The sequence below is a fragment of the Chenopodium album genome, chromosome 13 (assembly GCF_948465745.1).
Source record: "Chenopodium album chromosome 13, dcCheAlbu1.1, whole genome shotgun sequence".
NCBI lineage: Eukaryota > Viridiplantae > Streptophyta > Magnoliopsida > Caryophyllales > Amaranthaceae > Chenopodium > Chenopodium album.
The window spans coordinates 55,099,300-55,157,255 of record NC_137846.1 but is presented as its reverse complement, the minus strand read 5'-3'; the positions used below and the strand labels follow the sequence as shown (position 1 = coordinate 55,157,255).

Sequence of the window (57,956 nt, the reverse complement as noted above, 5' to 3'; positions counted from 1 at the left end):
TTGGGTGGAGGGGGCTGCGTTGGAAATTGCCACAACCACAAAGATCCCATTAATCCTTAACCTTAAGTTCTTATCAACAACAAAGTAGCTCAAAGTAGCTGTACTGTACTTTAATTTTGTATAACAATTTAGTGATTTACAATACACAATAATTCTAATGAAAAAGCTGTTAATTAAGTTGGGTGACACTTTCACAATAAGGTTTTTTTTTTCTTTGTTTGGGACCACTCTTTTTAATACACAAACTAATTCATTAAGGGTAAGCCCTCTTTATTAATTAGGGTTTAGGCAAGACATTTTCTCATTATAGGAAAACACATAGGTTACATAGCCTTTACAACTATAATCCCAATATGTTTATCATCACATGGCCAACTAGCAATAACAATCAATAATTCCCTCTTCGTTAGCTAGGATGTATTCTATTCACTTGATTTTCATCTATCTAATTTATGAACTTATCTGAATTTATTAGACCTTATTAAATTTATTTTAGTTATAATTTGTACTTGGATAACCCAAGAACTTATTTTTCCTAAACTGAACTTATTACACCTGAAATAAGTGAAAATAATATGAACAGAACAGACCCTAGTCAAGAACAGCTTGCCTATTATGGCTCCGTTGAAGAGATGCAGAGATATCGATTAGGGCACAACACCTTCCTAAAACATTCGAGTACGTGTGTTAATGTGTTATAGATAGATATTGAAATGTCAAAGTCAAAAACCATTCTGATTATGGCTCCGTTGAAGAGATGTGGGGATGAGAAGGGGAGGGGGGGGGGGGGAGCGGAGACATTGGTCCCAAGTTAGGTTATAAGTGCAAGAGCATATGGCATTTCAAATATATGTACGAAATAATTTTTTGTAGGATGGGCTGTAATTTTCTTACAAAATTAGATCTGAATCTCTCCAAATGAAAGGCTAAAAGTATGCATTATTGAGGTTTAGCCAATCAAGTGGACAAGAATCTAGCCCCCAATTGTCATGTATAACTGAGATCTCATGTGACAAACTCAGAACCCTAACAACCTACTACAAGTCTACAATATACTCTTTTTTTTTTGGTACACACAAACTACTACAATATGACATTAGTACATAACAGAATACTTCTAATATAATGTGCTAAAATAACAATAAACGTGTAAAATTTACATGTGCAGTAGCCAGGCAGCCAGCGCTCAGCAAGACATACAAGTATTTCAATAACTATATAAACAAAATCATTCAATATAAATGGTCTTGGCAGCAAAGCACCTAGCCAAAAATAAAATGGCTCTATATGAAAAGGAACAGGCGAGGATGAACCAATCTTTCACAAGTAGTTTAGAAAACAGCGTACCTCAAAATAAGGTAACGTCTCGAGTTTTGTCACATCTTAGCTGAGATATGCAGGTGAAATAACAATGGCTAAGTAAAGCAAGCATTATCCATAACAGGTTTAACATCAATAATCTTGCCATTTTACATGTAAGGTACAGGTTCTTGTTTGGACCAGAACATAGCCACACAAAATTCGATCCAAAACATTGGCTATTAAAATTCCTAATTGTCTTGCTGATTAATGATTGAAACGAATTTGGCAGAGATATCTATACAACCACCAAAACCCCATTTTACACAGCTAATTTCCAGTTTTCTGAAGTGCTCCGGAGAGGTTATAGGATTGGAATTGTCCTCCAAGACTCCTAATGATTTGGCTTGATAAGCATATGTTTTGCAACCAATATTCTGATTCACAGATACAAGTGAAATTATGACAGTTCGGTTATGATACGTTCACACTTGTCTTCCAAGATCTTCACAGCTTCGGTAAATAGCACCTCAGGAGACAACGCTCCAGTTGATTCAACAGTGACTGGGAGCAAAACAAATATAGTTAACTCCAAACCATAATTCTAATATACAAATTTCAAAAAAATTCTTACTATAATGCAGGACTGGAAGAAAGATTAATATATCAATGCCACACCTAATACTAGACTGCAATTGCCTGGACACCAAGAGTTTATCACTCAATAGACCAAAATTCAAATCGCGAACTATTTAAGAATGTCATTAAGGATAAACAACTTATCCTGCACGCCTAGAGGCGAGTGATGGTTCAAAAGTAAGAGGGTTTGGTTCCTCTGCACAAGAGATATGACAACATAAAATGTAAAAAGCCTACCATAGTCCACAGTGACTCGTTAACAGAAAACATAGTTGCCCCAGGAATGTGAACTCTCAGCTCATAATGCACCTTCTCAAACTTGAAACTATAACAGAACCCAAATGGATAAAAAGTAATTCTCAATGAAAAACTTCCCTGAAAATTTAAACACACAAAGATGAAACCTTAGGCTCCAGTTCTCCATCTATACATGGAGTACAAAATTTCTTGCTGCTGAATGAAGTAGTATTCCACAAGAAATCTATAGCTTATACAATAATCTTCCTAGTAAGTGTAATTCCAGCTAGAAAATAACAGGAGGCAACATTTTTTAAGCATAAAATAGTTTATTATTGGATAAGCATAACTTACATATAAAATGATCTTTCTTACGCCGCAAAGCGACATATTTGTCCCATCCTTCCCCTCTAATGCATTCTCTGCAAAGGGTACAGGATCTTGGTCGTGGGGCTGTTGCTTTCCTACCTGTTAAGGCGCAAGTTTTGATAAGGAAGCAAAAAGCAGGAAGGAGGGGGGGGGGGGGGGGGGGAAGGGGCATATATATCCGAGAAAAAGCACAAAATCATTTGTGCAGTGGTAATATGAAGAGCACAATACCAGTAGGAGTGTCTTCAATGTCAAAAACATTAGCTGGACATTTTTGTACCAACTTTTCTGCCTCTTCATCAATAATATCTTGCAAGAGAACAACCTATGCCATAAAAGTTGATGATATCAGTATAGCCACACAAAAAAAGAAGGGGGGGGGGGGGGGGGGGAGGGCTGATCAGATAGCATTGTAGGCATTTTACCTCAGGAAGCATCCGGTACCAAGCAGTCGCAACTGGGGACCACTTTGCATGTTCTTTACCAACACCTTTAACAGCATGTGCTTCAAGTTCAATTTCCTGGACATATGACAAAGTTGACATTTGATAAAATTAAACATCAAGACTTCACAAAGGAGTTTGTGAACAAGCATCCCACAAGGGGACAAGCATCACTCAATCGACAAACTGCCATCTTTAATTTAACTACCTAAGTAAGTTTAGTAACAAGCTGCTAAACTCAATGGATTAAGTTACCAGCAGATACAGAAAGCAAGAGATATGAAAGCTACCTGTCCTGGCCCAATCCTAGCTAAAGTGATATCAGGATACTTAGGAAGAATTGGATTTTCTGATAATTCAGGTAGCCCATCCTGGCTCGACTTAAAATTAGTATAAGTTTTGGGTGCCGTGGTTGAACTTGATGCTTTATTTTCTATCTCCAATAAGAACATACTCCCTTTTGGCAACCAATTCAGTTCTTCTGACTTGACTACAGCAAAATGATAGCAATCATTATTCAAACGCATCACAAGCAAATGAATCAATGAAGGTGAACAGGTAGTACAAATTACAAACTAATTTGCACACCCCTAATATGCCCTAAGGATAGTAGCAAAGTTATACCTGACCGCCGTGGTTCTTTTTGTTCACAACGGGCATGAAGTCCAAAAACAATGGTGTTTTTCTCATTCGGTTCATCCTTTTCTAAAAAAAATATATAATTATATCGTTAAAGGCAAACAAATTTGGTAAGTTCATAAACTTATTGTTATCAGCATCAAACACATAGAGCTTATACCTGACTTATAAGAAAATAACCTCGGGTCAACTTTTAAGGGAACGAGCCCCAATCTGTGCGCAAGAACCTCATCCTGAACCACTGACGTGTTTTTTGCTATAAAAACCTTCTCAATGGCCATTGTGGGAACCTAAAATAACACTTCAAAGTTCAATTTAATTTTCACACAGAAATCACCAAGTCATTAAGTTTCCAACTTCGACCATGCATAATAATACATAAGCCACATTCAAAGACATGAAACAATCTAGCTTTACATAAAATATAATACATTCAATCATTCATCATCCATCCTCAACTCTGAAATAAATAACAGAAGAAATCCTGAAACTCATACAATGCTGTTAGTATAGCTACCATGTACCATGATAGTCTGTATAATTCATTGGGTATACAGAAGGGGGTAATATTATGGTATTGCATGATAAGTTGGTTAGGATTAGCTTGGAGAGGAGAGCCAATAAGAGAAATTGGGGGAACTGCCGTACATAGAGGAGATTAGAGGAGAAGGAAATCAAATAGTATTGAGTGAATTTTACGTTGCTTTAGCTTGTATCCGACCACTAAAAGGTATGGAGTGTATGCTCAGTTTGATAATTTAATCCAAATCACAATCAACTATCATTTCCCCTAAATTCTCTTCTTCTACCTCGTTTCTACACCATGATTCAAGTCAATTTCATCTGCTAGTGTAAATGTGAGAGTAATCAACTAATCATAGAAAGGGTATATTCAAATTTTCATCTATATAATGTTTTCTGGTGTAATTAACAACTAGTACACACAATTCCAACCTTTTCAGTTCATTCCTTGAGAGGACAAGTCATATAATAACTTCTTGGCTACCCAGCACTAGAACTTATAAAACCTTCTTGTCCGGTTTAATTTGCGGTCTTTTCATTGCCTAAAATTTTTTACAGAGAGGGCACGAGGATTTATTTTTTCCTCAAAGATTTGGAAAATCTCTTCAAATTCTCAAGACAGAGAACTTATTCTCTGGTATAGCAACCTTTCACTTACTACATCTTCTAGGAAATCAAATTTGTATTTTATGCTAGGGGTATCAGGAAAGCCTATAAACTTGTATTGTGGACCTCAAACAAGGAGACAAAGTTTCGGTATTTTTCTTATATCCTCACTTTGTCATCTACACTCTCATCAAAACTCGTTCCTCTGATGTTAATACCCCTGCTAAGCAACCTCTTTATTTGTTTGCAAAACCACTGTAACTTCAGTCTTCAACTAATTTTGAGTTAGTCAATCATGGGAAACTCTTCCCAATTTCTAAAGATTATGCACTATAATGTTTAGTATCTGACTGAATTGTGCCACACTCTTACTCCCACAATTGGTGTAAACTTGATACATCACAACACAAATCTTACTAGAAAGAAAAATGGTCATAATAATCAGCTCATTCCTAACCTATTCCCCATTTATCGGTATCTCCGAATCCAAACATAAGTTACTACTCTACTACGGATATTATATTTTATCAAAGATGAAAACTTTTTTCCAACGTCTTGTGGTAGTACATGTGACTATTATTTCCGAACATACAAAGTACATTTTTCTATATCCAAAGACTCAATCCTCATAAGTAACAATAGAATTATAATCCACACATAAAAATTCAAAAAGGATCAAACAAAAATAGAATCAAAACCCCAAAAATTCACAAAATAGATGACATACATAATAACCATCAAATTAAACAAAAATAAAGTTATAATTTAACCCAAAAATGAATAATTTACCTCGGAAATGAGAATTCGTCGAAAAGCATTAGCCAAAGCAGCATCAATACCAATCATATCAAACTCAATTTCATCCTCAGTAAGACGATTGACAACGACTTTGAAGTCCTTAAAGAAACTCTCTAAGCTCGAATTATCAACGTCCATTGAAGCATATGCTCCAGAATATAAAATTGATTCAGTCTGTTGACAAAAAACGCCATTAATAATGGAGAAAATAGAATCAAAGATAAAAATTACAAGAAATTGAAGAAAGGAAGAGAGAGAACGTCATTAGGAGCATCGAGTTTGCAGGAGACGCGAGTGCGCTTGAGCTCGAGGTGGTCAGGGAGTTTTGGCATCGTCGCTGATTCTGTGTGTTTTGAGAATTTTAGGGTTTAGGGTTTTAGGAACCCTAAATCGTTTGTCTATTTAAACTTAGGGGAGGAAAAGGAAATGATGAGCTTGTGCCTCTAAAATCTAAATTGGAACTTCTATAGCGTCAGGCTACTTAGGTATTACATAGTGTCGTAGAGGTGTTGATTGGGGTTCTAGGTGGGTTCAAGTCGTATCCAATTGAGTTGGGTTTAATTGGTGCTTGAATCATGTTGTTCGTAAGTCATTGAGTCCATATACATGAGTTTCTGGATCAAGTCTAGCCAAATCTGATCAACTTTTGATGCCAATATTAATAAATATATATGGTTTTGATCAACATTAAAATTATTAAGATTTTCATTTTAACACTAGTAGTAAAATTTGGTCAATAAAACACAATCTTATTAGTAAAAACCAATCTTCATTAGACACAATTTGAAGGTGAGAATTCGCTTACTCTCCCTCAACTTCCAAAGGGTCTTACCTACTAACCCATGCTAGATTACCAGTGCAAGGTTCCAGTTTGATAGGGTACCTTATATTCACATACCAAAACAAAAATTAAATGTGACACTGCCAACCTTAATGGCCTAGTATCTTCTTTTAGAATTATGCTAAGTTTTGAGAATCGCCCTTAGAGAATAACCATGTCAATAAACATGCTCACTCTTGTCGACTTAATTTTTGAACCCCACGGTGCTTGGAAGGCCGGAAAGGATTTAGTGACAACAAAATCTCAGGATTACTTTGCGCCAAGTTAGTAGATTTGTATCAAAACATTCAAGGAGGCTTCTCCAACTTCTCAAATAAAGACAAGTTCATTGTGACGCTACACTCAAACAACAAGTACTCCGTACAATAAACGTTACTCACTTGTCTCATAGACAGGCAACAATGTCATTTATAAAATGAAGTTTTTGTATCGAAGATTTTTCCAATTGATATACATTGCTTGTTGCGAAAAATGCTGGGTGTTTTAATTAGAAATTGTGGCTTTTCTCATCTGTTTGATTTTCATTAGAAAAGCCTACTGCCTTTTGTTATTCTCTGTAACAATACCTATAGTCTTTAGACCTCATTCACTTGTTATATTTAGATTTGCTCAATCAGTTCAACATAATCTGGTCTCTCCATGTACTTTCGTATTCATGCAGGATTCTACAATCATAGGATTACTTTTCCTCTTGATCTTTACAAACGGTATAAACTGAACGGGTTCATGTTTGCCAAAAAATAAATATATTTTGAAATTTTAGAGTGATAGTATTAAATAAAACAAGTCACTTGTAGAAAACTTGAGAGTAATACAATGTAGGATTATAGGTAATCTAAGCGAAATTTCATGAATCATATTCATATGCACCTAAAACAAGATCACATGCATAATACACAAGAATCACATAATTATACCTTTGAAGTGTGACCTCCACGTAGCAAGTTTATTGACAAATCAGGGAGAGAATAGAGCCCCAAGCATTGCTCCTTTACTTAGTCCACGGGATTCGAATGAGCCGTCCACCTGAGTGAAGGGGAAAACCACGATCACCATCTTTATGGACAACCGACTACCACCACAAACACCACCACCACCGTGCACACACACAGGTGCCGAGGAGGGAGAAAGCCATGAGAGAGAGGGAGTTTGTAAGGGTTAGGTCTCGTGTTTGCTAGCTCGGGTTTGATTAACAGTAAAATTGTTCTACCAAAAACCTAGGCACCTAATTTATTTATAATCCTATTATAATTAGACTAGGTTAGGAATCCCAAAACCCTTCAAACCTTACCTCTTGGACGGCCACCTACAGTGATGAGACCCATCATGGGCCTATTCCTCTTATGTTCGATCTAGGCCCTCTGTGTGGCCTTATAGGATTCGTTCAATTGGGCTTTGGCCTATTTTACTAGCCCAAATATCGTTAGTACCTCTAGTTATGATATAACGACAAAACAAAAGAAGAAACTTAATTATCTCCATAATTGATCCATTATATTTCTACTAATTGCACTTGACGAAGATATAAATCCTTTAATCTCCCACTTGTCTGAGACAAGTATGCAATATTCAAGTTCCTTAAGTCAATATGTGTCGATTTGATGATATGATTGCATCTGATGTCGAGATCATATTAATCTAAAAACCTTTTCTTGAAATCTGAGTTAGAATTACAAAAACAAATGATTATCAAGTAATACATTTGAGTGCGGTCACAAATTTTCTGAATTCTTCCTCTTCAAGAGGCCATGACACATTTTCTAATTAAATAGGTAGACTCAATCTAATCTTGTGGCAACCAAAACTCCCAATCAACTTTTAAAGCAACCACCTTTTACGAGATGACGTTTGGATGTACCACAGTTAAATCAATCATTGAATGAAATCAATGCTCCACTCATGTCAAAGGAATCCACTAATATATCCGGAAGCTCTATACTTGAACTTCAAAGTAGGTCCATAGTTTGATCATGCATCATTCATGCATATCCATGTGATTAACCGAGCATCTCTATGCCTCTATAGCCCATGAAACTGCACTATTCAATAAATCTTATATGCCAGTCCATTTATTGAAATAATTTATGTCCAATTAAATGATTTCGAACTAGGAACTTAAATAATTTATGAATTTAGTTCACCTGTGGGGTTTCATTCATCAAATCACGTATTTGATGATCCCATTAATTCATAATTATTTGGACATTTTATTTAACATCAAAACCATAATTAAATAAGAGAAATAATAAATTTATGATGAAACATACATAATTCTGCAAGTTGATGTATTACTTATGTGATAAGTTTTCTCAAAACATATACAACTTAAATTACATAACTTGTTTCAATCCAAGAACCTTATTATGACTCTCATACTTTGCCCATGTAATGGGTTTAGTAAGTAGATAAGTGATATTCTCACTCACATGAAACTTTGCAGATCTTGACATCCCGCCAGCCAATGGTCTCTTGAATGAGGTGATACTTCATCTCAACATGCTTAGATTTGTAATGTGACCTCGACTCCTTTGATTGGGCAAAGGCACCATTTTTGTCACAAAATAACTTGATCCAAACTTCCTCCTTAGCCACTTCTACTGCAGCCAAATACTCATATTCTATCATGAAGTCTGCGATAGTGCTCTGCTTTGAACTCTTCAAGCCCATTTTCCTCTATTCAGACAGAAATTGTACCTAGATCGAAATCTAAAGTCATCTTGGTCTTTTTGGATCGGAAATTCGCATCTGTATATCTCTTGATAACCAATTCTTTTTGCCACCATGAACTAGAAACATTCCATTAGTTCTTCTCAAGTACTTAAGGATTTGTTCTTAGCATCTTTCTAGTGCACTTCTTCTGAATTTGCTTGAAAATTGCTACACATGCTCAAGGCATATGTAACACCCGACTTTGTACATAACATGCACATAAGGTACATTATCCATACGCTTCAACTCTTCTGGATTTTGAGGCCATTGAGTTTTACTGAGCGTAATATCATGAGACATGGGAAGAAATCCTCTCTTAGAGTCTTGTATCTCGAACTTGTTAAGAATATTATCAACATAAATCTCTTGACTTAGTCCAATCATCCTTTGAGACCTTTCTTGATGGATCTTAATTATCAATATGTACTAGGCATCTCCCAAGTCTTTCATATAGAAACAACTCTTAAACCATTACTTTGACTAACTCAAGCATTGGTGTGTCGTTTCCTATGAGTAATATGTCATCTACATGCAAGACTAAGAAAACTCTTGTATACACAAGATTCTTTTCGCTCTTAAGGAACTAAACTGTTTGATTACCTTGTCGAAATGTATATTCCAACTTCATGATGCTTGCTTCAATCCATAAATGGATTTCTGAAGTTTGTAAGCACTTCTAGGATTTTTTTTATTTGGATCTTCAAAACTCTCAGGTTATGTAATATACACATCCTCCATCAAGAACTCATTCAAGAAGGCGGTTTTGATATCCAACTGCCAAATTTCATAATCGAAAAATTTTAGCAATCGCTAGAAGAATCCGAATAGATTTAAGCAACCAATGGGTTTGACCCCATTTGCAAATCTACCAAGGACTAACACATCATTTTTCTGACATGGAGTCCATTCTAGATGTTATATGGCCTCAAGCCATTTATCTGAGTTGGAGCTCTCCAAAGCTTGCTTGTAGGTTGTGGGTTCCACACATTCCAATAGGAAAACTTTGGAATCCTCAGTTTATCAGAATTTCAACAAACTGTTTGTTTTTTATTCTAAGTAACCTACGACGAGTAGGAGCAACAATAGAATTATTCTCTTCAACTCTTTGAATTTTTTCATTCAAGTGGGACGATAAGAGTCTCGCTAGTCGAATTAGCTTGCTCCGACACATGATTTGTCAAATTAGCTGACTCATGCGCCCTCGCCTATGATGTGGTGTTATCCACATCCATTTGTTCGTCTCGAATTTCTTCGAGAACCACTTTACACCCACTAGGCTTATTTGTATCAATCAAGCCGTTGGTTTGATTTTCCTTTCCTCTTGTCTTGATACCTAGGTCTTCTTGGTGACAGGTGGCAGTCCTTTATTTTGCAGGCTTGTTAGAAATATGTTCCTAACAAATATGTTCTTGATGGTAGGATCATTAAGATATGACTTTAATGATCCGGTTAGAATGTTAGATCAATATATATGTAATAATATTCATTGGGTGAATATTATTAACTCTCATTCTCTAAGTTACATATATAGATGATGCATATGGAGATAAGTTCATTGAACGGACCAAACCGAGAATTCCCAATGGTTAATATTACCTATGAACTGTCAAGTGGGATATTCTCATAAGGATTTAAATGAATATATTTCCTTTGACATGAGATCATCATACTAATCCATAGGTCACTTATTATGTTTTGATGTCAGACAGCTAGTGTATAAAAATTCTAGTTGAATGGTCATTGGATGTAACTAAGTGTCTATGTGATTAGTGATGAGTTTACATTAAGGATGAATCCATTGACTCTAGGTAATGAGTTTGAGCTCTATGTTGTCATAAATCTTAATGGTTGTATCAAGACCTTAATTGGCCATATCAGATGAATGAATGAAGAAAGGAATTTCTTAAGGGTGTGTTCTATTCACCCGATTTTTACTTATCTGAACTTATCTGATCTTATCTGAAATTATCTTAACTTATCTGAATTTATCTGATCTTATTTGAACTTATCTGAACTTATTAGCCCTTATTAGAACTTATTTTAGTTATAAATTAAACTTAGGTAGCACTGATTTAACTCTTATCACAACTTATCTACTAAACTTATCTGAACTTATTTTTTCTAAACTTATCTTATCTAAACTTATTAATCCTTATCTAAGCTTATTATCCCTGAAATAAGTGGAAATAAAGTGAACAGAACAGGGCCTCTGTCATTTATACTAGTCATTAATGATCTACATGTAACATAGTTGGTTATCTAGTAGGGTTTGGCAGTCATACCATACCCTAGGATAATCTGGAGCTGTAATGATGGAAGGAAATATTGCATTGTCCTTAACTAGGTTCTGTATGTGTAAGGTAATTAATTCATGCTATCCTGTCGTTAAGGAGTGTTGTTAAACGCCAACCTTGATTAGTAATTAATTTGATTAATTACTCCCGACTTAATAATTAAGCTATGTGATCACACACTTACGAGTGTAATATTTCCTATTTACTCCGTAGGTTTATTTAATTTATTACTCCCTCCGTTTTTAAATACTTGCTCCATTTTTCCGTGCGCGGAGTTTTAGGAGAAAGTGGAGAAAGTAATAAAATATGGAGGTGATGGGGTAGGTGGAAGAATAAAAAATTGTAAAAAGCAAAAGTAGTGGAAAGAATTAAAGGAAAGAGAATATGAAATTAATAAAATATGATTCATGGTGGGTCCACTAGGTGAGAGCAATTCATTAAATATTGTAAAAGCTTTTCAAATAAGGAAATAGAGCAAGTATAAAAAGGAAAGTGGAGCAAGTATTTAAAAACGGAGGGAGTATATGATAATATATTTAATAATCTAGATGGCGTATTATTATATTTTTCGCTAACACGAAAAATATAAATAATATTGGATATTCTCTTTTGCGAAATAATTTTAATAAATAAAAGAAAATAGTTTTATTTTATTTACTTATAATCTTATATATAAATAGAGAGGGAAAGAAAATAGTTTTTTTTTTAATAATAATAATAATAATAATAATAATCATCGTTATCCTTCACGCCTAAACCAGTGACAACTCGTAGCAGGGAGGAGAGTATGTTCTATTGTGATTCAAGAAAGACCGAAACTCCAAACCTCACTGGCAGGGGGGTCTGGTGACTTGATTGTCACGCGGATTTCATTTGATGCGGTGGAAGTGCTGATAGGCGGTCGCACACCTAACAAAATTAATACCTAACTAAACCTCCTAGTTACGTAGTAAGGTAAGTCAGGGTCGATCCCACAGAGAAGGTAGTATCAATAATGGATTACTATGAATCAAAACTAGTCGAGTCAATCAAAATAAGGTTGAAAATATTATACTTCTAAAGCAAGAAAATCAAATAATAAAAACATCTAGAATTAAGTATCACCACTAGCATAATCAATGCAAGACAAATTCTTACCCCAACCAATTAATTACATGTTCACAAGGAAAAGTAATCCCTAGATAATACCAAAAGGTCTCTTTCGAGTTATCAATGGCTTCTCCAATCACAATCAAGCCTATTTTCATGGAATCATGCAAATTAGAGACATTAAGCACATTACTCTTAACTTCCTAATCATTCATTCAACTATTTTCATGATGAACTTCAAACCCTTAATTAATCTATTCGATTCCGTTAAAACCCAACTTTCGTTGCGATTAAAACAAAGGAATAATCACAATACCAATTATCTCTAATCTAGTATTGGCATAAGCACAATTAATTAAGCATGAACAATATAACAATAAATATAACAATTAATTGAGAATTTAAAAGAACAAATCAATTATTAATCATCGCTAGGGTTCAACCTAACCCTAGATTAATAATCTACACTAACATAATAAAAGAAATAAACATAAAGGGAAGAAAATATAATACTTGAGTTAATAAAAATAAAACTAGAGAGAAAACTAGGGTTCTAAACTAATGGGGGTTATGGGATAATAAAGCCAAGGATTATTTATAATAAAGCTAGGAATAAGGATAGAATTAGGAAACTAATTCGGGCTAAATCGTCCAAGAATTGTCCACACACGGGCGTGTAAGCATAGGGCACGGCCGTGTATCTCGCTGCTGCACGCGTAGCTCTTCTTAAAACGGTCATAACTTGAGCTCCAGATCTTTGTTTGAGGCATGTAATATATCGTTGGAAATCTCTTGAAGTCTACTTTCCAATGCAAGTTGAATCACTCCAATATCATTTGTAGATCAAAAGTTATGATCAAAATAGTGGACGGGACTCATATTTGCCAAGTCTTTCATCAACGCCCTTGCTTCTTTCTATCCTTATTTCATCTCGAAGACATGATATGAGATCCTAGAGCAACGTAGCTTCATACTTCATTATTATTATACTCAAGATTAGCTAACCATAATCCATTTGCATCTAAATCACCTGAAATTCATCAAAACACACAAACGGAGAGTAGTAGAGCATAACCTAAGCAAATAATGTAAAAATACAACTTAGACTTCTAAATCCATAAACAATTGAGTGTAGATAAGCACCTAAAATATGTACAAATTAGGACCTATCAAGTGCCGGGGGAAGTGGTTGGGGGAGAGGTGTATGAGGAAGAAAAGACTGGGGAAATGGGGGAAGTAGATAGTGGTAAGAGGGAGGGAGTCAAAAAGGAAATAAAAAATGCAGGGGAATTGGGATGGAAGGATACTAGGGGCAAGGAGGCAGTGAGTGTGAGTGCAGCAGGGGATTTTGTTTTTTCTGCGAATAGGGGTAATAAAAAAGGGGGTCCAGAGGTGTTAGAGGTAGAATAAAGCGAAGAGATAATTTTGATATTATTATGGGGGGTGTTGATACAGGGGTGTTAGGGAAGAGGGAGAGGTTTGTTAATCAAGAGGTGGAGGGGGAGGTGAGTAAGAAAGTGGCGTTGACCGATGACTTAACTAGATTGCGGTTGGCGGAGGCTGTCGTGGAGCAGCCCCGCCAAACTCAATGAGTATTTTGAGTATTAACTGTGGAGGGCTGGGCAATACCTCTGTAGTTAATAAGCTCCGTAACTTGGTTAGGAGGGAGGCCCCGTCTCTTGTGTTCATTATGGAGAAGAAACTAAGTAGTGGGGAAATGATGAAGATTATATCGAAATTGGTGGGTTATGAAGGGTTGGCGGTGGATAGCTGTGGTAGATCAGGTGGGGTGGCGTTGTTTTGGCTTAGAGACTTGAAGGTGCAGGTGAAATCGATGTCAGTTCATCATATCAATGTGATTACTGAGTTAGGTGATAATGGGATGTGGTGGAGTGTGACCGGATTCTATGGTTGGCCGGAGGTTCATAACAGATATCTCTCATGGTCGCTTCTTTCTGAGCTTGCTAACGAAGGGGATGAGCCTTGGGTTTGCATTGGGGATTCCAATGAGATCCTTTCCGATTCGGAGAAAAAAGGGGGGAGGGATTGTGCATTGTGGCAAATGGATAATTTTAGGGAAGCTGTGGATTTGTGTGGCCTCATTGATGTGCCGTTTACAGGGTATGAGTTCACTTACGACAATGGTCAGAGTGATGAAAATAATGTGCAATGTAGGCTTGACCGAGCCCTTATGTCTCGAAGTTGGTGCAATTTGTTCCTGAGTGCTAAGTTAAAGAATTTGGATCGGGACTGATCTGATCATGCTCCGATTAAACTCTTATTGAATGTTAATGATGACTCTAAGGTGAAGCAGGAGCGTATTTTTCAGTTTGAACAGTTGTGGACTGAACATGAAGGGTGTGAGAAGGTAATTGAGCAGGCATGGCTGCTTGGTGATAATTCGGTGGAAGGTTAAATTGAGAGGTGTGCTGAGGAGTTGTGCATATGGAGTGACAAAGAGTTTGGGAAAATATTTCGAGAGATTCGAAAAAAAGGAAGAAACTTGGTGAGCTAAATAGGGGGGTGCGTTTAGCAGCTAAGGTGAAAGAACAAAGAAGAGTGGTGAGGGATATTGCTGACCTCCTTCACCATGAAGAGGTTTATTGGAGACAGCGGTCTCGGGCTTTGTGGCTTCAAGCTGGAGATCGAAACTCGAGCTTCTTCCACCGTAAGGCCTCTCAGCGGCGCACGAAGAACACTATTCGGTCCCTGGTAACGGAAGATGGGGAGAGGCACGAGGATCTTGAGAGTATTAATGGTGTTGCGGTCAATTATTTTCGGACTCTCTTCACTTCTTCTTCCCCGGCTTTTTTTTATGATGCGCTTGTTGGTATCGATCACAGGGTGACTGATAGCATGAATGAGAGCTTGTGTGCTAAGTTTACCTCGGAGGAGGTCTTTGTGGCTCTTAAGCAGATGCATCCTTTGAAAGCTTCGGGCCTTGATGATATGTGTCCTCTACTTTTTTCAAACCTATTGGCACATTGTTTGTCATTCTGTTACTTCATTGGTGCTTAATGTACTCTATGGTGCTGTGATTCCGACGAATATAAATAAAACTTTTATTGTGTTGATTCCAAAAAAGAAGGATGCTGATAAAATGAAAGATTTTAGGCCGATTAGTTTGTGCAATGTGGTGTATAAGCTAGTTACGAAGGTCTTGGCTAATCGGTTGAAATCTTTTTTGGGTGATATTACCTCCATTAATCAGAGTGCCTTTACCCCTGGAAGATTAATCATTGATAATATTTTGGTGGCGTTTGAGGTTTTCCATCATATGAAATATTCTACTAGTAGTAGGGGTTCGCGGGCTCTGAAGCTAGACATGGCTAAAGCATATGACAGGGTGGAATGGGATTTTTTGAGAGCGGTGATGATAAAATTAGGGTTTGCGGGAGCTTGGGTGGATTGCACTATGCAGTGTATTTCTTCTGTTTCGTTCTTAGTTCTGATAAATGGGGCACCTTCGGGGGAGTTTACTCTTACTAGGGGTTTACGTCAAGGTGATCCTCTTTCAATTTCCCGTATCTTTTTTTATCTTGTGTGTGGAAGCGTTATCTGGATTGCTGAATAAAGCGGTGATAGATGGTGCTTTACATGGTGTTAGGGTGGTGTCGAATGCCCCTTCGATTTCACATCTCTTGTTTGCGGAGGATAGTATTATTTTTTCTAGAGCTTGTGAAGAGGAGGTGAATGTGATTCGGAATATCTTGCAGGTTTATGAATTGGCTTCGGGGCAACTAGTTAACTCTGACAGAACTACGATTTCCTTTAGCAAGGGGGTGTCGGAAGATGGTTGAAGAGCACTACCGGAGCGGCTTGGTGTAAGATTGGTGGATATTCACGATAAATATCTTGGTTTTCCTAAGGTCATGGGTAGATCGAAGAGTTATTACAAAGGGCGTGAGGGAGAAACTTTGAAAGAGGCTGCAAGGTTGGAAGGGGGGAATGCTATCTAAGGCGGGTAGGGAGGTCTTGATTAAGGCGGTAGCCCAATCTATCCCTACCTATGCGATGAGTGTGCTTAAATTTCCCTCCTCCTTTTGTGATGAATTGCGTTCTTTGGTGGCTAATTTTTGGTGGGGGCAAAAGAAGGGTGAGAGAAAGATTCATTGGGTTGCTTGGAGGAAGCTTTGTGAGCCGAAGAGCAAAGGAGGGTTGGGTTTCCGTGATTTTAAATTGTTCAATGCAGCTCTCCTTGGAAAGCAGGCTTGGAGGCTCATCAAGTTTCCTGATAGTTTACTAGCTCGTTTTCTGAGAGCTAGGTATTTTGATGGGGGCGATTTTCTTGAAGCTGATCTTGAGCAAAATCCAAGTTATACTTGGAGGAGTATTTGGAGCGTGAAATGGGTAGTTCAAAGAGGTGTTAGGTGGCGTGTAGGTGATAGTTTAAATATTCCAGTTTGGAATACGCCGTGGATACCAGGCACTCAATCCCGTATGGTCATTAGTCCAATGGTAAACGGAGGCGAGAATATGAAATTTTGTGACTTGATACACCTGCCAACTGCTTCTTGGAATGTTTTGAAAGTTAATGATGAGTTTCTACCCTTTGAGAGAGACAGGATTCTGTGCATACCCTTGAGCTTTCGATTAGAAGAGGACAGCCATTGTTGGGAGCTGGAAAATAGTGGGGATTACTCTGTGAAGTCAGCATACCGAGCTATCTTTGGGGAAGTTGAAGAAACCAACGTGGCCTCTTCATCTTCAGTCATGAATTTTTGGGGTAATATTTGGCAAGCCAATACCTTCCCTCGTGTTAAGCTATTTTTTTGGAGGGCATGCCGTGGTGCCTTTGCTACTGCTGTGGGGTTGAGTAAGCGATTGTCGGATAGAGCTTCGGTGTGTTCGATGTGTAATGCAGAGGATGAGAGGATGAGTCGGAGCTACATTGTCTAAGGCAATGTGTAATTGCTAGGATGATCTGGGAGGGCAGTGCGCTTTGTGACCAAGTAGGTGATGTTCATCGAGATTTTGGTGAGTGGGCTTGGTGCATGTTTGAGCTGCTACCTCGCTCTAATCATGGGCTATTTATGACTTTATTGTTGAGAGATTTGGAATGCAAGAAATAAATGGTTGTTTGAGGGCAAGGCTTGTAATCCGATTGGCTCGTTAGAGTATGTCTCTAAGCTCATGCTCGAGTTGAGAAAGAGGAAGATGCAGCAGGTCCGAAAGGTAGTAGTGGGCACAAAAAATGGAAACCTCCACCTGTGGGGTCCTTTAAGCTCAATGTAGATGGGGGAACGTGGGAAAGCTGCGGGTCCAGTGCAGGAGCTGTCATTCGTAGCTCTAATGGGGATGCTCATTGGGCAAGGATATGGATGATGGAGGATAGGTGGGAGGCGAAGGTGGTGGACACTACTAAAAATTAAGGTTTTTGCAACCGCCTCAAACGATCGCTGAAAATAGCAAAAACGGTCGTTAAAAATAATTGCGATCGTCGACGGTCGTAACATGGTAGTCGTTATTCACATGGTCGCAAAAAATCAAAATTACGACCGCTTGACGGTCGCAGATTTATTGCAACCGTTTATATTATTTTCAACGACCGCATCTTGCGTCATGTTGCATAATGGTCGCAAATCCGTAAAATAGCGACGGCCTAAAGCGGTCGCTAAAACTCTAAAAAAAATAAAGAAACGGATGCCGCGCTGTAGTACTGCATGTACTTCACAAGCAAGCCCCAGCCCCACCACCACCATTTCCCACCCAAACCAACTCCACCCAAACATCCTCCACCTATCGCGATTTCCCACCGCCGCCCACACCCTTAACAACCTCTACCCACCACCACCACCCACCCAAAACAACCCTTAAACCAAAAAAATAAACTCAAAAAAAAATTTCACAATCAAACTCATCAAAATCAACGAAAATACAAAATTGTCAACAAACCTATCGAAATTAACCCATAAAATTAGAGCCTAAAAAACCCACAAGGTTAAAAAAAAACCTACAAAATTCATAGAAATTAGACCCTAAAAAAACCCACAAAGTTCACGAAAATTCAAAAAAAATCAACGAGAACTCAAAATCAAACCAAAAATCTATGAAATTCGAACAAAAATATGAACAAATTAGAACAAAATCAACAGTAACTCAAAATAAAACCAAAATCAAAGAAATTCGAACAAAAAACTCAAACAAAATAAAACAAACATGGAAATTCGAACAAAAATCGAAATAAAACCACAAAAATAAAAAATAATCAAAAACAAACAAAATTTTCAGAAAAATCAAAATACCTTTCCTAATGTTTCTTCTTCTTTGGGTTTATATGGTCAAATTCGACCACAAAAACTCCACATCTGGAATTTTTATGGTCGAATTTGACCATGAAAACAATAATTTGCTTGTTGAAGAAAATTCGAACACCATTATTCGTTTGTTGAACAAAATACGAATAACAAAAGTCCAGATCCGAAAAGAATGAAGAATAAAAAGAAAACAAAAATGGAGCGGCGTGAGATACAAAAGAAAATGGAGATGTGGTCACCAGTGAAAAAAGAACAAAGGGAGGAGAAAAAGAAAAGAAAGGAAAGAGAAGAACGCAAGAAAGAAAGGACAGAGAAGAAGGAAAGAGAAGGGAGAGAAAGGAAAGAGGGGAGAGAGAGAAGAGGCAGCGGCGTGAGTTAGATGAAATTAGGTTAGAGTGTGTTGGACACCCGTTTTATACCCTATTTTTTTAAAAAAAAAAAATTAATCATTTTGCAATCGGTAAAAGCGGTCGCAGAATTGCGACCGATTCTTAAACGGTCGCAATTTATGTAATTTGCGACCGTTTTTACCGGTCGCAATAGGTTTATTTTAATTTAGTATTATTTTGCACATGTATTTTATTTTTAAAAAATGTTTAAATACCTTTGCGACGGTTTAATAGCCCAAAGTCAGTCGCAGAACGGTCGCAAATCTGCGACCGTTTTGAAAACGGTCACAAAATTGCGACCGCCAAAAAATCGGTCGCAAATTTCATATTTTGCGACTGTTTTAATGACGGTCGTAGAAAAACGGTCGCAATTTGACCGAATTTTAGTAGTGTGGAGGCAAAAGCTTTGCTACTGGGGATGAAGGCTGTTGTTGATCTCGGCTACAGGAAGATCGTGGTGGAGAGCGATTGTTTGAGCTTGGTGAACACAATTCAGAGTGGAGAAAGGGGAAGAAGCAGCTTCCATTTGATTCTTATGAGGGATTGAACAAAGGAAATTAAAGTAATCATAGTGATTCATGTCGTAAACCAAGCCAGGATCCATTGCTAGATTGGGTCTCACATGGCCCGACCCGTATGCAAAAGGCGTGGCCTCACTCACCTTGTCACTATCACGTATTGGCATCCAATATTGTCTAGGGGGCTTGCTGCATTATTACATACATACGGAGTAGTACATATCATATAATTAATATATAAAGCTAAACTTTTAGCCAGGTCACGAGACAGCTTTGATACCAAGTATTTAATTTTACATAATATAATGTGCATACCTGTAGTCATGATTGCAGATTTGATAGCTGCTGTACTCCAATCAGGGTGTAGCTTCTTAATAAGAGTCGCAATACCAGCGATGTGAGGAGCAGCCATTGATGTTCTAGTTGATAGGGAAAATGGATTTTCTACCAGATGTGGAGGATAAGCAGCGAGAACATCTACCCCAGGAGCTGTAATATCAGGCTGCATCATATCGCAGATTAACATATACAAGTTACTATTGTGCTGCTTAAAACAATTTATAGAGAAGAAAACAAGTCATGATGTACCTTTAAAATGTCAGGGGTAATCTGGTTTGGACCCCTGGACGAGAAAGAACCCATGATTGGAGAAGGCTTTATTCCCAATGAAGACGTTACTTAAGTAATTGACGCAGTGGGAGTCCTGTTACATAACTATAACATTTAATTCTTGGATTTTCATCTACTTTTGCAAAAGTTAATGCAAAAGGTTACACTATTAAAAAACAAAAAATACAAGTTATTAATTAATCTTGCCTCGTAGAGTTGATATAAACGAAAAGAGTTTCTCCATCTTTGTAGCTAATGACTACAGTGGGAATCGCATGCATTTGGCCAAGTGTAATTCCATCTCCTATCATCTCTTCATTTACTAACACCATACCAACAGCACCAGCTTCTCGAGCTACTGAACTTGTAAGCATTTCCGATCCAGCACTGACCGTGTCACGACATACCAAAATCTTTCCTGTCACCTTCGCCGAATCAAGTGTTCCATTTTCACACAACAAACTAACATCCGATCCATCCATCATCCATATCATATAGTAATAAAAAAGTACTCGTATTAATTAAGGGCGTATGTACGTTTCAAAAATGATTATCATATCATCGTTGACATTAATAATTCAGTAAAAAAATAATAAAGGAAGGTAATTAATAATTGAACTCACGCATTGTTGATATTAGCGTCGGAAATGCGAGCATCTGCACCGGTGATTAGTGGGTAGAATTTTGTACTAAGATCTTCTTCAAGTGTTGGTTCATAATATCGTATACCCTGTTCAATTTACATTCAGATTGGGTTACGCTTGTTATGATTAGAAAACGCGTACATAATATATAATCAATAACGAACACATATGGCTTGTCAAAAAAAAAAAAAAAAAAATAGTGAACACATACGGGTACGTACCCTGACCTCTTAGCTTGTACATGGAAAACATCAAGCTAAGCTAAGTCGAGCAATATTATATATATGTATATAGAACCAAGTTATAATGAGAACCAAGGGTAAAATAAGAACTAGAAACTAATATAGGTCCTTATATCATGTTAATCGAACGGTCTACATGCTTCCCATGTCATTAATGACATTTTCGTAATATTTTAACTTTACAAAGTGAAATCCAATTTCATTTCTAAAAAGTTAATGAAAAATTAGGAAAAGTAAATAAAATTGCTTAAAAGTTTAAAAATTGGAAAAAAAAAGTTTGAAAAGGCGCGAAATTACAAAAATATAATTAATGAATGCGGGTGAAACGTGAGCCATCAGATGGAGTGCGATCAATGGCTAAGATTGGTTCTCACATACGAGTAAAAATTTAGAACATACAAGTAAAAATTTAGAACATAAAGTGTTTCCACATACGAAAGAGTTGTTACATAAAGGACGGGTTCTCACGAGAGCCGATATATATGTATAGATATAGATATATACCTTGATCTTAGGATGGTTGTTGCCAAGTATGACGGGCGGAAAACTCTCTGTCCATAGTAGACGCGGCAACAGTCAACACCCACGGGGGATTCGAAACAGTCCCGGGTTCGGGACCAACATTTCCAGCACAAATAATGGTGAGAATGCCATTCTTCATAGCATGGAAAGTAGCAATTGTAGCAGCATCCTGAAAATAATCGTTAGCCACAAGACCAAGAGAAAAATTGATAGCAGCCAACAAAAGCAGCCAACAAATCCATTTCATTACTGCCTCCGGCAATTATTGTTGGACATCCAGTATTCCACCCAGTCTTGTACGCAACCAACCGGGCTTTTGGTGCTGTTCCTTTAGCTGTCTCATTCGCGAGTCCTCCCCAGTTTGCGAATGGGACGTGGGTGCCATGCCCAATTTTGTCGTCTCGAGGGCTCAATGCTTCGTTGAAGGTACAATTATGTTCCTTACAAAGTTCCATCATGCCTTTGTAGAACTATCTGGGTCCTATAAGCTTCCTGAAATCTTACAAACCAAAACAAGTTTAATAATGGGATATGATGAGTATTATAGGAATTAGGAAGTACATGATATATTGACCTATTGCACTTGAATGCCGGATCATGTTCATTCGCGCCGGTTCCTTTGAACTTTTTGGGAATCGGGCCATAGCCTTCATCTGAAAAGCTCTGACTTTCCGGCCATACACCTATATATTAGTCACAAATTTGTTATTAGGACACAATAAAGTAGTTAGATGGTTGAAAATTGGTGTATAAATTAGAAAATTAAACTTGCCGGTATCCATATTTGCTAAAATCATATCTTCTCCTAAACTCGCTTTCTGCCATATAGAATCTTCAAGGTCTTTAGGCTGATAGTGTAATCCTAAGAATTCGGATGATCGAGTCGTTGCCAACTCAACATTTCGACTTTCAAATATTGATACAACACTTGGATACTCTACATTTATGAAAAAAGATAAATTACATAAATTAAGACTGAACATAAATATGTATATACCCTCGATTTACAAAACATATTTCTCGATTCATATATCCCTTATTTGCGAGTTCATTGGCCTCCTCTTCATGCAATATCGCAGCCAACCCATTATATATCTTATTATAAGAATATATTATTTTTTGCGAAGATTCAGAATCACTGTTCCATGCATATATTCGATCATCAAATCAAAGTAATTAATTATCATTCCTTTAAATTTCAGGAGGCAAAAATAATAATGAATCCAATACCTCTTTAGTACAAGAGAAATCAAATCATGATGTGAGTTTGTAACATTCTCAGGACTATCCGATAAACGAGGCTTTGCATGGTGAGAACCTAAGTAGATTATGTAGTGCTGCATCACAAACCACAAATAAATAATAATACTCGATATCATATATTCAAAATATTATATACCCGGATGTATATAACAATCTTTCCACTTCCCTTCTAACTCTCTTGATTTATGTCGCATTAGTAGGTGGGAAGATAATAAAAGAACAAAAGGATTACTCCAAATAATATTGAAGATTTTTTATAGAAAAACTTAAGATAGATGATCAAGAAATTAAACATTAAAAACTTGCCTTTGGGGCAGCATAGGTGTGCACTTGCTGCAATGTCAAAAGAACAATTGATAATAAGAGATAATTTAAAAGCATTGAAATCTGCGTTATTGAATATTTTTCATTCCATCTAAAATGAGAATCATTAATTTATATGAACTTATATTATTATTATTGTACCTTAACTAATGATTCAAAATTAGCAAGGGAATGTTTCTTTGCGATATAAAATTCGTACAAGTGGGTGGTTCTAATTTTAGATTTCAAAGACGAATTCAACTAATTTTTCCTTTTTTTTTTTTTTATCCAAATTGTTCTCCTCATCATGTTTTGATATGTGGTTAGTACATTTTTTTTTTATAGGTATAGAATCGGAAAGTCTCCACAAAAAGGTTACTAATACAATTGTACAAAATGACTACCTACTCATTCTTAAGAATATAACAAATACTTTCTCCGTTTTTTTATAAATTTTATTATTACGACAATTACAAGTGGATGGGATAGAACAAATTTTAAGAAAAAGTAAAAACGAGAGTATTGGACTAAAAAAACCTAATGCATGTGATTATCTCTATTCTATAAGGGAAGGGATGAGGTAGGAGCTGTACAAAAATTGTATGTTGCTTCACCTTAATTGCATTATATCAAACCTGAAGACTCTCAAAGCATTAGATTACATTTGCATCGAGCGTAATATTATGGTTGATGCATTTGACGGTCATGTTAATTTCACCGACCTTAGTGCAATAACAGAGGTAGTATATATATATATATATTGATAGAGTATAAAACATATTCCTGGGCCTCAACCATCAGCTTAAGCTTTTGGTTGAGTTGGTCCACTAACATGGTATCAGAGCCAGCGTGACACAGAGGTCACGGGTTCGAATCTCATCCACCCCCACTTTCAAGTGGAATATTAAGCGCTGGGTATAAGGAGGGCCCATGTTGCATCCACACTTCTAGCCCCAACGGGCTCTCGTGTGAGGGGGCGTGATAGAGTATAAAACATATTCTTGGGCCTCAACCATCAGCTTAAGCTTTTGGTTGAATTAGTCCACTAACATGGTATCAGAGCAAGGCCCACGGTATGGGACCTCTAATGATTTGAGTATATTGCCAGGCCCAAAGTTTGGGACCTTTAATGGCATCAAGTATTCTGGGCCAAATTAAATTGGATCAAGTGATCCTTGAGTTAAAGGGACCTTACATGTGAGGGGGAGTGTTGAAGAATAAACCTCTCAAGTGTCACCACATGTAAGTGTCCCACATTGGTTGAAGAAGAGAGAATTAAACACTTTATAAGGCTAAGAGGCTACTCCTCCTATTGCCATATGGTTTTGGGATGGAACCTCCTTGGACTTGTGAAGTGGACTCTCTCTCTTAGTTTGCGGGTGCGGCTCAGGCCCGCGTTTATCATGGTATCAGAGCAATAAATAAGCAATAAATTATGGTCTAACTCGTTATTATTTGACATTCAAATGATATGAGCAATATATTGTGATAAAGAGGGAGTAGATCAACTATAAAAATAAAAAAAGTTCAAGTAATTGATGAAATAAGACTTGTTTTAATTTTAATAAAGGGAGGGAGAAGTGACAAAATTACAACAAGCATCAGTCAAGTCATTATTGGTCTTTTAGAAAAACTAACCTTTGCGTATCAAAGCATTTATATTGTAGTGGTGAGATACTCTATTACTTCGTATAATTAAGGCAAAGAATTACAAAAATTTGATTATGAAGAAAAAAAAAAACTCCACTAACTACTTAATCATTAACCTAAACGATTAGTACACTAACCACTAATGCCAATGCAACATCCAATAGCAAGTTTCGCAACTAGATATATGAAATTCTACACAGATTATCGTGTATATACCATGCCTCTAAAGAACAAATAAGATGTTTACCACGATAAGTATATCATTATCATGGAGCTAAATCACATTCGTATTTATCAAAGACAAGTTCATTGTGAAGCTACGCTCAAAGAACAAGTACTCCGTACAATAAACGTTACTCACTCGCCTCATAAACAGGCCAACAAGTGGCGCTGTCGCTTATATAATGAAGTTTTTGTACCGAAGATCTTTCAATTCTTTCCAATTGGTATAAATTTCTTGTTGCAAAAAATGCTGGGTGTTTTATTTAGAAATTGTGGCTTCTCTCACCCGTCTGCCTTCATTAGAAAAGCCAACAACTTTCTGTTGTGTAACAATGCCTGAAGTCTTCAGACCTCATTCACATGATATACTCAGATTCGCTCAATCAGTTCAATACAAACTGGTCTATCCATGTACTTTCTCAATCCTGCAGGATTCTACATTCACAGGATCACATTTCCTCTAGATTTTTCCAAATGATATAAACTGAACAGGTTCATGCTTTGCCCAAAAAAATCTCTTGAAATTTCAGAGTAATTGGCCTATCAGATAAAAATTACTCGTACAGAACTTCAGAGTAATACAATACACCATAATGTCATAAGCATAATTCTTTCAAAGATCTATCCTTCCAGTTGTTTTGACCAAAATTTTCTATAACATGTGCTCTGATTCTAACATTAACCTCTAAAGGGCACACATAATTTACTCCTAAAATTTTACACAAAAACGGAAACAAAAATTAAATGGATACAAAACCTTTTTCTTTTGTGGTTTTAAGAAGCTGGATACAAAACTGGGAACTAATAAGAGAATTTGTTCATCATGTTAGTAAACAACATTCTTGACAGAATGGTTTGAGAGGTATGCTCAAATGATCATTTACCGCCTTTCTTCTTGCCTTCTACCTTCTTTTTCCTCAACTCTTCTCTCTTTTCTTCCCTGCACATGTTTTAACACACCATTGTCAAATGCAAAAGAACCATATACAAGTGTAATAGAACACACGGCAACAAGGCTCTAAAAAGCAATATCTATGCAGATGAGAATTAACTGGTCCACATTATATGAGGAGAAACAATCAAAGATTCTATCTTAAAAGTTAAAACCATAAATTTACGTTTTTTGAATAATGAACAGGGCAAGAATCCAAAATTTTTCAAACTTCGAGTAAAAAATACGATTCTTCACATCATGGATAATCTAACAGATCATGAAACCACAATTCTTCAAATTTCCAGTAAGAGATCTGCTGATAGCTTTAAATTTTATGAATGATTTAACAGGATATGATCAAACTTCCATTAAGAGATCAGTTGCTCACCTTGCTTTTGAAACTTCTTCACGAGATGGAAAGACCCTTTTCTTCCTCTTTTTTGGAGGTGATACTTCGTTTTCGTTATCCTTAACATTTGTCTTTGAGGTCTTTTTCTTCTCTGTGAGTTTAGAAGAAGGTTTCTTCTTACCATTATCCAAGCGAGTTTCATTCAAATCCTCAGTCTCTTGTGGCTCATCATCTCTTTGTCGCTTATTAGACTTCTGTCCATCAGCATCTGTGTCATTGAGATTGAGATCCTGCTCTACTGTTTCTGATGGAACATCAGAGCGTGGAATGGGATTTGTGTTGCTTACTTTTTTTAACTGCAAAATGAATTAATGAAATAACAGAAAGATCAACTTACAATGCAATACACACATCACATCACATCATTTAATCAAGACCATGCTGACAACTTAATTACATACTCATCAGAGAACACCTTAGAAAACAAATCCTACTTGGGTGATTTATGGAAAGCAGTTAAACAACCTTGATTAACCCATACCCCAAAACCGAAACAGGTGAACAAGTAGAGTACACAAGGGCGCTTGAGAGATCCATGTTGGAGGAACTCAGCAAAATGACCCCGCAACTTCGGGAGCGCTTACATTGACATTTTCATAGTTCTTCTCTAATGTGGACCAAAACAAATGAAGTGTGCAATGAAAATCCAAGTGTTGGGTACAGGTTCTGTAACCGTGTCAGAGTGCACCTGACAGGCATACTGAAGGTAAATAGACGAGTCAAAGTATCATTGCCCCTAAGAAAAGAGAGCAACTAATTCTCAGTCCAAATTTTTCTAATGGCCCAACTAGGCAGATTCTATACCACCATAACAGCATAACGCTTCTAGCAGTTGTTGAATGTAAAAGGTTCCATAACTGTATCAGAATGCACCTGACACGCGTACTGAAGGTAAATAGAAGAATCAAAGAATCATTGCCCCTAAGAAAAGAGAGCAAGTAATTCTCAGTCCAAAATTTTCTAATGACCCAACTAGGCAGATTCTATAACACACATAACAGCACAGCGCTTGTAGCAGTTGTATGTATTAAGAAGAAGGACACATAGCAGCATCCCCCATAACTTTACAAGAATTAGAGGCAAGGGGTCAGTCAACCTGTAAGAGTCTGCCATAACTATAGTAAAATGCATACATACATGTCATACATTCAGGCTGCCACTTTTATGTTAATGGGACAGTAAAGATTTACCTTGGCCACAAAAAAACCATCCATATTGAGCTTATGGGGGTAGATCCGCCTCGTCTTGTCTAATGATGGATGAAATCGATATTGCCTAAAGTTGACAAATCTGAGAAAAAGGTAGATTTCATCAGATATCTTAGATAATCAGAATAAGCGGCCATGATCAACAGAACTCATAAATTAGGATTACCCTTTCTCTCCAAAGTCCAGTCCACATGGGACTAGTTTTACATTCCGTTTCTTCAAGGCATAGTCTACTACTGCTTCATTCTGCAAGACTTTAGATTAAGAGGGGACATTGGACAGTAAATGATATTAAACATAGGCAAGTATCCATTTCACAAACCTCCATAACCATGATAGAACAAGTTGAATACACAACATATCCTCCAGTTTTTGAGTTTGCATCCACCAAATCAATAGCAGCTAGAAGAAGTTGCTGGAGATATGGGTCAATATTCATATGTAAGCAAAAAAATAAGGAATAATCCTACAGTGGCGATAAAGCTACAAGCCCGGTGCTAAATTCTTAACACCACCATCAATTAAAGTAGCTGCAATGGTTGCTTCGGAAAAGTTCCTTGACAATAGGACCAAATTTTTTTATTCATAGCACACATTCAAATGTGCCTTAATAATATGGCAAATTTTTTTATAAAAAGCATATTAATGCCTCAAAAATCACGATGGGGTAATAATCAGAAAAAATAAATACCTGTTGCAAGTGAGCACATTTCTGTATCTCTTCAATGCTTTTAGAGGATTTTACAGATTCATCCTTTGATATTACCTACAAAAATATGACAAAATCAATACAGCCTCCTTGCATGCTACTAAATCTCAATGAATGCTCAAACTAGACTTGTAAACCTCACAAGCAAGTAGCATATCATGTAAAATTTTATTTTTACACAGAAAAATATTCCACATCAGTTTGCAAAGGGGGAAAAAAATATCACATACTCCTGAGTAGGCTGACTTAATGAATAGGACATAGCCCACAAAATACAATGTCTATTTAACAGCATTTACTATTATATGAAGTATTGAAGTGTGTGCGCATGCATATATGTTTTCTCTACTCGATCGATCTATCAGCAAATATATGTTTGAATCCTGTAATCAACAAACTATAAAAAAAATTATAGTGCTTACCCCTGTTCCGCTGCAAGGGGCATCCAATAGCACTCTATCACATGAATTGACTCCCAATACCTTTGTAAGCTACATGTAAAAGAAAAATAATCAAGATCAGCATGTACAACTATTAAACATCCATCTACCTAGCCATACTTGAATTTTAGCATATTTATAAATGCAAATACAAAGAATGAAAGGGTATAGAGACAGAATTACAAACTTCTAACAAGAACCACAGCATTATCAGTAAAAAGAAACAAACCTCTCTTCCATCATAGTTTATAACTATTGTGTTCGTCACCCCCATGCGGCTAATATTTGCAGACAAAGAGTGAAGCCTCTGCTTTTTCATCTCATTTGCAAACACTAATCCTACAAATAGATGATTTGAAATGAGAACTTCTGTAAGATGAATTTATGACAGTTTAATCAAGCATTTATGCTCTTGACTTGAGATTAAATATCATGCCATATGGCCCACACTGCAAAAAATGGTCATAGAGATTTAAGATTGAAACAATGATCTTTAACAAGTGCAGATCATAACCAACAGCGATAAATCGGAATATACAGTAATGATTTCAGCTCAAATATCAATGGAAACATCTTTAGTGAACTAAATGTTGGGTAGTAGGAAACAGAATTCTAAGGATCCACTTATTACAAGAGATCATCCTATAAGGATTTTAGAAATAGACAGCATTTCTTAAAATGTGGATGATCAACTTAGTTTTTTAGAATGATGCTGGCCTGCTGGATTTTAAATTGGAGGTTTAATGGAGATTTGCTCAACAGTTTTAAGCCTTTAAAGCCATATTGCCTATTTACATATTGTTCATTATTATTATTTCCCGAATTTTTGAAGTTTATATCTGCACAGCTGAACTCACCTTTTCGCTCTATAAATAAAATTAGAGTCATAAAAAAAATTTATAAAAATAAAAAATAAAAAAATAAAAAAATAATTAAAAAATTTAAGTAAAAATTTAAGTAAAATTAAAAAAAATTAAAAGAAAAAAAAACCCTAAATTTAAGTAAAATAGAAAAGGCCTTCAAAATAAAAGGAAAGAACCTACTTCCCTCCACTATTAGCATTAGAACAGCTAAATTCTATAACTAACTAATAAGTTTTGAAAGCTGTAACAAAAATTTATAGTCTTGCACATATGAAAATCCTAATAAGAATACTAGGGTGTTACAGGAGGGAATATATATATATATATATATATATATATATATATATATATATATATATATATATATATATATATATATATATATATATATATATTTATACCTGTGTTCTTCATATGAGCAGCAATATATGTAGTCTTCCCACCAGGAGCCGCCCTGCAAGTACCATAGAAACACAGCACATCACAACCATTGGCATGAATCAATTTCACTATCTTACTATCCAACAAAGATTTTATACTAGAATGGATACCAACAGGCATGAGACAGCCAACACACGAGAAATCCAACCTATTATGAGTGTGCAGCCTCATCTTTCTTCCCTCTTTTTTGATAAGAAATGAGGGGGGGGGGGGGGGGGGGGGGGTGAGTAGGTGACCTTGAGGACAGGAAACATATAATGTCTTTCTTCAAAAAAAAAAATTCAAGCAAAGTAGCAACATAGATTACTTACGCCATGTCGACAATTTTCTCTTTTTCTTGAGGAGCTAAAGCCATCACTGGCAAGAAAGAACTTGCACTTTGCAACTGCGGCATATTAGAAGAAACACTTAAATGTCAAGTGAACTAAGATGGAATCAGTATGAAAAAACCAGTGTACTTTATATAAATAATAAGATACCATGTAGTGACCGGCCATATATTCAGGAGTGGCACCAATTGGCACTTGGGATTCATATATTATTAATCCAACCTACACAAAGCATTCAAAGTGTAGTGTTAGAAGCAGCTTTTGACCAGAAAACAGAATTTTCCCACCACGCATGCGCACATATACTTACCTTTGACCACTTGCCCAAAGGGTCCAAGTTCACTCCTCTGTTCAAGAGAACATCGGCAAGGTCCCGTCGACGTGTCTACATCAAAAGACATGATATATGAATTCTCAATAGATTAAGTACAATTGAGACTAATCGTGAATGTAACTGTGTAAGACATAATACGCATAGAAAGATAAGTCACAATTGCACCTTCAATGTATTAGTTCTTATACACATTGGACGAGGATTTTCAAAAGCTTCAATGAGTTCCAATAACTCAACAGGTTGGAACATCTGTAGAAGTTAGTCATAAAGTTAGCATATAGCTAGTAAGAAAAATGCAAAATTGAGATGGAGAGATAAAGAATCATTGCAGAAACAGATTAAGAGCACAATACCTCTGACAACATCCCAATCAGGAACTCATTGTAACCATAATATGTAGACAAGTCGGTTTTAAGCAGGTCAGTATAATCTTTCCTTGATGCCCCTTCTTGTTTCAAACTCCTAAACTTTGAAAGGATCCGAATATCTAACATGAATAAGGGAGGCATTAGGTTTCACGAACTTGAAATCTCAAAAACTAAACTTAAACTGCGAAACAGTCTCAGGTTCTCAGCTATGCTTTACATTCAACAAAACACATTGCATTTTTTTTACTCGTAATAAAATAATTAATAAATGGATCTTTTATGACAGTTACTTGAGGAGTTGAGGTAAAATGAAGAGTCCAAAAAACATTGAGATAATGCCAGTAAAATTGAGAGAAGATAATCCATTATCTATCTAAGAAAAAAAAAACATACTTTCTTTGATTCTCCTCTGGAGACTAGGAAGATCAGGAGGTCCAAGTGCCTCTAGTTCAAGCTCCTACAATTCATTCCCAACGAAGCGAAAATACTAAGTTAATTTTCGACACAAATACAAAATGGAATACTCTTAGCTAACAACTTATAAAAACTTTATAATATACCTCCTTGGTTGGCAGTCTAAACTCAGTTTCTTCCTGTATATTGAGCTTCAATTCATCATCTGCTTCCTTCTGTTGCCTAGCTCGTTTGTCATCAATGGCTTTCGACGACAACTCAATGTTTTTTTCATCAGAATCATCCGAATCGGATCCCGAACCCGACTCAAAATTATTACCTGTACAATAAAGTTCACATTTAGTCCAGTTCATTATAGTTACTACAAATAAATAACACCCAAATTAATCAATCAATTAATAACAAATTCAAAATGAAAAAGGGTTTTTTTTTTCCTCAAATCAACAAGAACAATGATAAAAATTATCAAATTAACAAGAACAATGGTAAAATATTCAACCTCCTTCTTCATCCTCCTCATCATCATCGTCGTCCTCATTATCAGTTCCACTTCCAGCAAGGAAATCATCCTTAAGTTGGTTATCATCTTCTGAATCATCAGATGAACTTCCACTTTCAGTTTCAAATTCATCAATTTGTTCAGAATCATCTCCAGATAATATATCATCAATTTTGTTCTTCTTCGTGTTCTTCACTACTGGAGCTTCTTCTTTCTTAGTTTTTTTGGCAATGAAATTCTCGACATTCTTCTTCTTCTTCGCTGCTATTGCAACCATTTCTGCTACTTTTCTGAGGAGAGAGAAAGAGACTACGGAATTGAAAGAGGGGTTTAGGGTTTTTCTTCTCCTCTTTCAATAATGGCTAGGGTTTATTAGAGAAAGCTGATTTTTTTATTTTATTTTTTATTTTTTATTTTTTATTTTTTGGCAATAGTTTTACTTTGTGGGTGGTTGTGGGTGGTCGTGGCTTGTCCATGAGGCTTGGCTTTGAGCCTCTTTTGCATACTTGGACTCTAGGCCCTTTTAACCGAAAAAATTGAATAATACTCCCTTGGCTTTTAAATACTTGTTCCACTTTTTTTTCCGGCCGTTTTTAAATACTTACTCTATTTCTTTATTTGAAAAGTTTTTACAACATTTAATTAATTTCTCTCACCTAGTGAACCCACCATGATCATATTTTATTAAATTTATATTCTCTCTCCTCAGAAAAGTAGTAGAAATGGTGTTTCAAATAATATTTCATCACTTTTTTTTTATTTGACACTGGTCGAATATTTTCTATAATACTAATCGAATAACTCGTATAATGTTGATCGAATAAACCCTATAACACTGACCAAGTAACCCCTGACGAAGTAATCTTTGTTACACTTACTAAGTAACCCCTGTAACATTAACGAAGTAAACCCCCGTGATGGTTGACCACACAGTGTGGCCTGCCACATACTAGTATTTGTGATTCATATTTTGATAACTGATGTTGTATTTTGATGATTGCATTTTTTAAAGAAATTCATTGTGATTATAAGGTCAATTTATACTAGTATAATACATTACAATTAAAGGAGAATCTAGAACCAGGACAAGGTTTGGAGTTTAAACCTCCGATTAAAACTACATATATCTATTCTATAGATAGTTCATACATCATATTCTCTATATCTACTAGTTAAAAAAAAAGAGAGAGAGAGAGGTTGCTTATGTGCCTCAACAAAGATCTTGCCTTGAATACAATAAAATGGAGGAGGGCTTACGTGCCTTCACAAAGATCTAGCCTTGATTACAATAAAATGGAGTGATAAAATTAGAAATGGTACGTAATTATAGCTAGCTCTTTATAGCCTTGACCATAATAGGACTTCTAACAACATGTTTAGCATCCAACCACACCAAACTTCCAAAAATGTAGCCAATGTGGAGATGGTTAACATCAATTGTGAAATTAAATTTATACATAATGGTTTGATCTCTTTTAGAAAACACCAAAGTCTTAGGCTCCACCACAGTGGAAACCCTAGAAGGTGGTTCAATGTGTGGAACATAGGTTCCTGCCTTCCTGCTTGTCCAACATTTTTCAACATTCATGTAATTATTGTCGATTTTTTTGGTGTTTAGAGAGTTACAGGCGAGTGGTATGATCAATCTCAGGATCTCTGGAAGGAAAATCTAATCACTTGAGCTATCCCCACTCTCATTGTCACATTGTTGATGAAGTCAATAATAGCTTAGAGACGGAGGGATAAGATGTTCAAGGAGCGCGGACATATTTAAGAATGTTATTGGCTAAATTTTTCAAAAGTTGTCCTATTCTGAAGAAATTAAGCTAATCAAAGGAGTCCATGTCATAAACCACCCTGAGGATCCATTGCCATGTGTGGTATCACGTGACTTGAACCAGTATCTAAAGGTGTGGCATCCCTCTTCTTATCGCTATCACGTATTAAAATCTCATTATTGTCAAAAGGACTTGCTGCATCAATACAAAGTAGAAGGTTAGGTCTCATCATGCACACAACTATTAAACTGCACATTTCAAACGTATGGCACGTGTAATGTATGTAACGTACCCGTAGTCATGATTGCGGATATGATCGTTGCAACACTCCGATTAGGGTGTAGCTTCCTAATAAGAGACGCAACACCAACAACACGAGGGGTTGCCATTGATGTTCTCCTAAATAGGCAATATGTACATTTGTACACTAGTAAAGGACAAGCAGCGAGAATATCAACTCATCATACTGTAAAGTCTTTAATTGATGAATATGTAATACCTCTATTTCTGAACATTCGGCTTACTTACTATTCATATGTGCATGACATACATGTGAATAATACGGAGTATAACACCAAAAATTTAATTGATAAACCTTTGAAATATCAGGGCTAATTTGGTTTAGAGTTTGGACACCAGGATGAGAAAAAACTCGTAGTTGAAGTAGGTTTAATTTCCAACGAAGGTGTTATTCAGTGAATCAGTGATTGATATACTTCGACAAATAGCAAGCTTTATTATTTGTATATTCATATGCTTCGACAAAATTAAATGTATTTGCCTCAAATAAAAGTTATTAAGATAGAGTGGTAAATTTTTGGGTAAATGTCACGAGGGACATTATTTGATCCGTATCAAAGTGTAACCCTACAACATCTACTTTTCATGATTTTTAGTTTTTTACAAGTTACTACCCCATATATTGATTAGATCTCTACTATAGCTCAAGTCTTAACATCAATCATATTCGTGCACAAAAACAAGGAATGAGATGGGAGCTTTGAATTGATCTCGCCTTATTGAGTTGATAAAAAAAATTACTACGTAAAAAGATTTTAATATTCAATTTCTAACCAAACCTCAACCCTCGCGGTTTTTCCTCGCATTAAGATCACTATCTACACAAAATTATACTTACGGGTTAGCTTTTGTTTAGTCCAATTATGCGTTTATTGTTAGAATTTTAGATATTAAATCCACAACCATAGATTAGTTAGTCTGAAAGTAATAGGATCAATTATGATACATTAATCTTATTGCGATGCAAATTCAATTTCCAAGTATAAGATCAATTATGATACTTTAATCTTATCGTGATGCAAATTCAATTTCTAAGTATGTTAAGAATTTTACAGAACTTGTACTCGATTAGGAGAAAAAAAACCGTGGAGCTAATAGTAGAGGATAATAGCCATTACTGAAATACTGAATAATTTAAATTCGTCAAACAAATAATTTATACAAACAAATAATGTATAAAAAGCATAGTTGGAAAAAGCAATTGAATAATGTAAATTCGTCAAACAAATAATAATTTATACAAAGCGTAGTTGAAAATTTTCCTATTAACAAGCTAAACAAACAAATAATCATACCAAAAACTGAAACCTGTTTCTTTTGGGTGATTGAAGACTCCAATCATCTCCGCATTAGTAATCAAAAATCCAAACTATGAAGTGCAAAAAAATCCAGATACGAGACACTGAATAGAAGGTATTAGTTCTGTGCAAAAAAATAGAAACAATGAAGAAATTGACTTGCATTAAGTTAGATTATTATGCTACTACCCATTGCACAAAAAGGGCACTGCTACAACCATACTGTAAGTTCTCATAACCATAATGTCATGTCTCAGGTAAATCTGAGCCGCATGGCAAGACAACCCCATAACTTCAACCCCAATATGAGCTAAGCCTCTATTACTCAACATTAAACATTCATAGACCGGGACAAGCAGTTTGATATTAGATAAATCCCGATTACGTACTGATGGACAAATATCAAGCAAAAACAATATCCCAGAAATGTATTATAACGGAAGCACCTAGAGTATATAGCCAAGCTACAAAAAATAAAGCAAATAGAACAGCACAACATGCATTCAGAGTCTAGGCCAATTTATTCAAAAAGTAAGGAGTCTTGAAAACAAAGAAGCTGCACATTAAATCTGACAATAATACTAGTATTACAAAGGATTTACCAGCACATGTCCAAAACGAAAACAATAATAATGAAAATATAATCTCTATAAAAAATCAGGTGACAGTACAAAACACTGGCAGATACCCATTGGCAAATACTTAAGCCCCGCTAAATCATTCCAATCAAGGATTGCATTCAAAAGCTATGTATCAAAATAATAGCACCAATACCTATCTAAATTAAAATAAACTTCATCTAGCATCAAAAATCCACATAAGATACTGATACTAGAACAAGGTTAACACCAAATTCTTCAATTCATACTACATAGTTGTCTAAACCAAAATAATAAAGACGTTAATAAAAGCAGATCTTCTAATGCCTTAAGCACTTGAGGAAGCATCTCTAATTCTCGTCGGGGTAGTACCTATCAGGCCAGACATAATAGGAAGGACAGCTCCTATCTCGAACTTAAGAACACTGATTTTCTACCGTGAATAAGGATGATACCGACTACTTCCACTATAGCCTCCCTTACCATAGAACCCACTAGCTCCACCATAACCAGCACTAGCGCCGGAATCATAACTGCCGCCATAGCCTGAAGCTCCATAGCTACCATAACCTTCACTTCCACCATATCCACTTAAGCTGCCACCAGAGTAAGCACCACTAAATCCTGCACCATAGGGACCAAATCTGCTAGAGTACCCAAGGGATGACTCTCCTCCATAAGCCCCTAAACTACCACTGCCAAAAGAACCATATCCTCTACCATATTCCCCTCCACTACCATAGCCTCCATACCCAAGCCTACCAGCAACACCTCCAGACATCCTATAGTTATTACCTGCACCATACCCACCATCAAAAGCCCCATAAGAGGCTCCATAACCAGCATAACCATCCCCATAAGAACGGTTCCTAGTGTTGCTACCATAAGTAGGAGCTACAGGATGGTTTGTGGGTTTCTTTGGTTCGGCCTTCTTGATCTCCACCTACAACAAAGCAACTCAGTTAACCTAAAGCCTGCTCCATCAAACTAAGATGAGAGTCCTCTTATCGCACAATCTATATCTGTATAGAACTATAGACGATATCCATGACTACAAACTAAAAAACCTTAAAAAGAAGAATATTAAAAATTGAGCATTTAGCAATGAAAATTGATTCTCAGCTCAAAACAGGTTCGTAAAATTCATGGGTGAAAATAAAATGCAGACATACCCACAAGCACACTAGATAAAAACATTTCCTATTAACATGGGTTTTCCAAACAGAAAAGTATGTTGAGCTCACCTGAGTACCCTCCATGTCAATCATATTTCCCTTGGAGAGTATTTCATCAACCACGTCTTCGTTGTCAAATACAATGAATCCAAACCCGCGAGAACGATTAGTCTCATGGTCACGTATAATTTGGTGTTCAGTCACCGCCCCGAACTCGGAGAAAAAGTTTCTGAATTCATCTGAGCAATCCAAAATTAATTCAGATTTTCAAGTCAGGTCTTAACTTTGAGTAGCATTTAAATATGAACATGAAAAAGATGGATACCACATACATGCTTTTATTATTACTCAATGTACAAATATCGATCAGGATAAAATCAAATTAAACAACAAACCTTCTGAGACGCTCGAAGGAATGCCTCCAACAAAAATCTTTTTTGTCTTGAAATCCTTGGACTGAGCAGCACCTTTGGGTATAGTACGCTTAATCTCAACCTTGTAACAAAGAAGAACACAAGTAAACTAACAGCAGACACAAATCAACAATAAATTGTCCGAGTATTAAACCTTCTACAAAATTCAACACATGATGAAGAGAATAGTACTTTGAACTGCAAAAACACCACTAAACCACAGAACTACACCACAAGTCCACAATACCTGTTTCCCATTAATGATTTGAGTATCCTCGATAACTTTGTCAACAACCGATGGATCAGCATAAGTGATGAATCCAAAACCCCTTGGCTGCCCACTGTAACGGTCTTTCATAATAACCGAGTCTGTTATCTCACCATACTTCCCAAAGTGCTTGATAAATGTAGCTATTTCACATTAAAACAAATAGAAACATAAGACTTGTAAGAATTACTAAGAATTAATATAAAATTTCACAATAATTCAGCCAGACGAACACATGAATACACAATTAACAAGGAAAAAATCTAGAACTTTTAACCCAAACAAAAAAAGTTCACTGCATCCTTGGTTCAGTAAATTAGAAACGAACATATAAAATCATAAATTAATTTAGAAAAGGGTCTTTCTACTCTTTCATTAAAACATTTCCACCCCTGAACATTTACACCAGTTCGAAATTCGGACAACGAACATAGGGAGTATCCAAATCAATAAATTCACCACAAAACATAACAAATTTGGAAAATTGGAAATTCCTCCTACAGAAATATATAATTTTTCTACCGCCATGGCTACAATTAAATTACAAGCTCAAATCCCACCAAAAAAAACATAATTCATTATTCATGAATACACTAATAGTTAATTGCATGTATTTAATTATTACAGAGTATATTGATATCAAATCATATTAAAAAAAAGCAAATAATTTGAGAACCAAAAAACAAAAATCGAAAAAGGGGGAAACTAAGTAAGAATTCAACAATTAAAAAAAAATAACAAAAATAATGTAATTAACAGTAGAGAAATACGAACTCACTGTTAGTTGTATCTTTGGGAAGGCCGCCAATGAATATCTTCCTGCAAACAAAAATCAAAATTAAAAAATAAAAAAGAAGAATTATTTAAGCAAAAAAAATTGAAAATTATTGCAAAAAAGGGGGGAAAATTCGAACCCAGGGCTAGCGCCATCGCCGTGAGGACCATCCGCCTTGAATTTGGAAGCCATTTTGCCGGAAAATCGAAACTCCGATTGAAATTTGTGTTAGTTCGGAAGATTTTAGGGTTTGATATGGAGAAAAGGGGGAAAGAGAATAAGAATGGACTACAACGTCTACAAGTATATAAATAGAACCTTGAAAAAATAAAATAAAGGGGTTTATATACCAGTGTACTGAAGTACTGATTAATCTGATGGGCTTTCTTAAAATATTCAATACGTACTCCTTTTTTTTTTTTTTTTTCCTTCTTCTTCTTCCTTGTGTGTGGTCGGAATGAGAAATAAGTGTATTATAGAGCGAATAATAACTTTGGACTTATTCTGATTTATTGAACTCAGCTGAACCTGGATTTGAACTGAACTAAGCTGAAATAAATTGTTTATGAGAGAAGGAAATTAGAAACTATATTGATTTGATAGGTTGGTGGCACTCTATCAGCTGGGTGGAGGTGGTTTCAAGTGGGTTGTGGTGGTTTTGATGATGTGTGAGGGTGGTTTGAGGTGGGTTAGGTTGGGTGCTAAGTGGTGAAAAAGGTGGCAGTTTTGGTGGGGCGAAGGTGAGGAAGGTGTGGGGTGTTATGTGTTGGTGGCTTAGGGAAAGAGAAACAAATACCGTGGAAGGTAAGGAGGAATAGCAGTAGAGGAATTTGGAGTAATTGAGTGGAGGGAAAAGAATGATTAAATTACCCTAACAAACAACAACTAAGTTAATCATCCTTGTCGATTCCATTTCCCTTTGCCTTTCCTAGATACTCCCAACGAAATGGTCTCTTGGTATACCTAAACCCTCATCTTATCCATCTTAGTTATATTTATATGTTGAGTTAGAAAACACATACATTAAATATGCAACAAAAATGGTAAGCTTCTACTCTATTACATGTTGATCTCAAATTTCAAGCCTCACTTTTTGGTTTATTATACCTAATATGTGTTAGATCGATCGAAGAAATGACGCATGTCATGTTCCATTCATGCTTAATTAAGTATTAGACTGTCACATATAACTGATTAACTTGTTAGCACACCATTCACACTTAAGAAGTATTAGACTGTCATATATAACTATATAATACGTGTTTGAACGAATACAAAGGTGACACGTATAAACATGTCATGGTTAACGGAAACACATGTTATTACTCCATTCATCCTTAAGTAATTATTAGGCTGTCATTTATAATTGTATAACTTAATAACACTCCATTAATGCTTAAGTAAGTGTTAAACTAAAAGTAAAAAAAGTAAGTATTAGACTGTCATATATAACGGTATAATACATGTTAGAACGAATACAAAGGTGACACGTAATATGTCTTGGTTAATGGAAACACATGTTAGCATTCCATTCATGCTTAAGTAAGTATTAGGCTGTCATTTATAGCTGTATAACTTAATAACACTCCATTAATGCTTAGGTAAGTATTAGGTTGTAAGTAAAAAAAGTAAGTGTCAGGCTGTCATATAAAACTATATAGTACGTGTTATAACGAATACAGAGGTGACATGTAGCATATATGTTATGGTTAATGGAAATTAAACACATGTTAGCATTCCATTCATGCTTAAGTAAGTATTAGGCTGTCATTTATAATTGAATAACACTCCATTAAAGCTTAAGTAAGTATTAGGCTGGAAGTAAAAAAAGTATTAGGCTGTCATATATAACTGTATAATACGTGTTACAACGAATACAAAAGTGACACGTAACATGTCACATATACTTTTTAGATACACTTGTCATCTTACTTAACACTCCATCTTTGCTTGATGAGCTGGCACATATAACTGATTGTGAACACTTGTTTATATTCTATTCAACCCTCTTTGTTCTTCCAATTTGGAATGAATGACTAAATTAAAAAAAAAAATTTAATAAGAGAGAAACAATTACGTGTAAAATAATTGATATCTTAATTTTTACAATAAATAATCCTATTCTTCAAAAAAAGAAAAAAAATCAAGATAATTAGTGTGGCTATTGAAAAGAGTGAATAGCCTGATAATTAAAAATTAAAATCATGTATGAAGCAATTCAATTAGTGAAATATTGCTTAAAATTGTGGTAAATCAAATAATAAATCTTCAATAATTGAGTTTAAAATTTTTAATCTCGTCTACATATTTACCATTTACATATTTAATATTTAATTTTGCTCAAAATATTTTCCTTATATAATGTAATAAAATAATTAAAACGAAAATCTCCCTCTTCAAAATCTCCCATTTCTACTCTCTCTCCTCTTTCTGTTTTTCTCTCTGTGTTTCTCCTGTCTGAGCTTCAACCAACACCAAACAATGAGCAACAACAGCGGCGCCTCCTCTTCTTCTTCGTCTTCTTCATCTTCTTCTTCAAGGGTTTCGATCCCTAACAATGTCCGCAAAACCATTCAGCATATCAAAGAGATCACCAGTAATCACAGCGAAGAAGACATCTATTCTATGCTTAAAGACTGTTCTATGGATCCTAACGAAACCACTCAGAGACTCCTTCATCTTGGTTTACTTCCTTTTTCTCTCTCTTTTTTCCCCATTTTTTCCCCTGTTTTTTGTTTTTTTTGCATTTTTTTTTTGTACTTTAATTAATTGAGATTATGCCTTATTTTTCTGGGGTTTTTGTGGGTTGATGCATTTTGATGATTTATGTAATGGGTTTTTGGTTTTTTGCTGTTTTTGTACTTTATGTTTGATTTCCCCCTTTTTATTTTGCTTTTGTGGGTGATTGGTAGGGTTTGAGTTTTAGTTTCATAGCCCTTTTTTGTGGGTTTTGCTGGATATGTGTTGTATAGGTGTTGATTTTTAACTCCATTGATTAATTAAGAGAAAAAATGTTTAATTTTTGGGAATGGTATGTCGCTTGACTTAAATCCGACCAATTGCTTTGGTTGTGGTGGCAAAAATACTTGAAGCAAGGATAAGGTAATTCAGTCCACGGGGCGGCTTTGGATCGAATTCAGGGAGGTTGTTCGCTGGGGTGGGGGGTTATCTCATAGGTGGGACGATTGCCTTTTTTTTAAGTTGAAGCGGAATTTGCTGTACATTTTAGTGTGTCAATCATGGTTTGGTTGAGGTGGTGGTGGTAATGGTGTGTGTGTGATGTGCTTCTAGTTCAGGAATTTTTGTTATTATATTGTTATACAAATTTCTAAGGTATGTACAAAGTTATTAACTAGTGATCGTAACAATCTATTGGTTTTGCAGATACGTTTCATGAGGTGAAAAGGAAGCGGGATAAGAGAAAGGAGGTATTCACTACTCATCCATCTGTGACATGTAATTTAGCATGTACAATTTTATTCAAGTTGCTTACTGTATTGCTACCTGTAAAGAGGCAAATGTTCTGAATTTCTGTCATAATTTCAAAATCGATTTTTGCTCAATTTATAGTGGTGTTTTAGATCTTAGATTTGGTCATGATTTTAAAACCACTTTTGTGGGCAGTGCAGACGGTTTGCAGTTTTCGTGGCCTAATGTTAAGGTCACGGTAAGCTCAAAAACAAAACCTTTACTATATTGCTGTGCTATGTTGTTTTGACTGAGGTTTACTAAGTACTACCTTGATCGGTCTGATGCATTGATTCATTGATTGCTTTGTTGTGCCAATTTTTGTTTATTTTCCACCATGCTTTAGTGTGGGCAAGATTTAGCTGTTTGCTCTTCTGCAACACTTGAGGACTAATGAGATTATACCAATCAATATGTAGGGAATGTGCTTCACTAAATAATTGGTGTCTGTTTGATGACATTAAATCATTTAAATACATCGGAGTTCAACACAGATCAAATGGACCTAACTTTTAGTGAAATTGATTCGCTGTGATTACTTAAAAAATAAAGTCTTCCTCTATCCTTCTAAATGGAGAAAATATCAATTGTGTAATTGAATTTTCTAGTAGATTATTGCATATGATGGAACACAATGTATGAGGTTCTTGCTGAAGCTTTATACATGTGTTTACTGTTTTTTAAGTAAATCTTGATTTTTTTTTTCAAATGTATAGTTGCAGACAGTGAAGAGCAGACCAGGTGAAGATTCTAGGTGGAAACCTGGTCATCAAGGGCGAGGGACTAGGAATGCTCGAGGGAACTCTTTTTCTCAGTATACTTCTAATGGTACTTTTTTTAATGCCCTTCTCTACTTAATATTCTGATTTTGCTCCAATCTAAAATAGCATCTGATTAGTGATTATGCACACACTAGTAGATGTGCAGTAGGTGCACTTGGATGCTCTCACAGTCTCACATGCATTATGACATTGTGTACACTTCAAAACTGTCCTCAAGCCAACTCAGTTAGTGCTGGTTTGCTGAAATGCAGGGTTTTAGGTAGTCTGACATCCAATATATAATTTCTGGGATTATTGCTGTTCCTGGTCCTAGTGGTTCCTTTTTTTTTTTTTTTTTTTTTTTTTTTCATTTCAGTGTCCACCTTTTCCGTGATTGTCTTGTAACTCCATTGAGAGAAGTTCAAGTTTCCTGAGAGATGTAGGTGTGTGGATTTGCATTTCTTATTGCATATGAAGTTTGGAGTGTAGTTCTAATGAGAATACAAAGTGAATACTGACACAAATATCTTTGCTGTATGCACAAGTTTGAACAGAAGAATATTGTTCCTGATATTGTGTAATCTGTGTATCTTGTAAAATTCTTTTGGTGTCGTAGCCTTGTAGGGAAGTCAAGAAAAACCTTAACTTATTATGGAGTACTATCTTAAGGAATCCAAAAAACAGTATTTACTGTCCACTTATTCTTCTGCTTTTTTATATGGCTGCTCATTTTCCACTCTTCTGGTGGGGGTGGAGAGGAGGTAATTAATATATTTTGAAAATAAGAAGTGATATTTAGACAATTACTGAATTATTAAACTAAGATACTCTAGTAGAGAAGCTAAATGCGTTAATTATCTAGTTGAAAATGGTTTTACATTTTCACATTGATGAATTTTGTGGAATACCCTATCTCTTCTTAACCTATTGATCTATGCTTGGATGCTAATGTCTCCTTGTTTATTTCCTGTTTATGCTAGATGCTGGGGGTCAGAGGACAGCTGCCATACGCAAGGAGAATGGAGGTAATTAATATATTTTGAAAATAAGAAGCGATATTAAGAGAATAACTGAATGATTAAACTAAGATACTCTAGTAGAGAAGCTAAATGCGTTTTTAATCTTGTTAAATTGATGAATTTTGTGGAATACCCTATCTCTTCTTAATCTTATGGTCTCTGCTTGGATGCTTCATTCCTGTTGATGCTAGATGCTGGGGGTCAGAGGACAGCTGCCATACGCAAGGAGAATGGAGGTGATTAATATATATTTTGAAAATAAGAAGCGATATTTAGAGAATAACTGAATGATTAAACTAATATACTCTAGTAGAGAAGCTAAATGCGTTTTTTAATCTTGTTGAAAATGCTTATACATTTTCAAATTGATGAAATTTGTGGAATACCCTACCTCTTCTTAACCTTAAGATCTCTGCTGGGTTGCTAATGTCTCCTTGTTTCTTTCCTGTTGATGCTAGATGCTGGGGGTCAGAGGATTTCTGCCATACACAAGGAGAATGGAGTAGAAGAGAGTAGAGGGAGAGGTTTCAGGCATCCTCCTCCGCCTATTTCCAAGGGAGCAGACTCTATTCAATTACGCAATCTAGAGAAGTAAATAACTTTTAGACTTACCAGACTACCTTGGGGTCACCACTTAAGCTATTTTTTCTATCATATCAGGAATGCATTTAGAAAATTCTCCCATTTTTAATTTGTAGCTATCTGTGCAGGTCGTCTTCCATTGTGAATGGGCCACTAGAGCTGTCTAATGGTACCCTCAGTGGGAGCCATGGTGGCCAGTCAACCTACCCATCCGACAAAAAAATTGATGCTAGTGCAGACAATGCAGGTAGTGTAATGCCCAAGGCTAATGCTGAAAGTGCACCCTCTGCTTCAGATCCTGTGCTGGTGCCCCCATGTGATTTGCCAGTTACTACAGATGGTTCGATTAAACGGGAAGTGCGAATTCAACATATGCCTGCTGACACATGTACTGATCTTGCTGATAGAGGAAATCATCTGAACCAGCATGAACCCCAAAATGTTGACAGTTCTCAGGCATCTTCATCTGCAAGTGAAAAGCAGCTGTTTGAAGTTGTAGAAGTTGCACATCCAAAAATATTGGGTGAATGCCCTTCAGCTGATAAGAGTCATGTTTCTGACAGTGTTACTGTTGTCAAGCCTTCCTCACGACAAGGTATTGACCCATAAAATAAATTTGTTGCTCTCTCCCTCTCCTATCATATATCACCACTTCTCCCATATAATATTACTTCAGTCTTTATTTATGTACTTTCTATGACAATTGTTAAGTGCTTCAACAATCGGAAATTCTAGCCAGTGTTTCAATGCAGTTATGTTTTCTTGATGTGGCAAAGACACTGTAACATATCTCATGCTTTCTTACCGCCTGACGGCCATCCATGTCTGACTGGCTTTGGTCTGTAGACCTTAAAAAACTTTGACTTTGGCCTCTGGGCGCATAATAATGCCCTACTTGAGTGTGTGCAGGTCTGCTCAGTCTGCACTTAATGCTGCTCTGCTTAAGTTTGTGCATGTCCTTTTCGGAGGCAATTGTTAAGGCTCAAAGACTTAAATTTTTATGTATTTGTTAATGATATTTTTCTAATGCTTGGCTGACTTTATGTTTCTTCATAATTAGATGTTTGTTTCGAAGCCACCTTTGGCCTGTTTTGGATGCTTGCATATTCTTGTTCGATGATTTTAATACTTGCTGATTATATGATAATGCATTTGATTCATGTATTTGCTCATCTCTATTTTCCCCCAAACCTCCATTAACATGTTTTGTCCTGATCTGGTATATATCTTATGGTTTGACTGATTATACTGTATGATGTTAGAGCTGAAATGCTCTAAGAGAAACATTCCAAGTTATGGACTTTGCTTGGCGCCATAAACTAGATCTTATGAAAGACATGGTTGATCAATGACACTGAAGCAGTTTTTGTTTATGTGGTTTCTCAATAAGTGATTCTAAATATTTCAGGTGTAAAGGGTGCAACCACAAAGCTAGAGAAGTTAAAATTCTCTGATGGTGAACATGTCATCATACCGCAGCATATCCAAGTTCCTGACGCAGTGAAAAATGTACTGAGTTTTGGAAGCCTTGATGCATGTTTTGTGGTCAGGGAAAACTGTGTAGTAGCTATTGAAAGCAATGGGAACTCTGACCTTGGTACTGATTCAGCTCAGGAGGAAACTGTCAGCAAACTTTCTTCACGGTCTGTTTAGTATGCTTCTCCTCCCGCACTCCTCATTAATCTGCTACTTGTTAGGGTTCTATGTCTCCTTTTATTAGGTGTCCTCTTTTGATACGAGTTTGCTGATGACTGTTTCTATTTTGGTTGATAAAAATTCCTGATTTTAAGTTTGCTTTCTTTCTTTACTCTGTTGAAGTGCTCACTGCTCAGTTATTTTTTGTTGCTCAAAAGAATTGCATATTAATTGCCATTCCAACTTTGTAAGTTGATTTAATCTGTTTTAAATACACCTCAAGGTGATGAAAGTTAAGGTACAACTTAAGTGATATGTGTACTCAAGGGATGTCAAACAGTTCCATTTCAACATGGAATGCTGAATCTTGATGTTGTAGATTTGCTGCATTTTATTTGGAGCCTAGTTATCATATTTCTGGGTCATGTGTGCTATGGAGTTTCTTTCGTCTTTCTAAATGTGGATGTGTGTTTTTGTATCTTCTAAAAAGGATGACTGGCGGAGTTTATTGAGTTAAAAACCCTATGGCTCTAAACTTATATTTTTATCTCAAACTATGTGCAGTGATCAAGATGGAATTTCAACTTTACCCCAGGCAATCCATGCAGATCATTTACAACCAGCTTCTCATTTACCTGGCAATAATTCACCCATTGATACAGAAGTTTCTTCATCTGCTACAGTTCCAAAAGCTGATCAGCCAAAGCAAGAGACTTTGCCAGCTGTAGGCCCTCCGTTTCCTGTTGTTCAAACTGCTCCAAGCTACACCTTTGGTTTCATGCCTCCAATGGTGGCAAATGTGCTTGCCCAACCTGAAGGATTTGAGTCCCAAACTCATGTTTCAAACTCTCTGGTATGTTTTACCGGGACCTTTGTCAAGGTTTTTCTCTCAAAAGGTTGCTGATTGATCTGGTTATTGCCTATGTCCCTTGTAGGCATTCTAGCACCCATCCTCACTGAAAATGCTAGATTCATTAAGCACTTTCGATTAGGTTCTTTTGGCTAAGGGAAAACTCAAGTCCAATTATATAGGAGGCATCCTAACACAGTAGCACCCATCCTCGTTACATGTTCATTAGAAGCATTAGAAGTGATTGAAATGCAAACAGAACCTTGGTTGACAAATTTGTACTTATTATTTGAATTCACACTAAAGTCAGGGTTTTCCATCTTTTTTGGAAATTAGATTGGACTGCAATAGAAATTTTAGTGGCTGTTTGGTGGTCATTGTGATCTAAGGAGATATGAAATTTAAGTATGGTGCGACTTTATTTGGACCATAATTTCTTTCAAATACCTTGGTTGAGATTAGACCTTTCCATAAGCATGCAACATTCTGTGAGCAAGAATTATACGATAATTAAAATCATGTAAAACTGTTTATATAGTCTTGTACTCCATGATTATGTGATCAGCATAGGACTCTTTTTTGCATCTTGCCTGTTTTTGCTCTGCTGAGCTCACCTGAATACTCACCTAACTGCTTTTTAATGATTCAAACTGATATTTATTAATTAAAACTGTTTGTACTGATTCCAAAGTGTCTTGTTACATGTGGTTAGGGGATTTTCCTGATTGGAACGGATTTTTCCTGAATGCTACTGATTTTGTCTTGATAAGAACTGATTTTGTCTTGATAAGAACTGATTTCTGCTTAATTAAAATGGATTTTTGTACAGATCTACACTGATTCTTACTGTATGTTTTTTTTGGGTAAAATTGAACAGGGCCTTTGTGCTTAACTGCCAACTATGATGTTCTGACTCCTATTTGTAATTAGTTTAAAGGTTCTGACTATTGTATGGCTCTTAATTGCAGAGTTCTACAGCTGTGTCTACTTCTGTATCCACCCCTCCTCCAACGCAGTCTGATGCTGGGCAAAGCTCCGTAGCAGTATCTCACCAGCCAATTCCTCTATTCCGTCATCCTTATCCTCCTAACTATATACCTTATAGCCATTACTTCTCTCCATTTTATGTACCTCCTACAATGCATCAGTATTATGGTCACACTGCATTCCCCCAACCACTTCCTACTGGCAATATGTATCTACCCCCACCTACTGCTGCAGCAGGAATGAAACTTTCTCCTCATTTTAAGCCAGGTTCCAATACAGGAAACCAAGTGCCTTTAGGGGTGCCATCTGGCTATGGGGCATACAGTACTGCTCAGGTTGCCTACAGTCAAAATGCTGCTGCTGCTGCAACTTCGGGAAATTCCAGTAATGGTGAAGATCTTGGCACACCTGCCCTAAAAGAGAATAATATATTCCCTGGACAGCAGGTTGGTTTATGCGCTGTTTAGCTTTGTATTTGTTCATTAAAGCATATTTTTGTTTTAGTTTTGAAATTGAGTAGATATGGTAAACATGACAATATTCTTACTATTGTTGGTCTTTGGGGAAATCAAAAAGCTCGGTTTTGAGTAAAATCTCAAATTAGCCCTTGATTCTTTCGTATTTCCTTTAGTCATGTTCATTTAGTTTGATAATTTGGTTACGGTGTGCTGTTATTGAAACATGTGCCAATATCCCTATATGCCAATTCTGATACTTGTATGGCTGGCTCCTTGTGCTAGTATATTATTCTGGTATATACATGTTAGTCCTCTCAACATAAAGTCTGAGATCATCCTCTCTTCACTATATATTTTTTTTCTCATATATTTGTGCGATCCAATCCATGATATTGTAAATCAATTAGAACTCAGGCTCACTGTCCTGAACACTTCTTATACTGATTCTTGATGTTTGAGTCAAAACTTGATTGATTACTAAGCTATTTCCTGCATAAAATCAATCAGAACTTGTGCATTTTTCAACGTAGGCTCACTGTCTTGAACGCTTCTTATACTGATTCTTGATGTTTGAGTCAAAACTTGAATGGGTTACTAAGCTATTTTTTGAACAGAGTGAAGGTTCAGCTGCCTGGCTTCATCCAGCAGCAGGTCGAGATACAACAAGCTTCCCGTTGAACCCTTTCTTAAATCTTCCTCAACAAGGACAGCACATACTCAATCCTCAATCTGGACATGGTGGCTTTGCTCTCTATCATGCTCTGCAACCCATGGGAAGTCCAGCACCGGGTCTTCCACTGTTGCAGCAGTCTCAACCTGTGGCAGGATCAGTGGAATCAGTTGGCCCACCTTCAAATTCTTATCAACAGCCGCAACGACAACAGCAGGTTAACTGGAACATGTAGTTTCACAGCAATATTTGGTACATGACTAGAATGGTCTTTTTGAAGCCTTGTGGAGGGGAGGAGATAGTATACATCGGCCTGCTGATAGTGTAAATATAGAACAATTTGTGGCCATGAATTTGAAAAAACTGAAAGGAAAAAAAAAGGAAAGAAAATTAAAGTGAGTAGATTTCTCTTTTGATCCCCATTGATATGCAACGCTTTCGGAATAGTTACTAGGAGTTGTTAATGGCTTCCAATTTTTAACATTTTCATTCTTTTTGGATTGGAGGCTGATAGGAATTTGGAGAAGTATGAAATGAAATCTCTTTTTGTTATCAGAAAATCATTTCTCCTGTATATTGGATTTTGATGAAACATGGTGGATTATAGAATTTGTAATTGGTAGAAAAAAAAAAAAAATCAGTGTTAACTTATTCTATTAGTAATCCAATTGTATCTCTGTTCGTTACTCTTCCTCCCATCCTCCCTTCTCCCCATTCTTTTTACTTCTTTTTAAAGACAGAGTATATATCATACTTTGTATACAATTGAAAAATGGATTAGCCTGAAACCCGTGTGATGCACAATTTATGTATTACTACGAATTACTCCGTATGATAATACTTCGAAAATGTGAGTTATATTATATGGTTTCTAGATACTGGCCACACAACCCTTATACCACCCGGAAAATTCATCTCATCTCTCAACTTTCTTACACTCCGTCGTTTACTCTAACTGCAATCCAATACACATCTTGTGTAATTCATTCAAAACCTTTTATACTTCTTGTATTTTGTTTAATGCTAACATAGGAAATATATTCAATGCTTATGCGTAGACTTTAGGTGGCGTAAATCATACGAGTATCATTATTAGCCTTATTTTTCCCTGTAATTAACAACTTGTCCTATATATGAATATGTATGCAGATAAAATATGATCCGTGATGCCCTCAACAAATGCAGACCAAGTAACTGTGATTTTTTTCACCTAGTATCCTGGTAATATTTGGCATTTTCTTCCATATTTTCTGGGGTAAATAATAGTTAAAATAATAAAAAAAAGCTATTATCAACCTTTTACTTCAATCTCACATTCTCACCTAAAGCAATTTCCATTTTAATAAATTATAATTTTCTTCTCTATTTTTTTTTTTTTTTTTTGTTTGAAGTAAGTTGCTCATTGAACATACAGTAGTACATTCATGAATTGATCAAATTTTCATATATTTTTGCTCATAAAATAAAAAATATAGGTACCATGCACTAATTAGCTTATTACTAAATATACATTACGGAGTACAAATTAAGAGTTTGTTAAAACTATCTTTTCAGTATTTTGATCTTTCACTAAGAAATTTTACAAGCATTTCTTTCTTCTAAATTAGCAATGGTGTTTAAGTTAATGATTTTGATACATCAACAAATTTCTTATATTCAATAAATTTGATTCAATACTTTTATTTTTAGAGACATTCCAATTAAGGAAACATCTCTAAATTTTTTTCATCCTTATATATAAATATCTATTTACCAATAAAACCTCATTCTTTAATTTATTTATTTTATTACTGTCATAATTGTTGAAGAGTTTTTCATGTCTGGAAAATCAAGGCAAATAGTAGTAGTCCTACATGGGACTGTGGAGGGATGCTAGAAAGTTTCTCAAAAGGAAAGAAAGTGATGCAGGAGAATCAGGTTTATTTTCTTCTTCTCTTCAATTTTCCCTTTTTAATGTAGCGATATTAGATTTTAATGCCAACGAGTTGTTGCTCCCGGATGCACAATATGATTACAACAAACTCGATCTTTTACGTGGTAACATATGTCCTTAAAAAGTTTTATCTCATGAAACAATGACACTTTAAAAATGGTTTATATGTAATGTTCAAATCTCTCATAAATCAACAGTTTAAATCTACACAATCAAAATAGAACACACTTTTTCTAGAAAAAAAAGGGCATAATTTTAAAACATCTAATCTAGTTTATATAATTATTCAACACCATAGATTATACTTTGAGTATTTGAGTGTGACTAAATCATGTCCCTTTGTATATAAGCAATCTACACAATTAGTTACGTGTGTCACATTCAATCTTTGCATTATTTAATGTTTGTTATATAGTTAAGATCATAAGTGGTCCATATAATTGATTCAAAACTAGTTGGTTATTTTTCTTAGCATCCAAGTGAATTGAGTTTCAGCTTTATTCCACTCTATTAACAAAGTTTACAAACCTTCTCCTTTACTTGTATTTGTTGCATTCATTTTTTCTTTGTTTTACCAGGTAGAGCCCTGGAGGAACTAAGAGGTTCTCTGTACAATGATCTACGTACGTCTTCAGAAACCGCCAAGCGGCAACAGCAGCGGTTCTGTGGCCCTGCCGTGGCCATGTCTTTCAATTTCATGGTCGCCGTTGGGATTATACTCACCAACAAACTGGTACATTTTCTTTGATCTCATTAATTTTATAAAAATGTGGTTAGATAGGATTTATTTCATTACTTTTTAATGTATGTCTGTATCATCCTTTTCTAGTTTTACTACTTTGTTACGTATGTTAGTTTGTGTGTTGTACATTTGTACTCAATCTATCTGTAGAGGTGACAAATGAGTTGTTCGCTTTAATGCTTATGCATGCATAAGTAGCTTTGTTGTAACTTAAGTGAACTCGATTTATTTGTTTTGTTTGGCTTTGTTGGTTCCAGGTGATGGGGAAAGTGGGATTTAATTACCCAATATTCCTAACACTAATCCACTACACAGTAGCATGGATTATGATGGCCTTGTTCAAAGCATTATCTTGGCTCCCAGCCTCACCGCCTTCGAAATCAACACCTTTTTCTTCTCTGTTTTCTCTGGGAATTGTCATGGCTCTTTCCAATGGCCTTGCCAACACTAGCCTCCAGCATAACAGGTTCATCAGATCACCTCCGGCCTCTTCCAAACCCGAAGATGTAAACATAACTTAAATCTGGAGTATGCTGTATTGTTTATGCTGTTTTTCATTTTGCAGTGTTGGATTTTATCAGATGGCTAAGATTGCTGTAACTCCAACAATTGTTCTCATAGAATTCGTCTTTTTCCGGAAGACCATATCTTACAACAAGGTCTGCTTTCTGTAATGTTATATATGAGGCTGATTGGCCTATGTAATTTAATTACCTAACATGGCTAAGTTTGCATCATAAGTGATTTATACTAAGGTGTGTTTTAGAGCTAAGTGCTATACTTGTTCGTTTCAGGTCATGGCTTTGGGTATAGTTTCAGTAGGTGTAGCTGTTGCAACAGTGACAGATCTCGAGTTCAATGTATTTGGTGCTTGTGTCGCGGTTGCTTGGATACTTCCTAGTGCAGTGAACAAGATACTGTGGTCTAATCTACAACAGCAGAGCAACTGGACTGCTCTAGCGTAAGAAACATCATTTATCGATTCAGAGTTGCTTCTTCGAAATTAGTCTTGTAAGGTTTTTAACTAGGACACTTAATAAAAACAGTCTAACTAATGCAGATTGATGTGGAAGACAACTCCTGTCACAATATTCTTCTTAGTAGCTTTGATGCCATGGCTTGATCCTCCTGGAGTTCTGTCCTTCAATTGGAATGTCAGTAACTCATCAGCAGTTGTGTTGTCTGCTGCTCTTGGCTTTCTGCTACAATGGTCTGGAGCTTTAGCACTCGGGTACTTGTTTAGCACTTCAGTTCTATGAATTATTTTATCTCAAGTACCCGTGTTTGATCTGATACTCTACATTGTCACATTGGTATAGACATACTCTTCACTTTGCATTCAAAACATGCCAAAACATTACTATAAAGTAGCTAAAGTTACATTCATGCAACAAAGGTCTTAAGAAAAAGTAACAAAATACTTGCTAAGAATTTGCACAGAATTTGACTAGTTTTATGGAAATGCAGGGCAACATCAGCAACATCTCATGTAGTTTTGGGACAATTCAAGACCTGTGTCATCCTGCTGGGAGGCTATCTATTGTTAAATTCAGATCCAGGACCTACGAGTCTTTGTGGAGCAGTGGCAGCGTTGGGTGGCATGTCAGTTTATACATCACTTAGCCTTAATGAATCCGTTGAAAGTGTTGTGAAGCAGTTTCCGAGCTTGAATCAACTTGCAAAACCTAAATCAGACATTGAAGAAGATGAGGACAAAGCAAGTGTGATAAGCGTCTCAAGTACCGAGTGATTAAGTAGTAGTGATAGGCTGATAGTTTGCAAAGAAAGTAATGTCGGGGGGAGTGTCGTCGAAGGTGCAAAGGAAGAGAAAGTAAGAGAGTAGCTTATTTTAGCTTTGATAATGCATGTTGTACAGGAGAAATGAATATAGGATTATTATGAGTTCAAACAGTAGTCAGCTTTTCCGTTTCTACTGATTAGGCTCGAAGGAGATTTACATGCTTTTAAGCTGAATGTATGTCATTAGTAACTCCATCTTTGTATTCCTAGGCCATATTGTTCAATAGCACTTGCTGATTTGTGCCTCTCTCCACTACTTCTACACCACTCTCAGTCACATGCCAGCATTTTCTCTGGCATGGGTCACTTCGTAATTGCGGCTCTATGTATTGTTTTGCAAATGAGAGTTTTAGCAGTTTTTGTTTTTTTTGGTCAGTTGGTGACTTGAAGTCAAATACTCATATTTATCCAAGATTTTTAGTTCATTACCAAGTATAGAAATTGTTTTGCATAGTTGAGTGTGTTCATCTCTTCTGAGATATATTATCATGATCAGTGAGTAATATCTGCTGTGAAACATTTATGCAAAACAGGGAAAAGCCTCCATAGTCGGGGACTTGGGAGATAATTACATTAGACTTAAATTGTTGAAAGGATCTTTGAGTTGATCTTGAAGACTTGTGATTTATTTATATGTTTTTAGAGTGGGCCAGGAATCTCTGATGGAAGATAACTGGGCAGATGACGATATAGAAAATGAATTGGCGCCTATAGCTGTTCAACTGGCATATGTTCAGCAGGTATAAATCGTGTGGAATCTGACTTCCTTTACCTTTGAATGTAGATTTGCCAAAAGGCTCAATTTTCCTGTCTTTTCAGCTCCTTGGAAATACACAAGAAGCTGTGCAAGCATACTTAAACATGATAAAACAGAATTTAGCTAATGAATCGTCCCTTGCTATCGCAACAAACAACTTAATTTCCTTTTGAGGTCCAAAAGAATTTTCTGACAGCCTGAAGAAGCTTGATAGGCTCATAGAGAAAGGTGATGGAGGCCAGTTACAGCTGGCTCGTGCACTGGAGTCAAAACTCTCAGTCAAGCAGAAGGAAGCAGTCTATGTTAATCGAGCTGTTTTGCTTATTCATGCTAACAAAATTGACCAGGTAACTTCAGTCTTGTCTTTAACAAAGTGTCTGTCACATGTTTACTTATTTGTTTCTTTATTTTTATTATAATATATCCTTGTGCACCATTTCTGCACCAACTCATACTTAATAGTTCGTATATCAAAGACATGAAGTAGCATTGAATGCACTATCTAATTTTCAGGCTCGGGAACTTGTTCCTGCTTTAGTGGGAATGTTTCCAGACAGCGTGACGCCTGTGCTGCTTCAAGCTACAGTACTGGTCAGGGAGAACAAGGCTGGCAGAGCCGAAGAAGTGCTGGGGCAGTTTGCTGGAAAGTCCCCTGAAAAGTCAAAGGTATTTCTCCTTGCCAGAGCCCAGGTTGTTGCTGCTGCTGGTCACTTTCAAGTTGCTGTCGAGTCCCTTTCAAAAATCTCTGATATCCAACATATACCTGCTACCGTGGCCACCATTGTTACCTTGAAAGAACGTTTAGGAGATATTGATGGTGCTGAGGTTGTATTAGACAATGCAATCAAATGGTGGTCCAATGCAATGACTGAAGACAACAAACTTACTGTTATCATGCAAGAGGCTGCTGCTTTTAAGCTAAAGCATGGTAGACAGAAAGAGGCTTTGGAGTTGTTTGAGGAGCTTGTTAAGAAGAATAGCAATGTTGATGCTTTGGTAGGATTAGTGACTACTGCTGCTCATGTCAATGTTAAAAGGCTGAAGCTTACGAAAAGAAGCTCAAATCACTTCCTGGTTTGAAGGGAATTAATGTAGATGATCTTGAAACAACCTCTAGGGCAAAGCCCACTGAAAATGGATCTCGTCTTGTGAATATTGAAGGGCATGATGAGATTAAGAACAAGGATAAAACTAAGAAGAAAAGGAAAAGAAAGCCAAGATATCCACAGGGATTTAACCTTGCTAATCCCGGCCCCCCACCAGACCCAGAGCGTTGGTTGCCAAAGAGAGAGAGAGATCTACCTTCAGACCCAGGAGAAAGGATAAGAGGGCAGCTCACGTTAGAGGCTCACAGGGTGCTATTGCTCGGGATAAACAGAAAGCTGGAACTTCTGATGGTCCTGTTCGTAGTTCTGGGGCTGATAATGCTGATACAAAGGCTACAAATTCAAAGTCAAGCCAAGCTAACAACTCAAAAGCAGCCTCTCAGCATATTGGTGGATCTAAATCAAAAAAGAAGTCACGAAAATAGTCAGTTGTTTAACCTTCATTGCAAATTTTTTTCCTCCTGTCAGCATTTTTGCTTTTGAAATTTTGCTCTCATTTTGGGTTTATGTTGTGTTTGTGACCCTTTTTTAGTCTCACATGACAATTAAATATTTTTGGTCTCTTATTTTTGGACTAATAGTAACACAATTAAATCCACACATAAAATCGAGAATTATTCTGCATGCTTTTGCCTTTGTGTTTAACAAAGAATAACGTAAAGCTATGTTCTCATCGACTTATGTTAAAAGAACTGTACTTATTTATGCTAAAATGAAATTATCTTGCTGAAATAAAATTATTTTTGCTGAACCCTACTAGTTGACAGACTCTTTTATAGTTTTGGACTTCTTTTTTATGAAAATTGGCCTCAGGTAACTTATTAACCCCAAATTGCTACTCTTTACTGCTATAAATCCACCCAATTTTCATAGCCAATGCGCCTGCACATGGTAATATTTTTACATTTATACTTCTTAAGGGACCAAGTTTAGCCGTTTAGGGCTAAGTAAGACTACAAGCATGTCTTGAATGTACGTTAATATTCGATATGTTCTAAATTGGTTTCAATTCTCTCAAATAAATTTCTTGGTTTCACCAATGATGTATAGGTTGATGTTGCTTGGTATGCCATCAAACTCCAACTTCCAGAATCATAACAATATTAAGGTTGGATAGGAGTAGTCATAGGACTCTTGTTATACCAACTTATTAGTGCAAATTTTGTTGTTCGTTGAGGTTTAACTTGAGTAGGTTTAAATGTGAATAGCCAACAATAATTGATATCAATCAACATAGGGCGAGATTATTGATGGATGGTGGCTCACTGTTATCTTTAATCTTCAAGTGTTGACAGGCCTGCAGCTGGTATGTTGCCGATTGCTGTCGAATATGTGTAGCTTGAAGATGCAATTGACAGTGAACTAGATTCCAATATTAGCAATTAATTCTCTGGTATTTAGACTAATAACAGAGATTTAACTACATAAGAACAGTTGTATAGAAGTTCATGGAAGTTATTAAAATTACTCTCAATATGAATTTGCTTATACCGTGTATCATTCCGTTGTCAAACATGTACCTGATGTTAGATTTCTAAAGAGTAAAGAGTGGCCAAAGGTTCTGGCAAACATGAAAACATGCAAAAGCAGAATAAGTCAAACATGCCCATCTTGTAGAAGGCTAAGATCAAATTCCCTTGGTGTATCAAAGAAAGTGAGTGTTTCTAGCCTCGGGAGGTACTTGATTCCCAGTGGTACCTGCAGTCTTGGACTTACACCAATCGCCATCTGCTGAAGTAGAGGCAAAACACCTTTGTATATAGTCAAAGTCTTAAGAGAATTGGATCACTCCGCTGCATTGTCAAAGTCTCAATAAAATAGGTTTTGGTTAGATATTAAATTATATAAAATATATAAGAATTTATATTAAAAAAATTAAATTAAATAAATATACCTGACAATGCAAAAAAAATAATGTCAATTTCTTCAATTTTGCCACCTGAGTGCAACCAATGGTAATTTTGATCACCTTTACCAAATTTGTAATGCACTTTGTCGAAATTTTTGTCCACAATGATTGATACATTCTGAGGAAAACATCTTCCCCCGACTGTTGCAAAAGTGAAAACCAAAAACATTTGCATTTTTGCCTGTAAGTCCCTGTGTAAGTCCCTAGCCACCATCCCAATAAAGTTTTCTTCACTGTGCAAGGATTCTGCATTCTTCATTGTTAAACAGATTTCCCAATAACTTATCAAAAATCCCAATTTCCATATCCAGTGACCAATAACTTGAATAATAAGAAGTGCAAGCATTATCACTCAACATATTGTTAAAGCCCATGAATATATATACTAAGCATAATAACTAGTAAACGTGGAAGCAATAGCACCATGCACTCAACAATAATTAACATGCACATACATATTAAATTCAAATCAATAAAACTAAAACACAAACATGAAAATAATTATAAAAGTAATTATAAAATTGATTGGATTAAAAGATTACCCACTACATTCATAGCTTTCCGCAAGTTAGTTCAAAGGCGCTATTTCGAGGGTCTTTTTGTAATAATCCAAAACAGTCA

At 36.1% G+C, this 57,956-nt stretch overlaps 7 protein-coding genes and 1 pseudogene across 8 annotated transcripts; 4 read left to right on the top strand and 4 right to left on the bottom strand.

Moving 5' to 3' along the window:
* Positions 1-1,365: 1,365 nt before the first annotated feature.
* On the bottom strand, positions 1,366-5,971 carry LOC145576999 (uncharacterized). The gene is made up of 9 exons (XM_081634699.1): positions 5,813-5,971; positions 5,544-5,726; positions 3,787-3,916; positions 3,612-3,692; positions 3,278-3,477; positions 2,970-3,065; positions 2,776-2,869; positions 2,530-2,643; positions 1,366-1,863 (listed from the first exon to the last, which is right to left on the bottom strand). The coding sequence occupies exons 1-9, from the start codon at positions 5,882-5,884 to the stop codon at positions 1,760-1,762; spliced, it is 1,074 nt and encodes a 357-aa protein (XP_081490825.1). The 5' UTR covers positions 5,885-5,971; the 3' UTR covers positions 1,366-1,759.
* An 8,102-nt stretch (positions 5,972-14,073) lies between these two features.
* LOC145575823 (uncharacterized) lies at positions 14,074-15,503 on the top strand. Its single transcript, XM_081633619.1, has 3 exons — positions 14,074-14,686; positions 14,843-14,896; positions 15,022-15,503. The coding sequence occupies exons 1-3, from the start codon at positions 14,074-14,076 to the stop codon at positions 15,501-15,503; spliced, it is 1,149 nt and encodes a 382-aa protein (XP_081489745.1).
* Positions 15,504-19,514: 4,011 nt separating this feature from the next.
* On the bottom strand, positions 19,515-20,740 carry LOC145575822 (subtilisin-like protease SBT5.4). Its single transcript, XM_081633618.1, has 4 exons — positions 20,466-20,740; positions 20,238-20,271; positions 19,965-20,151; positions 19,515-19,663 (listed from the first exon to the last, which is right to left on the bottom strand). Exons 1-4 carry the CDS (start codon positions 20,738-20,740, stop codon positions 19,515-19,517), a joined length of 645 nt encoding a protein of 214 aa, XP_081489744.1.
* A 4,940-nt stretch (positions 20,741-25,680) lies between these two features.
* LOC145575027 (26S rRNA (cytosine-C(5))-methyltransferase NOP2B-like) lies at positions 25,681-32,428 on the bottom strand. Its single transcript, XM_081632950.1, has 17 exons — positions 32,053-32,428; positions 31,700-31,872; positions 31,533-31,596; positions 31,125-31,258; positions 30,937-31,020; positions 30,748-30,822; positions 30,588-30,659; positions 30,420-30,493; positions 30,069-30,121; positions 29,034-29,143; positions 28,787-28,855; positions 28,347-28,421; positions 27,978-28,070; positions 27,822-27,901; positions 27,638-27,737; positions 26,427-26,743; positions 25,681-26,044 (listed from the first exon to the last, which is right to left on the bottom strand). The coding sequence occupies exons 1-17, from the start codon at positions 32,327-32,329 to the stop codon at positions 25,981-25,983; spliced, it is 1,914 nt and encodes a 637-aa protein (XP_081489076.1). The 5' UTR covers positions 32,330-32,428; the 3' UTR covers positions 25,681-25,980.
* A 3,568-nt stretch (positions 32,429-35,996) lies between these two features.
* LOC145575026 (heterogeneous nuclear ribonucleoprotein 1-like) lies at positions 35,997-38,973 on the bottom strand. The gene is made up of 6 exons (XM_081632949.1): positions 38,798-38,973; positions 38,662-38,702; positions 37,863-38,026; positions 37,598-37,697; positions 37,272-37,441; positions 35,997-36,970 (listed from the first exon to the last, which is right to left on the bottom strand). The coding sequence occupies exons 1-6, from the start codon at positions 38,848-38,850 to the stop codon at positions 36,461-36,463; spliced, it is 1,038 nt and encodes a 345-aa protein (XP_081489075.1). The 5' UTR covers positions 38,851-38,973; the 3' UTR covers positions 35,997-36,460.
* A 2,087-nt stretch (positions 38,974-41,060) lies between these two features.
* LOC145575024 (GBF-interacting protein 1-like) lies at positions 41,061-49,774 on the top strand. Of its 2 annotated transcripts, XM_081632946.1 has the most exons (11): positions 41,061-41,341; positions 42,043-42,086; positions 42,843-42,954; positions 43,868-43,912; positions 44,098-44,142; positions 44,365-44,497; positions 44,617-45,083; positions 45,897-46,131; positions 46,688-46,976; positions 47,942-48,406; positions 49,033-49,774. In XM_081632946.1, exons 1-11 carry the CDS (start codon positions 41,140-41,142, stop codon positions 49,321-49,323), a joined length of 2,328 nt encoding a protein of 775 aa, XP_081489072.1. In that variant the 5' UTR covers positions 41,061-41,139; the 3' UTR covers positions 49,324-49,774. The 2 variants fall into 2 exon arrangements, with proteins under 2 accessions (XP_081489072.1, XP_081489073.1); XM_081632947.1 differs by lacking the exon at positions 44,098-44,142.
* Positions 49,775-51,586: 1,812 nt separating this feature from the next.
* Positions 51,587-53,958, top strand: LOC145575025 (nucleotide-sugar uncharacterized transporter 2-like). Its single transcript, XM_081632948.1, has 6 exons — positions 51,587-51,754; positions 52,021-52,229; positions 52,329-52,422; positions 52,558-52,724; positions 52,824-52,994; positions 53,231-53,958. Exons 1-6 carry the CDS (start codon positions 51,704-51,706, stop codon positions 53,511-53,513), a joined length of 975 nt encoding a protein of 324 aa, XP_081489074.1. The 5' UTR covers positions 51,587-51,703; the 3' UTR covers positions 53,514-53,958.
* On the top strand, positions 53,554-55,851 carry LOC145575821 (uncharacterized; annotated as a pseudogene).
* The last annotated feature ends 2,105 nt before the right edge of the window (positions 55,852-57,956 follow it).

Bases quoted from the DNA above. Each gene is read 5' to 3' on its own strand.
- LOC145575024 (XM_081632946.1), top strand. From the start codon at position 41,140: ATGAGCAACAACAGCGGCGCCTCCTCTTCTTCTTCGTCTTCTTCATCT. The intron at 42,087-42,842 runs GTATTCACTACT...TCAAATGTATAG, and splicing joins AGCGGGATAAGAGAAAGGAG to TTGCAGACAGTGAAGAGCAG. The intron at 46,132-46,687 runs GTCTGTTTAGTA...AACTATGTGCAG, and splicing joins GTCAGCAAACTTTCTTCACG to TGATCAAGATGGAATTTCAA.
- LOC145575027 (XM_081632950.1), bottom strand. From the start codon at position 32,329: ATGGTTGCAATAGCAGCGAAGAAGAAGAAGAATGTCGAGAATTTCATT. The intron at 31,259-31,532 runs GTATGTTTTTTT...TATTCATGTTAG, and splicing joins CCAGAGGAGAATCAAAGAAA to ATATTCGGATCCTTTCAAAG. The intron at 30,823-30,936 runs GTGCAATTGTGA...CTTTTGATGTAG, and splicing joins TAAGAACTAATACATTGAAG to ACACGTCGACGGGACCTTGC.
- LOC145575025 (XM_081632948.1), top strand. From the start codon at position 51,704: ATGTCTTTCAATTTCATGGTCGCCGTTGGGATTATACTCACCAACAAA. The intron at 52,725-52,823 runs GTAAGAAACATC...TAACTAATGCAG, and splicing joins AGCAACTGGACTGCTCTAGC to ATTGATGTGGAAGACAACTC. The intron at 52,995-53,230 runs GTACTTGTTTAG...ATGGAAATGCAG, and splicing joins TCTGGAGCTTTAGCACTCGG to GGCAACATCAGCAACATCTC.
- LOC145575823 (XM_081633619.1), top strand. From the start codon at position 14,074: ATGAGTATTTTGAGTATTAACTGTGGAGGGCTGGGCAATACCTCTGTA. The intron at 14,687-14,842 runs GTTGGTGCAATT...CTGAACATGAAG, and splicing joins CCGAGCCCTTATGTCTCGAA to GGTGTGAGAAGGTAATTGAG. The intron at 14,897-15,021 runs GTTAAATTGAGA...TGCGTTTAGCAG, and splicing joins TGGTGATAATTCGGTGGAAG to CTAAGGTGAAAGAACAAAGA.
- LOC145575026 (XM_081632949.1), bottom strand. From the start codon at position 38,850: ATGGCTTCCAAATTCAAGGCGGATGGTCCTCACGGCGATGGCGCTAGC. The intron at 37,442-37,597 runs GTTTGTTGTTTA...TGGATTGCTCAG, and splicing joins TCCTTCGAGCGTCTCAGAAG to ATGAATTCAGAAACTTTTTC. The intron at 36,971-37,271 runs GTGAGCTCAACA...GCTTTGTTGTAG, and splicing joins TTGACATGGAGGGTACTCAG to GTGGAGATCAAGAAGGCCGA.
- LOC145575822 (XM_081633618.1), bottom strand. From the start codon at position 20,740: ATGGATGGATCGGATGTTAGTTTGTTGTGTGAAAATGGAACACTTGAT. The intron at 20,152-20,237 runs GTACATCATGAC...GATATGATGCAG, and splicing joins TTACCCCTGACATTTTAAAG to CCTGATATTACAGCTCCTGG. The intron at 19,664-19,964 runs GTATGCACATTA...ATCCCTCATAAG, and splicing joins ATCTGCAATCATGACTACAG to AATCAAATGGAAGCTGCTTC.
- LOC145576999 (XM_081634699.1), bottom strand. From the start codon at position 5,884: ATGCCAAAACTCCCTGACCACCTCGAGCTCAAGCGCACTCGCGTCTCC. The intron at 5,727-5,812 runs GTTCTCTCTCTT...TTTTGTCAACAG, and splicing joins AACTCGATGCTCCTAATGAC to ACTGAATCAATTTTATATTC. The intron at 3,693-3,786 runs GTATAAGCTCTA...TATTTTTTTTAG, and splicing joins GTTATTTTCTTATAAGTCAG to AAAAGGATGAACCGAATGAG.